This window comes from Strongylocentrotus purpuratus, unplaced genomic scaffold (assembly GCF_000002235.5).
Source record: "Strongylocentrotus purpuratus isolate Spur 01 unplaced genomic scaffold, Spur_5.0 spur5_scaffold_16, whole genome shotgun sequence".
Taxonomy (NCBI): domain Eukaryota; kingdom Metazoa; phylum Echinodermata; class Echinoidea; order Camarodonta; family Strongylocentrotidae; genus Strongylocentrotus; species Strongylocentrotus purpuratus.
The window spans coordinates 1246217-1318305 of NW_022145601.1; the positions used below are offsets into that span (position 1 = coordinate 1246217).

At 38.2% G+C, this 72089-nt stretch overlaps 5 protein-coding genes across 5 annotated transcripts; 1 reads left to right on the plus strand and 4 right to left on the minus strand.

Moving 5' to 3' along the window:
• Positions 1–27923: 27923 nt before the first annotated feature.
• Positions 27924–31194, minus strand: LOC100891910. Its single transcript, XM_003728995.3, has 4 exons — positions 31021–31194; positions 30219–30723; positions 29611–29816; positions 27924–29118 (listed from the first exon to the last, which is right to left on the minus strand). The coding sequence occupies exons 2-4, from the start codon at positions 30494–30496 to the stop codon at positions 28673–28675; spliced, it is 930 nt and encodes a 309-aa protein (XP_003729043.1). The 5' UTR covers positions 30497–30723; positions 31021–31194; the 3' UTR covers positions 27924–28672.
• A 2486-nt stretch (positions 31195–33680) lies between these two features.
• Positions 33681–38250, minus strand: LOC100891992. Its single transcript, XM_003728996.3, has 3 exons — positions 37423–38250; positions 36017–36222; positions 33681–34224 (listed from the first exon to the last, which is right to left on the minus strand). The coding sequence occupies exons 1-3, from the start codon at positions 37467–37469 to the stop codon at positions 33779–33781; spliced, it is 699 nt and encodes a 232-aa protein (XP_003729044.2). The 5' UTR covers positions 37470–38250; the 3' UTR covers positions 33681–33778.
• Positions 38251–44798: 6548 nt separating this feature from the next.
• Positions 44799–48012, minus strand: LOC105437840 (branched-chain-amino-acid aminotransferase-like protein 1). The gene is made up of 3 exons (XM_011664920.2): positions 47732–48012; positions 45696–45901; positions 44799–45334 (listed from the first exon to the last, which is right to left on the minus strand). The coding sequence occupies exons 1-3, from the start codon at positions 48010–48012 to the stop codon at positions 44889–44891; spliced, it is 933 nt and encodes a 310-aa protein (XP_011663222.2). The 3' UTR covers positions 44799–44888.
• Positions 48013–54204: 6192 nt separating this feature from the next.
• LOC105437839 (branched-chain-amino-acid aminotransferase-like protein 1) lies at positions 54205–58949 on the minus strand. The gene is made up of 3 exons (XM_011664918.2): positions 58068–58949; positions 56805–57010; positions 54205–55736 (listed from the first exon to the last, which is right to left on the minus strand). The coding sequence occupies exons 1-3, from the start codon at positions 58346–58348 to the stop codon at positions 55291–55293; spliced, it is 933 nt and encodes a 310-aa protein (XP_011663220.2). The 5' UTR covers positions 58349–58949; the 3' UTR covers positions 54205–55290.
• Positions 58950–61936: 2987 nt separating this feature from the next.
• On the plus strand, positions 61937–68508 carry LOC100892067 (suppressor protein SRP40). The gene is made up of 3 exons (XM_003728997.3): positions 61937–62258; positions 64697–66261; positions 66808–68508. Exons 2-3 carry the CDS (start codon positions 65282–65284, stop codon positions 67145–67147), a joined length of 1320 nt encoding a protein of 439 aa, XP_003729045.2. The 5' UTR covers positions 61937–62258; positions 64697–65281; the 3' UTR covers positions 67148–68508.
• The last annotated feature ends 3581 nt before the right edge of the window (positions 68509–72089 follow it).

Genomic DNA, 72089 nt, shown 5'->3' on the forward strand with positions numbered 1-72089 from the left:
CTACCTTGTTAGTTGTGACCAAACATTAACAGTCAAGAACCTTAATTTATTTTATTGCTGAAAGTAGCCTACTGATCGATTGGGCTGAATATTTTCCATTTTTCGTTTTTCAAAAGTTCTGAAATATAAGAACCTACACGACTATATTTTTAATTTATAGAGGAGGAATCCTTTATTTAAATATCATTGGACAGCGTCTTTTACCATGTTTAAGTTGCTAGCACTGAACGGGGTCATGACACTGATTTCATTTTACTTGTAAAATCTAATGTAATCTATTGTAAAATCTAAGATAATCTATTGACATTCTCAATTGCAATGACGCAGTTTTAAAAGTCAAATAATGTTGTAAAGTAACGTTTTGAATAAAAAGAAGAGAATGAAATAAATGTGATACCGTTGAGTGCGTTTTGTGTTTCTCGTGTAACTTTTTTCGTCACTGGGATGTCCGAGAGACCACACTAATTCGTCTCTATTTTCACGAAGTGACGGTAGTGAATGAAAATCGCATACACTTTGCGTTACAATTTTCCTCACTACCGTCACTTCGTGAAAATAGGGACGAATTGACTCTGCATACTGAGGACCCATTAACACCTGGGTTGATAATGGCCGAAGGACGTTCGAACCTATATCACCATGGAATTACGTCGGGTGAATGAACCACTACTGTACCAAAAAACCTCCGTAGAAGATTAAGTAAATGTATTAATATATATATCAAGATATGATATGGATATGATATGAATAGTCTTGCGTTTCTCCCTTTTTTTCTCACAAACTTTATTGACTTTTGATCTAGCACGTTTTTAAAAATTCTTCTGATGGTTTCACCAGGTCCGTAGACTTTATGTTTCGTTCTGTAAATTTGCAGACTCTCTGATGTTTTTATCATTAACTAGCTCTCCTTCGAGATTAGGCCTACATTGATCATGATAAAGATTTTAGGTGAATGACCCAAATCCTTTAGCTCAAGCGAGACCAAAAAAGGTCATATTAATAACAATAAAGCAGCATGCACCCGGGAGGCGTCATGCACTGCCGTTTTATCGAAGGAGGCACATTTTGTGCACTTTTGAATGAATGCGATATATAATATTATGTAGAGATAAACCCGGCCTCAAAATGAACATGGTCACCCTTTCCTTGGGTTCTGTTAAAATAAAAGTAGGACGATTTGAATTCACTTTCTACATCTCTCACCACTCTTTCCTTCCTTCTCTCTTTCTTTCTTTCTCTCTCTCTCTCTCTCTCTCTCTCCCTTATCTCTCTCTATTTCTCTCTCTCTCTCTTTCTCTCTCCCCCCCCCCTCTCTCTCTCTTTCACTCTCCTTTTTCAGTATTTAAAAAAAAAAAAATTCTTCTCTCTCGTTTTCGCGAGCCTTCCCTCTTCATATCTCTTCTTGTAAACAGAAAGTCCTCTTAGAATTAACAAACAAACAAATAAAATATTACATTACAGGGGAAATTTGTTTTGCTAATAGCTTCTTTGACAATTGGTTTCGAGTCCTACAGTACTTTATGGCATGTCATTCACTCATGTGACCAATGTCAAAATATTATGTTCTTCTTGAGCACAAAGTACAAAGGACCTCTAGTGACCGATTGAACTTGATAAACAATGACTCTGTCTGTATGGTACACATAATAATGATTGATTCTTATTGAGCGTTTTTTTTTTTACATAATAATAACATATGAGCGTTTTTCATGAAAGATTTATATCAAAGCACTTTACAGTTTTGATGCAAGTAAAACTAAACGAGAGAAGAGACAGGAGAACAAAAGTGAAATTATCAGACATAAGATAACAAGGTAAGGTAACAATTTAAGAATACTGATCAGAGCACTGATACTACCAAATGCTCTTGAAGAATAACACAATATACAGGCATATAGAACTTAGCAGTAAACATAATATTCATATAAAAGATAAGGACATAATAATAGTAATGCAGAAATGTCCTGTTGGGAGCTAGATCGAGAGGTGTTAATAGTATTAAAACCTCTCTTACGCACACCAGCAATACACACCTGACTTAATTACGTAATGGGAAGAGTTGGGTTTTAAGCTTATTTTTGAAAGTGTCTTCTAACTTTTCAAAATGAGGTATTTGACAGTATAAATGCGCCTTATGTGTATAGGCGGAGATGTTGTGGTACGAGTTTTTCCAGTTAGCCGGGTCCTGTCTGTATGTACGTGAGAATGAGCGTTCGGCTGCACGCTTTGGTGTTTGTGGTGGGATTTGCATTTGAAGTAATGTTTTATCGTTCTGTGAACGCAGATTATATTTGATAACTGTATATAGGGGTGATCAGTGTGCAGGCGCGTACGCAGGGGGGGGGGGGGGGGGGGGGGGGGGGGGGGGGTCGAACCCCCTCAATTTGTGTGTATATGTGTGTTTTGAAGGAACCCCCCTCCTCAAATTTTTGTTAAATTACAACAACAAAAAAGTGCTCTTACCCCCCCCCCCCCCAACTTATTCAGCGGCTGGCTGAGTCGTTGCGAAATTTTCGGCGCGATTTTCAAATTTAGCCCCCCCCCCCCCCCTCAAAAAAAAAATCCTGCGTACGCCCCTGTCAGTATCATATCTGAAGCAGTATTCATTAAGTAAACACCTCAAATAGACAAACCTTTTGCCGGACCTTTTAAAGCTTATCTGCCGTAGTTTACAGGGGGATTAGACCGTCCTGCAAGGTCACTGGACAGGTGGTTATCTCATCAACTCAGCTCTCAATTAACATAAGAAAAAGAGGATCATGGGGGACCAATGGTCACCGATTAGGCATTGTTTGTTATATAGAGGGTGCAAGTAGCTACAAGTAGTGCAGTGGGCCTTTAAAGCACATGATAAGCTTATAATATAGGTCCCTATTAATCATGTTTTCACTCCTAAGCCTGTATCAAGCGACAACGACAAAAAAAATTATCTAAATTTAGACATTCCTGTCGTTTTATGTTTACTATTTTTATATTCTATATTCCCATTACTTTGCTAGATTTCATATGATTGTTCTACAGTGACATATCAAGGGGGCACCGTACCCATCCGAGGAGCCGTACCACCCCCCTTCCCCCTCCAAAAAAAAAAAGAAAAAAGAAAAAAGGAAGAAGAATGGGCTGCTGGCCTTCTGGTCTCTTTTTTTCTTCCTCTTCCTATTCTTCTTCTTTCTCTTCTACTTCTTCTTCACAATTCTTTTTCTCCTTCCCTTTCTTTTCTTTCTCTTCCTTAAACAAAAATCCTTTTCTCCTTATCTTTTTACTTTCTTCTTCTTCTCGTCCTTCTCCTTTTCTTCTTCTTGTCTTGTAGTTCAGAATAATTGTTGGACCTGTGCCAGTCCTGTCTGGTTTCGCCTCGGTCCTAACATTACTTTTATACTGAAAATGAGTTTCTCGATCCTGAAAGACACCTCAAAGTCAAAGACATGCGGAAACCGTTCAGCCAAATATGACGTATATATGAAATCAATTTGATTTCTATCTGAATTTCACTGGCAATCGAAAAGGCGCAAAAACCTCATGGGAGTTAAATCGTTAAACTTGTTTCTTGACACTGCAGAGATCTGAGCCGTCAATTTTAAACGAACCTGATAAGGGGAAAAGTTCATTTACCTCAATAATTTCGTATTAAAAATAAGTAGGCAATCGTGGAATAGGCAGTTTGCATCGATCAGATCCAACGCAATGACTAGTGCCCAGCAGCAAACACAAATTATTTCATCACTTAAAAACGTCAGTAAATAAACACGAATAAATGAATGAATGAGTTGTGAGTTACTAGTATGCTTATACAAGGTAAACAGAAATGAGCTTAGTTCGCCGCCAAAATATCTAAATACACATCAGATTCATGATCGGGTATCTTAGAAGGAAAGAAGCTCAGGAGAATCTGCGGCTAGTATCATCTGCTGTATTACTTTAAACATTACTAGGCCTATATATTTATTAAAATTGCTTTGTTGCTGAAGCGTACGGTTGCCACACCCACTTATGAATAATTCAGATATCTTTTTTTTGTGAAAGGTTCAGTCGAAATCGAAGGGATAATTTAGACCAGTATAGGGTCCATGTTAAGCCTATATATATATATATATATATATATATATATATGTCTTCCTTTTTGTATTCTTCTTCATTTTAACAAACTTTACGCATGATATCGATGTACATATATATTTTCTTGAACATCAAATATCAATGAAATGTTGATGAGAAACGTGGTAAATTTTGACCACCCCTTTTGTGAAAAAATGATATCGCCCAATTTGCCCCATTCAAAATAAGCGCGCCATAGCTTTATCATGTGCGCATAGTTATGAAGCACGTGTACATCATGATTTTATAAAGTGACTCTCGCGGTTCCGGAATTAATAAATAAGTTCAATTTCAATTATATCAGAGAAAGCAAATGAAAGTATTTACATGTCTTTAACAAACAAAAATCTGCAAATGATATAAATAGACAGGGTCGTAGTGAACCTACTCACAGTTTTCTCTCTCGGCATCTGAGCTCGAATCCAGAATTAGAAGCAGAAAATACCTAATAAGATCTTATTCCCATAAAAATTGATGCGATTGTCGCTTGATATCCATCACCCATTGAGGCTATTTGTGATTCCTATGACCAATTCTGCCGTTAAACTAAAAATATTATAGGCCTACCAGAATATTTGAACGTTTATCAAGATCTTCAAGGTGATATTTTCCTGTGTTTGTTATGATTAGGGATTGATAATAAGCTTACTTTGGTGACTGCCGTTTACTTTTACCTGAACAAAAAAGAAGAAGATTGAAGCGACAATGATTTTACAAAACATGTCAATAGTTCATGTTTTTTTGACGTGGTTGCTTACTGATTTTTGTTTGGCGGCGATTACCCCTCATCAACGTCATCATCATCGTCATCATCACCACGGGAATCAAACAGCAGCATCACAGACAGAGGTGATGACGGGAACAGTTTTAGCTGCGTTATCGACGACGTCGGATGTTGATAAAGACGTCGATACCGGCGAGTATGGTGTTGGAGGAACGAGACCCTCGTCGACGTCACCATCAACGGAATCTCGTGGATCTACAACAGACACTGATGACATGATGGCTGATGATGGTAAGTATTGCTTATGGCAGACTCGATCGGACTAAGGCCTAGGCCTAGATCATTATCATGAGAGGAGAGTGGACCCTAGTGCTAGAGACTAGCTAAAATCTGACATAATTTACAATGTATGGGACTGTCTAAATACGACCAGGGTAATATAAATTCTAGATCTAGATCCATCTAGGTCTACAATTTAGTTCACTTGAATTCATTTTCATTTAATTAAGCCAATCATTAATACGTCTAGGTCTACACAGGAAGCATGTAGTCTAATACATTGTACATGGGATGGAATAGGGGCTAGAACGTATTGCTAACCTTAGCTTTGTACTCCACATAGACTCTATCGCATGTAAATCCGGAGGAGGTGGGGGGGGGGGGGGGCGGTACTCACATATATTAAGAGATACCGTTGATGTGCCGCTATAATAGGAAGCTTCTTCACACACAAAATCCCTTAGCATGGGTCCCATTTTAAACAAAATTTCAGTAAACATGGGTCCGTTTTTTCAACATTTCCAAAATTGTGAAAAATGGGCCAATATTTTGAGAAATAATCTGCCAAACTTTGACCCTTAAAAATGAGTATGTGAAGGTAGGCCTAAGACTAAGACCGGGCACATGTAGAGTCTAGTCTCTAATAAATTCATCTTTTTAATGACAATTTTTCAAATAGTCTTTATCGAGGTCTTGTGCTGGATGTGTTACTATTAAATCCCCCCCCCTCCCCATTTTCAAATTCTTAGACCTTTAACACAGTTCAGAGTCAGAGTCATTATTTCAGTATAGACTAGATCTAGATATCAATTTCTTTTACGATTGATTTTTATTCATTACTCATTGATTTTGTTCATTGATTCATTCACCCATTACTTATATAATAGTATAGATGTATATTTAGATCCCTCATTGCCATGATTGTACTGCGCCCGTTATATGATATTATATAATATGGTATGAGGTAGATTGTTAAACATTAATGAAATGAAAACTGACAAGAGGAGTGATGAGGGGGGGGGGGGGTCTGTCAAAGAGGCCTTTCAAAAGGCCCTTTGCTCATCACATAAGGCGAGGCCAGAGGCATTGCTGTGCCGTCTTACTGTCCTGCCCTAGCCCTAGACACGTCAGTGACTATTTGGCCTTAGGTGAGCAGTAAGCAATTTGGAGGGACCGGGAGAGGAGGAGGGGGGGGGGGGGGGGATGGGCGTGGAACGAGATAAAATGAGACAGATAGGCTCGTATGTGGAGAGAGAGAGAGAGAGAGAGAGAGAGGGAGAGAGAGAGAGAGAGAGAGAGAGAGAGCGAGTGAGAGAGAGACATACAGACACACGGACAGACTACAGAGGGAGATTAAAAGAAAAACAACGAAAAATTACATACCATTTAAATTAAATGGGAGATGTTACGGAATTGCTTATTCCATTCCTCAGCCTGAATTTTATAGAGGGCTGTGTTTCGCAGATGCAATACCCACATTCATTTGCGTCAAAAGTCTAGGCCAAAAATATAGGTTAAAACATTTTTTTTTCTCGTTTACTTTTACTGCTCTCCATCTCTATTCCGTCTTATTAGGAGATTGCACACGGTAGATGGAGAGGTAGTGTTGATAACAGATGAACATCAAGCCAATGTGATCCTGAATCCAGCTAGCCACATTCAGCTTGGTACAGTCACGTTCACTTCAACGGGAGCTATTAAGGGAGAGAAGGTAAGTAGCAAAATGTGTAGCTACGACGGGGGTGGGGGCATCTGCCCCCTATCACTCCCGTCAAGGGAGAGAAAGAAGAAAAAAGAGAAGCGAAAAGAAGGAGGTCAATAGATGAAATATTTCAATTTCGTTTTATTAAACCATTTTAAATCAAAAGGGAAACTAGTCCTTGGAGGTAAAAAAATTAAAATGTAAAAAAAAAAAAATCTTTTAAATTTATGCATGGATTATAATATAAAATTGTCATAATTATTGAGATGTATCTTTGAATGTCCCATCTTGTTCCCTCCAGGGAGACACGGGTCGTCAAGGGCTGGAAGGGAGAAGAGGAGCACGAGGAATCCCTGGACCTCCAGTAAGTCTTCCTTTTCTATCTCTCTTTTCTCATTCAATCAATTAAGTCAGGCAATAATTAGCTGCACATTTTCTTCTCAATTATTGATCATAAGTTTCCTACTTTCTTCAGTACCATATCCTTCCTATACGCCTGTATACAGCATTATACAGCAGGGAGTGTAATAATATGTTCGTCCTCTTCTTGAGTTTGTTTTTGTTTCCTCTTCGAGACTGTTCGATTTTCCCAACTTGACAGAATCTGAACCATTGAACATCAAAACTTAATTACAATGTATTGCAATAAGAAATACAATGAAAATGCTGTTATTGCCTTTTTCTCAACTTTTAATTCTTCCGTTTGAGTTGGCTTATTTCCAACTTGACATATTATCAACATAGATAAGAAATCATATAGAAACATTTCTATAATTCCGTTCGAGTTTTAGCGGTAGCATATTTCCAACTTGACATACTATTAACATAGATATAAAATCATACAAAAACCATTTACATATTTCCGTTCGAGTTTTTGCGGTAGCATATTTCCAACTTGACATATTATTACATAACATAGATATGAAATCATATAAAACCATTTCCATAATTATTTGTTTGCAATGGCGGAAGGCGACAGACTGCGATTCCACAAATATGGGAACCCGAGGGTCACGGGTCACGTGACCAGCTGGGAAGACGGTGCTCTACCCAGCAGGCCCAGTTTCCTGGGCCATTGGTTCCCTACACAAGATCTGGTAATCGCAGCCTGTCCCCACCGTCGGTTCATGGCGCTCTTGGCCATTCCTCTCCTTGAGGCATACTGGAAATGATTATAGTTCAGGAACGAAACAAAAGAACAAAACCCTCTCATTTCGGAATACTAAGACTTCCGGAACAGAAGCTCCAGCCAATAAGCCAAAACCGGCCGACCCTGTCAATAATGTAGTCCAACCAACCATCACAATAATCAAGCCCAACAAACCATCCATGTCAATAAACGAGCCCAACCAACCATCCATGTCAATAAGCAAGCCCAACCCACCATCCATGTCAATAAGCAAGCCCAACCAACCATCCATGTCAATAACAAGCCCAACCAACCAACCATGTCAACAATCAAGCCCAACCAACCATCCATGTCAATAAGCAAGCCCAACCAACCATCCATGTCAATAAGCAAGCCCAACCAACCATACATGTCAATAAGCAAGCCCAACCAACCATCCAAGTCAATAACAAGCCCAATCAACCATCCATGTCAATAATCAAGCCCAACCAACCAACCATGTCAATACAACAAGCCCAATTTCTTTCTTTCTTTCTTTTTTTTTCTTTTTTTTTTCTTTCCACAATCTGCATTGATTTCCATGAATGTTGTAGCCTTAAAAGAACAAAATCACACAGTGATTAACAGATTGTGTACCATTAAAAGAACAATAATGAAACATAATCAATTTGACAATCCCCCCCAAAAAAAGAAAAACAAAACAACAAAAAGCAACCTAGCAAATCTGATGTAGAAACCGAAGGAAAAAAACAACAAAAAAAAAAAAAAAAAACAACAACAAACAAACAAACATGATGTCAATATCATAAAACAAGCCCAATTAACCATCAACCTTGTCCACTACTACAGCCCCATCGTGTCACTTATTCAAGCCCAAACTCTAAGGCAATGACATACGCAGAACTACCAGTCCGGGCAAGTACCACTCCGGTCTCCCTATATACACTTTCTCAATAAAGGACCGCCCCTCCCCCTGACAACCTCCTACCCAATAATCATGAGCCTAATCCTGCCCGTCCACAAGTCAGCAAGGAATTGAGGGGAGGGAGGGAGGGAAAAACACGACCAACTCAAACGAAGTATTAGCTGAGAATGACCCATTGATTAGTAAAAATACACGTCGTGGGAAACACTTGCCTTGCGACCCCGATATGTATTACAAAAGCGCGCCTATCATTGATATTTACAAAACACGCGTGGTAAAGATTCGGCTTTGTGACCTCAATGTAGGTTACAAAGAGATGCGCCTATGTTTGATATTTGCCGACCTGCTGGGAAACATTCGGTTATTGACCTCAAAATCATTTTACAAAAGAGGCGCGCTATCGTGTGTAGTCACCGGCTTGCCGCATATTTCCGGCCTACACTATTGCATTCTATTACAATTGGGTTTATTTTGATAACATCAAAATAAACGTATTGCAATAAGAAATACAATGAAAATGCTGTTATTGCCTTTTTCTCAACTTTTAATTCTTCCGTTTGAGTTGGCTTATTTCCAACTTGACATATTATCAACATAGATAAGAAATCATATAGAAACATTTCTATAATTCCGTTCGAGTTTTAGCGGTAGCATATTTCCAACTTGACATACTATTAACATAGATATAAAATCATACAAAAACCATTTACATATTTCCGTTCGAGTTTTTGCGGTAGCATATTTCCAACTTGACATATTATTACATAACATAGATATGAAATCATATAAAACCATTTCCATAATTATTTGTTTGCAATGGCGGAAGGCGACAGACTGCGATTCCACAAATATGGGAACCCGAGGGTCACGGGTCACGTGACCAGCTGGGAAGACGGTGCTCTACCCAGCAGGCCCAGTTTCCTGGGCCATTGGTTCCCTACACAAGATCTGGTAATCGCAGCCTGTCCCCACCGTCGGTTCATGGCGCTCTGGGCCATTCCTCTCCTTGAGGCATACTGGAAATGATTATAGTTCAGGAACGAAACAAAAGAACAAACTCCAAATCCCAACAACCCAAATTTTTTTTTTTTTTTTTTTTTTTTTTTTTTGCCTAGCGAAATAGAACCTGGGCATGTGGCAAAATTTATGCACGGCTAACAAAAATAACAAACAATCAACTTTGCGTTATTTTTGTGGCTCTATTAACATTTTGAGATGGACGCTTATTTTGCACATTTTGATTTTCTGGGTGTCATAACAAAATAACACAGATATATTGAATCATAAAAAATGCTTACAAATGCTAGGCCCCCCGTCTATGAAATCGAGTGATGCCAAGGCTAAACTTATATACATTAAGTCATTATATCAGCCCCCCGCCTATAAAATCGAGTGATGCCTAAAGTTATAGAAAATAGATGTATATATATACCAGCCTCTCCGCCTGTAAGATCGGATGATGCCTAAGATTAAAGCGTGACACCCTGAGTTTGAAAATGTGTAGGTACAACTAGGTCCCCCCGCATTCAAATCGAATGGGGGCCGGAAAACTAAGAATTGACATGCGAACAAATTCGACTGAAAATACATTGGCAACCCCCTCGCATGTAAAAATTGAGTGGGGTCGAAAATTATTGGATGACAATTATTGATCAATAAACTTATCAGTACCATGTGATTAGTGATTTACCCATACAAAACCGGGTAGGGGCGAAACCCAATGGGAAAATTCCCCTACGGCCCACTGTCTTTGTGCACGACGCTTGATGTGCGACCAGGCCTAATGCCCCCGGCTCTGCATTAACTTCATAAATCACTGACCAATTTATTACATAAACCCTATCCGTACCTTTCATACCTGAAACCCTAAATCCTTTCCGTACTAATACGTATACCTTGGCTACTTCGAACCACCAAGCAATATTTAATTTATGCCACTAATATACTAAAAATACTTTTATTGGTGGAGATAATGGGGAGGTGGTGGGAATGTTTCAGACTCCGTACATTTTTCTTCTTGTCCATTCAAATGAAAGCCATAACTAGAATGAAAGCCCCTTCGTGCTATTTGTAATTTGCTGGCGGTATTTTCCGCGCTTGCTTGATAAGCGTACATACGCTTGTACATTTCCTTCCAATGTAATACAAAGTATGACATTTCCTAGCGCGTGAATTTCCCTCAAAAATGTAAACAACCTCTTGACCTACATTTTGTCAGCCTGTCAATAAACCATTTTAAATCGTAATCTACTCTTTAAATTTCAATATACTCCTGATTGCCCGCAATAAAACAAAGGGCATGCACAAAATAAAGTTTCAAAGATTAAGAGCAAATCGAACCGCTGACGCAAAGTTCTCCATGAGAAGATCACATCCCTCATCAGACAGATGCACGCCATCTCTGTGAAAATACCAGTGTTCTTGGACATTGAAATTGTGGCCTATGAATGATCCACTACACATACGCCGGACCCTCCGTCTGGCATACTTGTTGACACCTTTCCGCACATCATTGATGACGACCTGCGACGTGACGTGTACATCATGACCATAGTAATACAGGCGAGTAAGATGCTTGAAAATGAAATGTAGCATTGCGGCAACAATGACCGCGCTGTATTCAGTGCTTCATCCACCGCTTGTCGACAGTCCTTTGCAAAATAACGCCCCAAGTCGTTCGAGCCCGCATGGATGATTAGCTCCGATGGAGAAGGACCGAACCTCACTTGGCCCTGTAATTGACGCGGGAAATCGCGTATAGCGACGCCCCTCCTCGCCCGTGCCATGCCACCTCACAACCAGCGATTCCCAGGTCTCGACAGCCTCTGGTAAACGCCCGCTCACCAGCTCGCCTCACGAGAATGTCTCCGCACACCCAAACCCGGTGAGCCTGGGCACCTATTTGGAGAAAGATAAAAACCAAATTCCTTCCGAGTATGGCGTACCTTTTATGGGCTTATAGAACCAAAGGTTTCTAACATAATTACATAAGCGAAGCAAATTCAATTCTATATAGCATATTATCGCAATGACGACCTTCGTCATTGCCTTGTTTTCGCTCACATTCTGCCCCATTAATATTCTCCTTTCCCTTATCCTTATCGTCAGGAAATCGCATTCGTTTTGCACGTAGTGTTTGTGATTCCTAGTTAGGTGCTTTCCTCATGTCTTTTTCCTTTCAAATTTCATAGGCATAGTCTTTAACATCTCATCAAGGTCACTACTTTCTTCGATTTTGGAAATCACCCATGCATGACCGTCCAGGCGCCATTTTGTCCGTTTCTGGTCCATTTTAAGGCCGTTATATCTTCCTTCCCATCCCCACTATCCTAGATCCTACAAACTTTTAACAAATTCCTCTAGATAGTCTGAGAGATGTCCTTTCATCTGCGACGGATGACTTGACCTTCACAATGCCATCTTCATACTCGAATTTCAAATCTAAAACCGACTCCTCCAATAAATCTCAAGTTCTTGAAAAATGGACCCCTAAACAATCTAAAACTGCCATAACTTTCTCATATAAATTCCGTTTTGTTTTTAAATCTCACAGTATCTTTATCTCATAATTGCACATAGCCGTGCCAAATTTCACGCTCCAATGGCTTTGCACAACATAAATAGCGCCCTCTAAAGTTTTAGGAATTGGCTTTCTCTCTGTGGCCGTATCTTCATAATGGCTTGGCAAACCCGTACCCTTTTTTGGATTTAGATACTTGAAGATATGTCCTTTCCAGCCATATACAAAATTATATACCCTAACACTGACCAAATTTGAGAAAAATTGCCTTCCAAATTCGCCATTTTCGAGAAAATTCCGAAATAACTTCAACTTACTCTAAAATAACGATCTTTATACCTACATCAATGAAACTTGGCAGACACATGTATCCATATACGTGACAACTGTCTGCCAAGTTTGGTAAAATTCGAATACGTCAGCGCAAAGTTATCGCCAAAAATGATGAATTTACTATGCGTTACGTAATAGCGCCTTTAATGCGTGCAGTACACTGCGCGCAGATGACAACGGTGTCAAACTGACCGCAATGAAGTGCCCTTTCGAATGATACCAAGTATGGTATATGTTCACACAGAAAATTTTGAGTAAATCACATTTGAACAAGGGTCATTATACGAATTCCGCCGAGTTTCCGCCCAATAATATAACACGTATCGGCTATGGCGTCATTTTTTCAGACTGCTTTTCACCCCCTAAACGTCCCTTTTTTCCTTGAAATTTTGCAGTGACATTCCGAGTTGCAATACGCAGGGCACCTCTTGGCCGGATTTTTAAAATTGGTCAAGGGGGTCATTGAAGACGCAATTTTGTCCTATAAATCTATTTTACATCACGTGTTTCGATAGGATTACCATAGAACAAAAAAAAAATTGTTTACAATAACAACCATGAAATTCTCTTTCCCATGATACCAAATACGTCAGATAAAGTGACATAAAGAGAGAGAAAAAACAAACAATTAAAGTCCGGTCATAATACAGATCCTGTACGTTTTCCGCCCATGCATTACACGCATTGTCTATGGGGCAAATCGGGTTCACGCTTCTGGACCCCAGAACGATCTTTATTTTTCTTGAAATTTTACAGGCACATTCTAAGTGGCCAAGTGCAGAGCATCAAGAAGCCGGACTTTTTTTAAAAATCGGTCAAGCATGACATTAAATGCTACTTCATACTCTGCGTAACTAGTCCGAGAGATGCTCTTTCGTTTGACATGTAAAAACAAGGCGTCATTGCACGCACATCGTTCTGACACGATTGCATTTCTAGTATCGTACCGAACTTGTTTAACATACTAAATATTGTACAACATCACTTGTCGAAACACGACTAACCCCAAATAAGTGCGTGGTTATACGAAAATGAATAACATCCCACTGAGCTGGTTAAAATTATTGAAAACAAAGTAAGCAATCGTACTAACTCTCCATAATTATATCCACACCTTATATGTAGGCCCCTATCTCCTTTGCCTACAATCAACCCGACCTTGTCCAACCTATTAACGGACATAAAGTTTATATGTCTCACTGCGCCATCTCCCCCATCTCCTTAGGGAATGATATGTTTGCGGAATTAGAAGATGAGACTAGCCTGTGGCTAGGTAACTCACCGGGTGGAGGATGGACAATAGACGGTTGATTCGCCGTTTCTAGGGATTCTGTGATGTTGGCCCCCCCGTCGGAGTCTGGTCTCCTTGGCGCTCCCGCCCTGCCGAAGCGGCTGGGTTACTCCTCGAGCCGCGTCTCGTCACTCGAGAATGTGGAGCTGGCGTTGTCCCCCTGATCGGGTCACTGTTTTGAAGCGCTGGCTCTCTCCGCTTTCCTTTGCCCTTTCGTCCCGTAGACGCCTTAGACTTCCCCATCTTGTCGTCCACACAATACAGACGAGCTAGTTAGACGACTATGCCGCAATCCGAGCTCCGATGTAACTTCCTCCAATATTTAATTCCAGCTATCCAATACAATTACTCCTCTGTTCAATTCCAAATATCTAGTGTAACATTTTCTCTTTTTAGATCCAATGATCCAGTGTAACTCTTCCTCTGTTTAATTCCAGATATCCAGTGTAACTTTTCCACCGTTTAATCCTTATATCCCGTGTAGCTGTCTCTCTGTTCAATTCCGAATATCCAGCGTATTGGTGTGAAACCCAGTGATAATAGAAACTAACCGGTGCAGTCAGTTCAACAGCGACAACCTGTGTACAATTAGCATGTATAATTCTGAGTCCAATAAAACACGACCAACTCAAACGAAGTATTAGCTGAGAATGACCCATTGATTAGTAAAAATACACGTCGTGGGAAACACTTGCCTTGCGACCCCGATATGTATTACAAAAGCGCGCCTATCATTGATATTTACAAAACACGCGTGGTAAAGATTCGGCTTTGTGACCTCAATGTAGGTTACAAAGAGATGCGCCTATGTTTGATATTTGCCGACCTGCTGGGAAACATTCGGTTATTGACCTCAAAATCATTTTACAAAAGAGGCGCGCTATCGTGTGTAGTCACCGGCTTGCCGCATATTTCCGGCCTACACTATTGCATTCTATTACAATTGGGTTTATTTTGATAACATCAAAATAAACGTATTTTTGTAGAAAAAAATAACAACAAAATTTCTTAATAAAGTAATTTTAGTTCATAATCTTTTTTCATTCATCTTTCGATCCTTACATTTTGCCACCTTCTGAGTAAATACTTTTCACACTTTTTGATTTCATATAATGATGTATATTGACACGAGGGTGATTTTCCGAATATAACTACAACTAATACATTTATATGCAACAACTACATGACTTCTGATAATTTAAATTCTTACCATTCTACCACATTACAATTGAAATAAAATGTAAACCATAACAAAGTGGTCAATTGTCTCGAATGAGTTGAAAGAAGGCTCTGAAGGAAAATACCATTAAAAGTAAAACGTAAAGCGTTTAGAAACGTAGTATTAAAAGCTATACAAATGTGACTATTATTAACATTATTGAAAACGCAAACTGGTCTATTTACCAACTCGTTGTCTTGTTACTAGGGAATGAAAGGCGAGCCCGGCGATCAAATCACATTCAACGGTCCTCTTCATGTCAACTTCGCTACAACCTCGGATACCTGCGAACCGGCGGAGACCGGTCGGATCCGGATAGATGAAATCGGTATAAATCGTCACCTTGTCTTGTAATAAGGTTTAACTTGTCATTTTACTTGAGCGTTCAGAAAAAAAAGGAACGTACAGAATATAGACATGTATTTTTTTTTTTTTTTTACTGATTACAGGGAAAACTAAGGGATAAAAGTGATATAAATTATCATGGTGTTGTTTATCGATCACATTAATTCGAATTGGTTCAGTTAACAATATTACTAGAAACGGTATACCCGAATGTACCCCCAAAACAGCACTGAATGCTTTGATAAGATGTTTTTTTTTTCTTCAAAGATATTCTTTGGTATAGTAAAAAACTTTTCCTCTCACGGGATTCCAATTTCACTCGATATTAACTACAATGTAATACCCAAATCTATTTGCAACTATAATTAGTCAATGTCCATTAGCACGGCCATGCTGAAGAACAGCCATTGGCTGAAGTATGCTACCGTGCTAAATAAAATAAACAAACAAAAAACAAATATACGTTACAAAACAAACTATGGCATAATGAACACTGGGCATTGTATTGGGGGAAAACTCTATTATAATAAATACATGTCACTTTCATTTCCAATTCAATTCAATGTTATGAACGATATAAAAATAGTAAATGTACAACACAATAGAACATGTTGACATAATCATAAAGGTAACATATCGTTAGGGGCTACCAATTTTTTTTCGAGATCTTGTGAATTGGTGCCTCTTTTACAAAATTAACAAATTAAAAGTAAAATATTATTAATAATCACACGCAGACACAATTTCAATTTCCGTTTGACTGTATTTGACAGGTGAGTCTCTGGATATCTGCACGGGTAGGGGGTGGAGGAATCTGGGCTCAGGGAACAAACCTAGGAAGCTAAGAAGGAGCTGTATGGAACTTCTTGTCATTGATGGTATCGTCGAAGATGGTATCTACTGGATCAATCCCTCGTATGGGTAAGAATCTTCAAGATTTTTCTTGTATATCTCTTGTATATTTCATTTTTTTTTTGCTTGTTTGTTGACATGATTTGTAATTTTTTTTTTATAGATGTGTGTGGACCCCTTTGAAAACCAACTTAAGTTGAAAGGGTAATCCACCTCACATGTGGAAATAAATAAATTTAAAAAAAATACGAAACCCATTACGAAAGACATTACAAAGTATAGTGAAATAAAAGTGACTGTCGCGTGGATTCTTTGATTACGGATAACACTAGAGGCTAATAAAAGAAATAGTTAACGAATCTAATAATGATGATGACGATGATGATGATGATGATGATGATGATGATAATAATAATAATAATAATAATAATAATAATAATAATAATAATAATAATTATAATAATAATAATAATGATAATAATAAAAATGATAATAATAATGACAAAAGCGATAATAATATTATTGGCTATTTCTAAAGCGCTCGTATCAACCACACAAGGTGGAACCAATCTGTTTTAGATTATCCACAAAGTTTTCAATTTGTATAAACATACATTTGGTCCATTTAAATTCAAATACTTTAAACTGCATTAAGATTTATTTTGAAAAATATGCAAAGAATGGCAACATCTTAATTCAAAGGATACCTGACACATGCGATGCGTTATCGACTTCTTGTTTCTTTTCATGTACATCTAATGTAGTTTGTGGAATGATGGCATTTACCATTGCTGATATTCATACAATTATTTATCACCTCCTAGGAAGGATACCCAGCATGCAGTGCGTGTCTACTGTGACATGTCGACTGCCGGTGGTGGTTGGTCTCTGGTGGCAAAGGTCACAGACAGCTTCCGGTGGATCTGCCCCGAGCTTGACGGCGCAGACTGTGAGAGGTCTCTAGTGGATCCAGTCAGAGCGAATCTGTTCCATCAGGTCCACGAGAGAGACTTCGTGGACCTAAGTGTTGGGACTGGTTCAGACACAGGTGTACATGTGGACAACTCCATTTCTCGGTATATCTTCAAAACAGGTAGGTAAATAATCTTTTGGTTTGCCATTTAATAGGCTAATCCCCCACCCCCCCCCCCGATCTAGTATTGTGCCACTACTCTGTATAACGCCATCTCCATCAGCACTATTCCATGGTCTTTCAATCCTCCATCCTCGAACCATCTTTACAGACAATCCTTTTTTCATCACTACGGTCTTTTCTGTCAGTTATAGTTCACCAAAACCCTTTTGCGTACCAAGTGCTCCTTTTCACTTCACCTCTCCTCATCCCTTTAAACCAGATAGTGAATTGCTCTAATGTCAATAATTTTTTTTCTTTTTCTTCAGCTTTGCATTAATTCATTGAAAATATCAAAAACAGTCAAAAACCTGACAACAGAAAAACAATACGCGAATAAAAAGTCTGATATGTATGTTCCATTATTTGACGTTCAAGAAACTTGGGCTCCAATTCACAAAAACTTGTCATCAGTGACAAATGACAGTTTTAGTTATAAGTTAGTGAAATCCTTGTTTTTGATTGGTTATCAGCAGATTTGTCACTGATTTTTTTTTTTTTTTTTTTTTTTGGGGGGGGGGGGGGGGGGGTCATTGAAAAAAAAACATTCATTTTGTTGCCATTATTTTGGGCCAGTAAATATCTGAACATTTCATTTCTTTCCTCTTCTTTCGGTGAAACAGGACGTAAGCAGATTCGATTCTCCTTCGTAAGCGACGCATCGGTAGGGAACGGTTGGACCTTCTCTGAGGACGGGTACGCCTCATTCCGTCAAGACGTGGAGCATGTTATATTTAAAGGTAATACAAAGTTTTGGGAAAATTTTGAAAATTGAGTGGATAGTGATTCTTTACAATTTGGATATATTTGGATGCCCCTGTGGATGTATTCTAAGCACTAGAAAATTTTGCCCCTAAAACACAAGAAACATTGTTCTATAGCTTAATTAATATCTTGACCTTGAGAGGGAGCTATACAACATAAAGAGTTTATTTTTTACAATTTCATAACTTTAGACTCGATTTCAACCGCGACAATGATCACAGAATATTGTAGGATCGCATATGTTTCCAATATGTTCATTTGAACCGAATTCATGACCCCATACCAAAACTTTGTATTTCCTTCAAAGATGGCACATGGGCTCAGTACAGCAGGGAGAACCTGAGCTACTCCTGGAACATCATCACGCACCAGAGGACGGATCTATCATTCACGGGAGACGTTATATGCTGGGGCAATGAGGTCACAACACCTTATAGGTATGTTACCAATTTGAATGGTTTTGTTTCTCGTTTCCTCATACGAGGCATGTTATTACTTTATATCATTTTAACAACATTGCATATAGAGTTTAATTACAATATATATACAAAATCAACAGACTGATAAAATAAAATAGGGGAGACAAAAAGAGAGTGGAAGAGAAAGATCAAGGCATGAAATGCTAGAATTTTACTGATAGTAATTAGACCAAAGCGTTTACAAAATAAATTGTGGATATATGTGGATTTGGTCGGATCGGAATAAAGCTCAGCCCCAAAATTTTGTGGACAAAAGGCCCCTCTGATAAAAAATCACTACACCAAAATATATTGTTTTGGTTTGGTTTGGGCAAGTGGTGAGTAATCAGGAGACATCTGGGGGGTGTTTCACAAAGATCCTAAGTAGAACTTAACACTAAGTTTGACTTAAAAATTATGGACAGCCATTGGAGCCTTAAAATGAAATATAATCAAAAGCAGAAATTCAAGTATTTTAGACATTTTATAAATTCCACAACAAGAATATGAAATCTCCTTAATGATAGAAAATATGAATGATTTGAATAAACATTTTATGCCTTTCAAAAATATTTTTACCAAATATTTTCAAAGATGCTAATGGCTGTCCATAATTTTTAAGTCCAACTTAGAGTTAAGTTCTACTTAGGATCTTTGTGAAACACCCCCCTGGTACGTGGCCCACCCTCTTCTGAAACTCTACAAAAACAGACAGCCAAAAATACTAATTTAGCTGCGTTTTAAGAAAAAAAACTGCCCCTCCTCTTCTTAAAAAAAAAAAAAATGAAATTCTGGATCCTGGTTGTGCGCGAAGATAAATTGCCAATCTTGTTAAACAGTTCGCTCCTGTTTATGGACTAAAAATCAATATAAGTATGATTAAAGGTAAAGACCAGTTATGGTCATGCGATTGCATTGTGAAAGAAACGTTGTGGGATCGATCAGAAAAGGTTGATCATCTAGCATCTAGCATCTGCAAGGTTCTGGAATCATCAAAATGATAAGAAATTTGGCCCATTCTTCGTAAAGTTACAAGCACTATACACAGAAAGATGTATATGGGACTACCCTATATCTCTCACAGACCATGAGAGAAACAAATTTACCAAATATATGAATTAGTAGGCGGTTTCCCGGCAAATTTTTTATCATCATGTATTAGTCAAAACACATTCTTTCACATGATTGGTAATGAGAGCTTCCATTTCATTTTTTGAAATTGGGGCGTTTCCAATACTGGTCTTTACCTTTAAGTTGAAGACGTAATATTACTTCGCAATGATAACATGGATGAAGGCTTTAACATGAAATATCCAAATTTGGGGGCAACTTGATTAGACCATATTCTTTCAACCTTTTTCGTCCAATCTCTAAGTAACCATAGACCAGTGAAGGTACGAAATACTTCATTGCTGGTCTGAACAGTCACGATTAAAAAAAATGTGCTGCGCAGTTGAGTATATACATATAGAAACTGCGCATTATAAATTTACAATTATTATTATTATTATTATTATTATTACACCCTGTCAGTATCAGAATACCGGACGGTCTCGAATGTAGAGGGCGCTATACAATCCATGTTTACAGTCACATTTAGAGTAATCCGGAAGGTTTATACCGTGGCCCGTATTCTGAAGTCAGGATTAACTTCAAATCTGACTTCAGAATACGGGCCCGTGTGTTCAAGTTAATTCTATTTAAAATTTTGTTTTGTTTTCAAAAAGTATGATATCTATCTGTGAATCGTTGCTCATTTAAATGCGGACGGATTTTTCCTTTCTTTTTAATTTCACTGATGATTTTCCAAAAAAAATTGAATAAAAGGCTGAGTTATGGACCCCGTCTTATAAAGAGTTGATATCAAACACACTTTACTTACGATAACTATTAGTCCCAACTATGAAAATAAGAAATAGGGGACTGCAAACTTGTGATAGATTGGAGCACTTGCGATTGATTTTATAAAACAGGGCCCAGGTTTTGGTAATACTTTTCAAACTTTCCCTCCGATGGCAGGTACCATGAAGGTGGCCTCCACATGGGAATCCCATCGTCCAGTCTCCCGTGTCAACTAGACATCGATCCTAACGCGGTCATGCTCAAGAGCATCTACGCAGCTATGGGGGAAAACGGTAACTCGCAATGGGTGGATCGTCAGCGCAGTTACCTTGGCGACGGATCTATGGCAGCTGTGAATGAGAGAGTTGCGATCTGGGTTAGATAGTAACGTGTGCAAAGAGGAGAATGGTGAATATTGTCTGGTGTCACGAGGAGTAATCAAAAGGTATGAGGATGAGGGCGGGGCTTTCAAGATCCTCGTGAACATTTTTCAGGTGGCTTGAAGATTTGTTTCGGGGAGGCTCACCCCCCCCCCCCCTCCCCCTCCACACACACAAATGAAATAAACTTTGTCATCTTTGTAAGTTTCTCTTCGTCTAGAGGCTAAGCAGATGTGCTTGTTCTAAAGAGTTCCAATGATACATTTTTTTCCTTCAAATCTGATTATATGTGCATTCATCCACATTTAAAACATTCATATGCTTGTTTTAATTATATCCAAGTGCTGTTTTTTGTGGTAATAAGTATATTCTTGTTCAGCAGCATCAAAATTGATTAACTGGCATATTCACCTGTATAAATCAGCGTTTACGGATAATTGGTGATATTGATAACTGTGGGGTAGCTACATCAATATGTATGTTCTAATACACAAATTGTACAGGTCAGTTGTAAATTGGGATTTGGAATTGTATTTTTGTATCGATGAATCAAATCTTTGTATTCATTTTGAGATCAACAGATGGTGTCTGAATACGTGAAAATTGCCTCTTTTATCGATCAATTGAGTATCTTTGACACCATGTTCATAGTCGTTTTCAACAAGCTGTTGTTTTGAAGTAAATTATTCTTATCTGTTGATTTTTGTTTTAAATTCCATCATCATTTTCACCGAGTTTTATTGTCAACGGACGTTAATGATCGTCGCATGACATTTAACCTATCAAGAACATTTCAATAATGGTTTATGGACAAAATAGATTATACATTTATAACGCAATGTATCAACATTTCTCAAATTAGTCTTATAAACACCGGGATGCCAAGGCGCTCGATCTTTTAGCTAGGTTAGCGCCATCTACGAGTCATAAGCAACAATCTAATGAAAAGGGGCGTTTCTCGATGGGTGTCTGGTATAAATGCAATACTATACTGGTATGGGAGCGGATCAATCTTACTGTATGTCAAGTCAAAGAGAGAATATTATGAGAATTGTCATTAATTATCTTCCTCTCCCTATTTCTCATTCTCTCACTCACCCCTCTCACCCACTCCGTCGATATATATATATATATATATATATATATATATATATATACTTTAGACTATACACAATACTTAACTGCTGCATGATCAGCCTTACCCAACCGCGTCCACACTGTTTTTTTTTCTCTTTACAATTCAATCGCATGACCAGAACTCAACTTTATCTATAATGAATACCGACGATTTAAAAAGTATTCGTAACGTAGTAAGGAGAAAAATGTTATTTGTCTTTCGTATTGAAAATTAGCATATTAAGTTGTTTCCTCACAAAAAGTAGATAATCTTTCTTTTAACTGTCAGGTATACTTTTCTCTTACATTCTAAGACAGTACATTCTAATACAGATAAATTAGCAGTTCAAACTACTTTCATAATCATGTCTCTCTAAAACCTGAATCCTATCTTTAAAATCTTGCCCTTCATCATGTAAATTGTGTCGATTCCATTTGAGTAAATTACACGTCCTCGATTGTAATCAAAGCATTTATCTTTCCTAAACAGACTCCTAAATCTATTTGCATTCAAACAAACCAAAGTTCAAGATTACTGAACTATATTTGAAAGATAAAGTTGAGTTCTGGTCAAGTGCTTGCAATGTGGATACAAAAATGATTGAGAGACGCAGCTTGACTACATTGTTTTGAATTTCATCAAAAATGATATGAAATTGACAAAATCTTGCTGAAAATCACCAAGTAACAGTGAACTGAACTGCATGCAGAAGTGTGGATTAGTCTCCGGACTGTGAACCACAAGGTACAACCACAATTGAGAAAGCTCACGACTTATTATATCATTTCTTTATATCACTTTGAACTTTTCAGCGTGCCTCGAATACAAATAAGACCATCTCTAAATATAATTTGCTTTGATAAAAAAGAGATTATGTATGGAAGTAAACAAACTTTATCTTGTACAACTTAAAATAGTATCAAACGATTACCTCGTTTGTAAAGATAAAGATTTAGACTTGTCCATTCATGTAAAACATAATTGCAATGGTGTGATTTCATTAAACAAAAAAATAATTCAGCTTTTAGCATTTTGAGCTTTTATTCGTGATTCGGTGATAATCGTATGTTTACCTATACATGGGAACAATATAATGATATGCCATGACTTGCCTTAGAATGTTATTGATACAGTGTATAATTTCAATACGTTTCAAACTTATGCTCCTATTCTAGTTTCTATATTCATACCTGAATATATTCATGATGTGATTCAGAATTCTATAAGTCATATAATTGTCTTGTTATGTTATGTGGTCAGTAGCCGGAGGACCGTACTTGCTCATATACTTTTTCTTTATAGAGTCTTGACGCCCTTCTGGCTTTCAGCATAAGACACTATGTTTTTTGTTTTATGTTTCACATAATACATGTGAAAACAAATTTCTGTATTATATATTGACAATAAAGTCTTGAACCGTGTGAAGGAGTATCTCTCTGTTTGAAGAATTTCGAGGTAAAGGGAGATGGGGATAGATCATAGTGAGAGATGGAGAGGGTGGAAGAAGAAGGAACAAAGAGGAGTGACAAAGAGAACCGAGGTAAAGAGAGGAAGGGATTGGGGAGAGGGAGAGAGAGTGCGCGCGTGTGTGTGGGTTTGTGTGAGTGTGTGTGTGTGTGTAAGATGGAGGTGAGGGGAGGGGCCCAGAGAAGGGGGGGGGGGGCACTCTCATAGACAAGTGCTACCCATCCGTGTCCATCAACCTCTGAAATGGACCCTGATGGCGTATCGCATCGTTTCTGAAATGACCCTCAAAGCGTATGTATCGCACATTTTTCAAAAATGGACCCTAATGGCGTTTGTAAGAAAACGTCGAAACCTGTGAAACTGAAAAGCCACCTTTTGGGAGATTTTTTTTGCGATCAGTGCTCGAAAAACACCGAAAAACGTCGACGACGCCGTATAGCTGAAAGACACCATTTCGACTTTTTTTCTTGACGCGGGAGGGGACAATTATTGTTTTTTTCTGTACAGGACATATTGATACTTATTTCAATGGGTGGGGGGGGGGGGCGTGGAAGACCAAACTATCCAGTATAACAGTGGTTGCAGCAAAGGCAACTCAACAAGCTAATATCCGATCCTTCTAGGCCTACACTAAACATGCAATATTCATTTTGTACCTCGAAACAGAAGATGGAATGGGGTCACTAGGTGAATCATCTCGAGCATGATGAGGACAACCAATAAAACAATTATCACGAACAATTTTTAAACAAATTCTTATATTTAAAGGAATATGGTCAATCTGTCATGTCATGCTGATTCCAGTGACTAATGTTGGAAGCCTGGTTATATAGTATTTACCATTATTACTATTATTTACTCAAGAAGATTGATTTGCCATTTATAACCACTTGATGTCTGCACACTGATTATTTGAGATAATCATTTATAGGGGCTGCATCCCGCCGCCCCCCCCCCGCCGATGAGTGTACATGCTTGTTAATGTATCATCAATAGAAAGTCACCTTCACATGCAATCCAAATAAAGTGGGTCAAATGTAATTTATTCTTATAAAAAGGCACTCAACAGATAAATCGACTAGAGGTTAATAGATCTACTTTGACATTATTTGTTTAAATAGTATTTAGGGATAATTTTTTGTTTGGTTTTATACTCTGTATATATATAGTTCTTGAATCTGTTCCAAATACGACCAACTATCTCTGTCATCACTGGAGTATTGATAGCTGTGTCTAGAGATAAACATCTGTTTGCTTTCCTTTACTGATGAATACAGCTAATCGTTTATATTTCTTGCTGATGAATAGCTTGAGTACATTAATGACACCTCGTAACACTCAACCTTTAATTTGTTGACAAATGCTTTCTGATGAGTTTTGATTTTACAATCTTATATCTAATCGTGACGAGAAGAGAAGATAAAATAATTAATGAAACAAACGAACCCAGAAAACTCAAGCAGTCAATAGCCGTTATAGTTTAGGGAGAAATATGTGTCTCTTTGAGAAGCCGAAGCCCCCAATCAAGCAATGAAATTATCCTCCTGTCTCCACTCAGAATCCGAATTTATATTTTTAAAGAATGAAATGAAGTGACGACCGAGTGTTTCATAAAAGTGTAGTATTTCATACACTAGTCGGGTTTAATAACCAATTAATTAATTAATTAATTGGCTTGTCAATTTTTCTGATTCTGGTCAAAAACCACTAACCGTACTCAAAAGATTTGAGGATGTTACGTCAAGACCAGTGTCAGTTTTTTTTTAAAACTTAAAAAAAAAACTCCCTCTTTGGATCTTATATTTCTCAGTTTTGAATGCTTTAGTTCATTTTTCTTTTAAAAAAACGGTACTTTTTTTTCTTTAAGATTTTTGAGTCGGTCGCAAAGGGCAACATCTTTTTTTAGGCCTCATCTCCAGTTGCCCTCTATGTCTAAGAAGAATCCTGATGAGGCTTCGATAATTAAGGGACATATTCTCTTTTTGTAAGTTCAGTATTCAGTATAATAGATTTGGGTTCTGCGGGAAACCGTCTCGACCCCCTCCCCCTCCACCAACCCCTCCCCCGCAATACTTCAGCGAGACCAAATTTTATCTTAAATATATTCCAGATCCCCAAACAGGATTTTTGCCTGTACACATTTAATCTCATAAGATGAATGAGGCTGGTTTAGGAACAGGAGAGCATGAAAGTTGAAAATAATGTAGTCTAGTGTTGTTGATTGAATTTTTTTTTGATATAATAATCTAAAAAGTATGTCTCCCTTCACTTTGAAGTTCAGAGTACGGTAACGCTTCAAATCACTGAACTCAGCAACATTGACCTAGTTAAATTGAAAGGAGAGAACATTGACATCATGTACACAGTGAACCTTTCTCCTCCGATCCCCGCTGGGGAAATAACTCTATAGGCTGATCTATGAACCCAGCAACATCTCGAGCTGATCATGGACGGGTGGTGGTGGTAGGTGTGTGGGGGGGGGGGGGGGGGTGAATGAAAAGGCGAGGGAGGAAGAAATGCTGTGGTATAGTGGTAATGACTTTGTGTAAGTCTCAATATTGTGAACGGTACGAGTTCGAGTTCCTGTCATAGCACCAACGTTCTTTGGCCAGACATATATCTATATTTGCAAAACTCGACTCAGGTGAGGTAAATGGGTACCCGCCTGGTAGGATTACTGATCCTTGGAATGGACTGTATAAGAGTATTGTGGATAGCGCGTGTATGGGCTAATTGCCTTTAGTCCCCGGCCCCAGGGGCGGATCCAGGGGGCCTGGAAACCCACCCTGGCCCCCTGAAATAGGTTTAGAAAAGGATGGTATCAATAATTTTACCTTTAAATAAAAAAGACAGAAGACGGGCTCCCACCCCTAGACTTTTAAAATTTTTGTGCGGATCCAGCCGGCGGCGAGGGCGGGGGCCCCATTAGTGAGACAATATTTAGCGCCGAATCAGCCGGCGATTAAGCAGGGGGCGGGGGGGGGGGGGGTTGGAGTGTTGAGTAAGAGTACAAAATAGTGCTCCTCCCCCCCCCCCCCCCCCGCTTAATCGCCGGCTGATTCGGCGCTTAATATTTTCTCACGAATTGGGCCCCCGCCCTCGCCGCCGGCAACCCGCATGATAATCCATGGACAATCGAACTATATGAGCCATATCATTATTGTCAAAGAGTAACATGCACTGAAATGCGAAACCACAAGAAATACAGTAAGATGAAGAGCCAACAGATATATTCACCTTCGGGTCAAGCTATCCGAGCCCTATTTGGAAAAAACTTGACATGTGATATTGAACCCTGTTTAACCCTCTTATGGATATTAAATATATTCAGTGCTATGATATATGACCTATATGTACGTATATAACCTTGTCGGCAGCTGTGGAATGTGCTTTGCGTTGTGCTTAAAGTATTGTTTTGATATCAAACACAAGCGATCGTTGTCTTTATAGAAAAAAGATAAAAGGGAAAAAAAAAGGTTTATACCTTTTCTTCAAATGTTCCTGGAGCTTTTATTAAATGGTAGTACAAATAATTATGCAATTATCCATCTATATACAAATTTCAAGAGTCAAAACTCGCTTATGACAAAGTAAATTTTCCAAAGAGTAACTTAACATAAAGAAGGATTTATTCCGTTCATGAAGTCACTCTTATACACAAGTGCTACTCATTCATGTCCATCAACCTCTGAAGTGGCCCCTTAAAGGCGTATCACACATTTTAAAGTTCACACCGCTAAATTGTTAAAAATGGCTTCGAAAACATCGACTTGACCCTTTTGGTTTTGTTTGTTGCTGGGATGTATCAGTTCTGATTACAAACATAATAATAATGATTAGTCACGTATTGCAAAGTCATGTCATAGACAAAGTTTAATTGGGAGCTTATCGAGACTATCTCAGGTGTCAAAACTTGCGTCATGCACACCTGTCGAGACAGCAATATTTTCGTAAAATAATCCATAAAATGCTCCTCGATTCCAGAGCCAATGATTTACCCCCCCCCCCCCCACCTCCATGTTCACATTTTTTCTTACATTTTGTTTTGCTTTTTTTACCCGCTTTTGCTCATGATTAGTTTCCTATGACTTATAACAAAAAAAATACGTGCGATTGGATTTGTCTTTGTTTTACAGGCTAAGTTCAATGTGCTCTCTCTCTCTCTCTCTCTCTTCTCAATTGTTGAACCACGATGAACCAGTAGTCTTTTAATTAAGCCTCAGTAGAGCAAGTACAACAATGGAGTATAATCAAGAAAATATTGATAATTGATCCAAGATCAAGTTTATTTACAGAAATGTTATCAAATACTAAATAACATGGAATCCACATTTACTCATTAATAAGAATCAACTGGATTTGGCTTTAAAGTACAATGTTCTGAGGATTTCCTAGCCTCTTGGCCATGCTCAGAGTAAGCTTCATGCTTTTTCCAGTGGTTTATGGAGATCTCGGTCTCAGAAGGGGTTCAGTCTCTGGACTGGAATCCACAAGGTACGGTGTTCGAATCTCTGCCACACCACTAACGTCCTTTGGCAAGACGCTAAGCATCCGCAACACTTGAAATGCACCGTGTGCTGATTATGGTTGCCGGAGCTATAGCCGGGGTAATAATTTCTAAAGTTGGGAGCGCTATAGACGTTATCAAAATGTGATACTGATAGGTGCTATAGGAAAACGGAATATAGTCATGATATACACCCAGTATTACCTTTTACCATGTCGGATAACATTCTATTAGTTTGAGTTTTAAACTGCAAATTTGGCTAGCACCCAGTAAAGAAAGATTGCGTACTCGATCTTGCAATTCAAAGTCCGAACAAAAATATTGAAGCCAGCGGGATTTGAAGCTACCACGTACTGCGGACAGCGGCTTTACCACCAGGCCATCACTGGTCCATGAAACAGTCACGATGACCTAGTAACAAATACCTCAGCTCTCCTGACCTATTTAGATTAATCAATATTCATCAGTCCGCCATTAGGACAATAGCTTTGAATGTACGGCTCTCTTCCTATTGAAATTCACTCCCATTGAAATCCTATTGATATCTGTACTCTAATTATAGTAGTTCTTCCAGCCACTAACATCATGCATTAAAGTTTGAGTCGACATTCATACATTTCGTCATAATACTTCATGACCTTGTCCGAGCACCTGATGACGTCAGGTGGTAGTTCATCACGTGATGGCATCTTCTTAGGCGGGTTGAAGCATGTACTATTCATAGCAGTCCCGTAGTAATTGACCATACTCTGGATTAGCTGGTCACCCGATGCTTTCATCTTCTGAAATACCTCGCTTGAGGCGTCCCATTTTAATAATCTGTCGTCGTACGGTAACCCCACGGCATTGCAGTAAGCCGAAAGCATTCCCGCGGGATTCGCCAACAAGTCCTCACTATCGATAATGATAGGATTGGGTTCGATGTTCTCATCTTGGAGGTACTTCCAGAGGTCGTAGAGCTCCTTGACAAAGAAGCCCGGTGGAAAGAAGCGGTCATCGTGCTCGATGTCATACTTCTTCACGTTGGCCGCGTCACCTGTTGAAATAAATTAGCGTACTGTTACGAATCAGGCCTAGAGATATTCATGAACAAGTGTACTGAATAACAGGGGCGCTGCTAGACCTGGATAATGTGGGGGTGTGAATTGATTTGAATTTGATTGAATTGAACTGAAGTTAAAAATATTCGACTAAAAAAAAATATTTTAATTGAATTGAATCGGATCAAATTGGATAGAAATGGATTTGATTGAAAATCGTTGGATTTAATTGAATAGAATCGGATTGAATTTAATTTAATCTAATTTAACAGAATTAAATTGAACTTCAAGTCAGTTGGAACAGATTGGATCGGATTGGATGTGATTGGTGAGAGTTGAACCGGATTGGATAATTGAATTAAATGGAACTGAAGAAATAAATTGGATTAAATTTGTATTAAATTGAAGTGAAGTGAAGTGAATTTAATTTAATGGAAAAAATTAATTAAACTGAATGGAATTTAATTAGATTGATAGAGGTAACCTACCGTCCAGTATTCCTAGCTCAGAGAAATGTTTATACGTCATGCTATGGTAGGAGAGTAGGACTCGATCTGGATGTCGTATGATGAAGGTGTGTCGGTACCCTTTGGGTAGGTACTCACGGTACCCCTCAGTCATCGCCATGCCCATATCCTTGACGAATACGTGTTTGGCAGTAGCAGCTTCAAGACGACTCTTTACCGATCCGTATCTGTAGAAGTATATGAATTAAGAAGAGTGTTGGACAGATCTCTGTATAGTATACGGCATGTATTTGGTTTGTTTGTTTATCAAGGGGCTATCCCAAAAGAGATTATTCGATAATTGCCAGAAATGTCCTTTGCTTCCTGTTTAGAAAAAAGGTAGTTACTTCATACCACTTGGTCCTTATCATATTTCATACATATAGTTTCTTTCTCTTTTTCCTCCTACTATTACTTCAACAAAAGGGGCATGCTTATCACATACATCTTGAAACATATGACATGCTATGATTCCTTGTTAAATTTCAACCATTCTTAAAGGGAAAGGAAATCATAACAATCGAGTTATAGACGAAGGTACAAGGAGATAGAGCTCAACGTCCATGAGAAAAAAGACGGTACAAACTTACGGGAGGCGATCGGCTTCGAATGGACTATTTGCCATGATGTCCATCATTCCCTTGACCTTCTGGAAGATCTCCTCATTTCCTGCGTACTCCGTCGGGAGGTCGAGCTTGGACTGGTATTTATACTCGATCGTCGCTGCTTTGGAGTAGCAGTAGAGTTCAAACCATACCTCACAACCTTCAATGTGGCTGAGACACTTGGCTAGAGCTGTAGAGATGGTCCTGGGTAAACACCAGAGAATGGTCCTGCTACTGACGCCATCATTACTTGTAGAACACATTCTCCGCGTTACCTTGTCCAAATGTTGATAACCCAAATTGTATCATGAAAGCGCTTGCAATATTCCTAATCTGCAAGTATCACGAATTGAGCATGGATTGTAACATACACTTTCTGTTGGAGTATGGGGAGGGGGGGGGGGGGGGGGGGGGAGCAACCGTGGAAAGATGGGGCATATGACACTATTAGGCCTTCAACAGAGACGACACGGCTTCAAGTCTGGATGATCTGAAACGAAACGCACAGTATTGGATAGCATTGGTGGTTTCTTTATCGTTTTTTCGTTGCAGCCAGTGGCTGAATTGAGACAGATGTATAAACCATACAAATAGACCCTATACACATATCATAATTAAAAATACATCATTATTATAAGCGCGGTATAACATGAAAATTACGAATGACCACGTCATGTAGATAGATGAAGGTCGTGTATAGCTATAGGTAGATAGATTTAACTTAATACATCAACAAATTATTTCTGAGGCAATGTTGGAAGTAAGGAAATTGAATATGAACGTTTACCTGCATGAATCTGCGTACAGTCGGGCCGGTGTATAATTATTTACACGAACAATCCATGTACGGTGTACAACGTGCATGCAGTTAATTGTATGGAGGGACGTCTCGGACAGTGATCACGTGACATGAAGTCGACCAAAGTTCAGGTTCAAGCAGTGACCTCTCCCTTGCACGAGTAAACACCGGGGTACTGGAGGGGGAGGGGGGGGGGGGGGGGGGGGTCAAGTGAGTAAAGTTCATTCTTGAGCGATGGAATTAGAGGTTGGGTTTCCTTTTGAGATGTGTTTACGTGTGGTATTAATATGTTGGACTGTATTGCTCTGTCTGCAGGTGCGAGTCTGATCAATGTCGGTCTCCTTGGTGTAACAGGTGTTTGAGCAAATAATACAGACAATTACGTACATACCTTGGACACGTAGCCTAGCTCGTGTTCACCGGGCTTAGCTATGCCCAACCTTCACGAACGTTCATGTAATCCTATGTCACAAAGATCCTTTCTCGGTTTGTTCTATTATATTACGATATTAGTGCGGTATGGGTTGTAATCCCGTAGGATTTTTTTTCGCCAAAGTTGATTTTTGTTTCTGTTTTGACTTCAATTCGCCAAAAGTGATGGGGTTCAAATTTTCAGACCCCTCCTTCATTTCCCTGGGGAGGGGGGGGGGGGTCCATATTGGGCGCCAAAATGGCATATATAACGCGCAATAGGGAAAAAATATCAACTTTTGCACAAAAGTCCTACGTGAGCTGTTTCAGTGACATACCGTACCACACTATATCCCTCAGAAGAATTAAAAAGTGATCAATGTCCTTCCTTAGTAATTAGACTGTGATTAACTACATTTGATAATAATTGTGTATGGTTAAATGTCTTCACTCGCTTCAAAGCGCAAAGGCATCCATTACAACAACAAAAAATAAAAAATAAACACACAACATGAAATTCATAAATAGATTATGCCAAAAAGATATCAATGGAAATTCCATTAATTTAATATCCATCCACATTTCAGTATAAAACCGTGATAATTTTGTTATAAATATCATATGATATCATCAATCTTGTAAAAAACAGTCATGTTCGAATCAAAATGTTAATATATGTTAATGACCTTTCAATTATAAGCACATTTATCAATACCACACGTATACTAACTGACAATACAAGACCACTCATAAGATAAAAAGATCAATATGATCAGATGTACGAATTCACTTGACTTTAATTTGAGATTACACAAACAAATGCAGTCATAAAATACTTTATAATGATGCAGCGATGCAGCTATACACATATATTATACTTAATATACATATTCATGCAAGTGCAATAAAGTAGTTTACCCAGGGAAGCCTTATCAGCTTTAACGATGTTCTACCTGAGGGCCCTGCAATTTGTATTACCCTAGCAAACGCCTGGTACGCCTGTGCACATGGGTGCACAGTGGCAAATGTGAATTAAAGTATTACTAAAAGGCATAACAAAGCAATGTATTATGATTAGTTAGTGCCAGGCTGGGATTCGAACCCTCAACCCTTGTGCTGAGAGTCAAGTGAATGAAACACTACACCACGGCACTTATTGTAAAATCCAATGTGGTATAAACAAACTTGTTTTACCTCATAGTATGAATTTTTCAGAACGGTGCTCCCCCTCCCCTCATCCGCACAATGTCCTGGATACGCCCATGTGGTGTAGAGCACAATCAAGATAAGACGAGTTCAATCAGCATTATTACTATCTTATAGTTCCAATATTGGAGCAGCTCTCACACTGGCACAATTGCACCATGGACCCTTTACCAACATGATTATAAAACCTACCTTTAAACATCGGTCATTAGATACAGCAGACAACGACTTTTGATCAAAGTCAAAGCTATTAACCCAATGTTGGCGTTATTTTTCATTCCAAACTGGTAATTGGTGTTGGCTAAATATTGGCTCTATTTATAATTCGATCGTTATGATACGGGTCCGTAGTGACTCTCCAAATATTAGTTGTAAATCTTTTAAAGAAACTATGGGCAACGATTTGTTACAAAATAGGACATACATTCAATATTGGATCAAGAGATATTATGTGAATGATATTGAATACATTGTAAAATATATTGAAGAGGTTAATATGATTTTTCTTCTCTCCATATAACATATACAATATAGTAGCCCTAAAGCATACTACAGTCAAACCTGCTTTAGTGACCACCTGGCTACAAAGACCACCTGTCTCGGAGGACCACATTTTTTGTTTCCCTTGAAAATGGTTTCTCATTCAAACATGTACCAAATCAACCTGTCTACAAAAAACACTTTTTGTGTTTCCCTTGGGCGGTCGCTGTAGACAGGTTTGACTGTATATCGATTGCCTCCTCTCCAAACCAACTACATAAACTAATAAAACGCACCATACCCACCCCTTCAATACAAAATTTCAGAGTCTGTATTACCCGTGTCTCAAGTATGTTTGATGGATACCAAGAAAGAAGGTGGGAAAGGGTTCACAATGGCAAAATAAAAGAGGGAGGTAGAGCCACAAAGTGAGTAGAAAGCAGAAAAGAAAAGTAAGATAAAGAGAGAAAGAATATTAAGAGAAAGAAACAAAGAGAATGAAGGAAAGAAAAAAAAATCAGAGAAAGATAAGAATATATATATATATATATATATATATATAGAAAGACAGAAGAAGAAAGGTTCTAGATTCGTGTATCAATCAGATCTAATGTTGTACGTCTCTTGACACTGCTTTATTTCTACCTCCCTAAACTTTCAATCGACTTTCATACATTTCTTCAAAACAGGTCATAACTTTGTCAGAACATCTGATGACGTCAGCCGGCATTTGGTCACGTGATGGGCTCTTGCTGGGCGGGAAAAAGCAGCTACTCTTCATGGCTGTTCCGTAGAAATTCGCGAGATCCATGAGAAGATTATCACCGCAAGCTTTCATGGTCTTGAAAGACTCAAGTGATGCATCCCATTGTAGTAGGCTGTCGTTATACGGCAACCCCACGGCAGCGCAGTACGCCGAAAGCGTCTCGGCAGGTTTCGTCAACAGGTCGTCACCGTCGATCACGATAGGTTTAGGATCGATCTTCTCGTCTTGGAGGTACTTCCAAAGGTCATAGACCTCTTTGACGAAGTATCCCGGTGCAAAAAAGCGGTCATCACGCTCGAGATCGTATGTCCTCTCGTCGGCAGCTTCACCTATCGATAAAAGTGAAACAAGATCATCACAGTCATACAGTCATACTCTCAACCATTGCCAAAAGCATTGCGCCAATGCTCGCATACGTACACTGGATTGGAAGGAATTACCGATTAATCTTTGTAAAACTTTCGCACGCAGCGAAACTCGTTTCCCTCTGAAACCTGCTCAGTGCAATAGACTAGTAGAAGCTTTTATCAGATGCGGACTTACGTGTGAAAGCCTGCGAGGCTCACGAACTTGTCTCATTGTTTGTTAGACCAAGGGTGCGTTTATTGACCAAATTTTTGGCTAGAATCAGGTTTCTCAAACGTCTTTCAGGCACATTTAGTAGGTGATAAACGCAAAGTCTTTTTTAAAGGTCTTTAGATATGGGCATATCTAAAGACGCAAAAAGGTGTGTTTTGAATGTGACATACAGCCAGAATCACGTTTCTGAGAGATGATGTTTTGAACCCCACATACAAATCGGACCTCCCAGGTTAATTTCCGGTTCGGAGGCTAGCGCGCCATGTGTTGTGTCATGTTGTTGTACAAGCATGTGTGTGAAGTTGACCTCCGAGAAACTGTCTGCTTCCCGGGTCAAACGGCGCAGAGCAGCTGTGCAAAGACAAGGCCTTTATTGTGAATCGTGAAGAGACGATAAACGCGACATCTCGCAAATCGCGATCGTATAGTGGGGTTCGATAGTGGGGTATGTTAATGGGGTACGCTATGTACATATCTAATGGCAAGACCCAATAAACGTACCCATATACGTCTGTTTAGTGGGATTTCGGTCTCATTGACCGTCGGTCAAATGGAATTTCACGCTCCATCTCCCGGATCACACCTCTTTGAGAGATCTGCACTTGTCTCTAGTATGCAAAAGAATTGCAATCAAGACTCTGTTGATTGTCTATAAAGCGCTTATCGGTCAAGCCCCTAAGTAAACTGCAGAATTGTTAAAACTCAAGTCTTACAAACAAACACACAACCTTCGCATCTTCAATAATACGAAATACGCTCTTATTGCAAACTCCAACAAAAATAACATTGGGACTGGGTGATTTTTTGACTGGGCAGATAATTATGTTGTCATGTATTCCATCAAACTCTTATAGACAACCCATTTAAAAACGTCTCTGTACCTCCATTATCGAATCGCGTAGAAATAATATTTTTAATTTTGAATAATAAAATTCTCCATTATACAGCACTTCATAGATAATATCAATATGTTGTACGTTAACTCAAATTTTCCGTTACAGGAGAATTCCACCCTGATATTGAGTTGGTATCAATGAAATCAGAAAAATGAGAGAGACAAATAGGTGAACGTATGAGCAATCTCCAATTAAAATTAGGAAAGTTTTATGAAGTTATCATCAGTGAGACACAAAGTGGCAACACTGTGACGTATCTTGTGAGCTCCTCATAAATTTTAACTTTCTTTGTTATTAATGACGGAATAGATTTGTGTCACAGGATGAATGAATGATGCGAAGTTGCTTAAGGAAAAATATTATTTTTGAAGTTTTATAGAACAGGGCAAATGGGAGGGGACCGTTTTTCTTTTCAATCGGGTTTTGCTCAAACTTTCACTGACCCGTTTCTCGCATTGTGCTGCTTCTATCAAAACCAACTTAATTTCAGAGTGGACTTTCCATTTAAACTGTTAATTAGAGTCCCCTCTAAAGGCATAAATATTCAATTTTGACTGAATTGCCTTAAAACCCAATCCCCCCCCCCCAAAAAACCCTCCCCAATTAAAATGTCTCCAGGAACCCCCCTCCCCTCGCGTGATCTCACCTTCTAACAATCCTAGCTCAGAGAACTGCTTGAACATGGACCTTCGGTATGAAAGGATAGAGCGGTGGGGGTTGCGGATGAGGAAGGTATGTCGGTATCCCTTAGGTAGGAACTGACGATACCCGTCAGTCATCGCAAAGGCCATATCCTTGACAAACACATGCTTGGTACTACTAGCTTCAAGACGACGCTTCACCGATCCGTATCTGCATGTAATGAAGAGAATGCATTATTAAAAGAATGGAAATATAATAAAATATAATAATATTCAGTTCTTGTATAGCGCATAATACATAATGAGATAACATCTCTAACACCAAAGAGCTTCGGTTATTATTATCCTATAGCTTAAGCATTAGTTTTAAGAAGTAACAGATAACGAGGGATGGTGATGATGGTGGTACCAATGAGGTGCTACAGCATATCCTCCGGTGGCGATTCGTCTTTGCCCTTTTTTGTAAAAGATATAAAGTCGTATTTTATAGGGTTGCAAGTGAGTTTTAGGTTTATATTTAAGGTTAGAGTTAGGGTTAGAATTTGGGTTTAATCTAGGGTTGAAATGGGATTTCGGTTAGTAGCTTTGAGAAAATGTGTGATGATAATGTTTTCTAGCATGGTCCTCTATAGAGACAACGTTTATAAACGTATAAGGGGGGGGGGTAGCATCTGGAAGCTCCCTCTCTGAGATTCTAGACTATCAGTAATAGGGCAACTGTTATCTCATATTCAGAAAGCGAGGTGTTTTGCTGGTTTTTTGTTTTTTGGAATAGTAGTATTTTATATAGTATAATTCAATGAAAAATAAAGAATAATATAGAAACTAGAAGGACTACAATCATTCCACGTAAGGACGTCACCCTGGTTGAAACTTATGTCCTTTCCTTTTGCCTAATTTACACGAAATAGGTAATTGAACTCACTTATTGGGGGGGGGGGGGAGGAATAAGGAAGTAAATCAAAAGTTTTGCTCCGGATTATAATTAACACACTTTATTTCGGCATTCGATTAAACGTGTTGATCATGATCATGATCACGATTGTAAAATTTGTGTAAAAAGGGTCATTTTTCGCCACGATGACAACCAACAGAATCCAACTGGTGTCATGTGAAAGATTTAAAAAAGGGAGAGGGTTAGGGTACCAGAAAGAGATGCAAATACAAATAAAATGAAAACAAGGAAGGAGGGAATGATTTAGAAGATTTTAAAAGAAGGAGAAGAAGAAGGGGAGGACGAAAACAGGAAGAATGAGAAGAAGAAGATGAAGCAGAAGAAGTAAAATGGGAGAATGTAGGGAGGAGAAAGAAAAGAAGAGGGAGAGGAAGAGGAAGAAGAAGAAGAAGAAGAAGAAGAAGAAGAAGAAGAAGGGAGAAAGAAGAAAGGAAATAATACGAAGAAAATACTCACGGCAGACGATCAGCTTCATTCTTTGATTGTGAAATCATATCCACCATTTTCCGGCCTTCTGGAAGATCTCCTCATTACCCTCATATTCCATGGGGATATCGAGCTTGGTGTGCAGTTTATACTCTACTCTTGCGACATAGCTGTAGGTAAACGGTTCGAACCACACTTCGCTCTCATCTATGAAGCTGAGACACTTAGCGAAAGCGGTAGAAATCGCCCTCGGCACGCACCACAGAATGGTTTTACTCCCGCCAACAGTCCCATTTGGAGAAGACATTTTCTTGTTTTTAAACCGTCGATGAAGAAAATAACACTCTAGCAGTACTGATTCTCCTTGCTTGTTTTTTTCGGTTCCCTAATCCGTGTTAACAAAGTGACTTCGATTTTCAGATGGCTAACTAGTGGAATAGGTTCTTGATACGCAGTAGGCACACATTTACTGAAATAGATAACAGTATGTACAAATCGGATTCGGCTGGATGATCACCGATTAAAATTCTGTGCACTTCACTGTGATGGGTCTTTGGAGAAAAAAAAACATACACTGTAAACTCCTTTTTTAAACTGATAAAAAGTGAGTTTGCGATGATCAGAACAACTTACTGCAGAACGCACAAAGTAGAGTTTCGACACAGATTTCTGGCTACCTACTGTTTGATTTAGGTACTAAATGTCACTCCTAAACTGATCGCACAAGTCCGGTGAGTTGTTTTGTTGGTAATTCCCTTCTGAATGGACGGAATGTTCCAATACACGTCGAATATATATATAGTTTCCCACACAACAGAAGGGGGTCAAGTAAATATCGCACGTAGCGGCCAACTTCTGACGTGGTATACGTATGTATATGAAACCCAATTATATACTCTGAAATATGTTATCACGTGACCACCCCAACAAGTCGTATTGGTTGACAGGCCTCCATGCCATAGCCATTAGGCCATTTAAGCAAATAAATCAGGGCATTTCATTGAATGTTGATGTAAGGTCAAAACTAGGAGCGTACCGAAACATCTTCGTAGTGGGGGTAAGGGCCAAATCAACGTTTATAACTATGCAAAAGAGCAAAGCGAATGAGCAAAGAAAAGTGACCCACAATAATATTTTGTCATCAGTATACACGAGAAAACACATAACATTTCATAGACACCAGGGGCGGATCCACGTGGCGATTTTTCCGACCCGCCCCCCCCCCCCACCCAGCCCCCCAAATCGGTAAAAAAATAGGATAATAACGTATATTTAACCTTTTTTTTAAACAAAAAACCATCAACAAAAATATAGTGGTTCTTCTCGCCATGACCCCCCCCCCCCCCCGCTTATACCGGCTTGATGAATCGCTGCTAAATATTTTCTCACGAATTGGGAAACAAAATTAGTTCTCTCCCACCCCCCCCCCCCCCCTCCCCCCTCCCCCCCCCCCCCCACTTATCACTTATTCACCGGCCAGCTGAATCGGCCCTAAATTTTCCCTCAAAAACTGGAGAGAAAAAAAAGTGCTCTTAACCCCCCCCCCCCCCCCCCCCCGCTTATTCACCAGCCGGCTGAGTCGGCGCTAAAATTTCACACGAATTGCCCCCCCCCCCCCTCCTGCCGCCGGCTGGATCCGCCACTGATAGACACCTTCCTGGCCGAATATGAGGTGATGAAAAGCTTGAAAAGTCCCTGAGGAGAGCTGCACCCTTCCCTTTTTCACTTCATAGGTAAAGGTGAAACTAACCATGATAATGATAATAATGATAATAATTATAAAAATAAGAAGAATGTTAATGATGAGAATAATAATGATGATAATAATATAAATCAAACAATAATACTATCACTACTACTACTACTACTACTACTACTACTACTACTACTCCTTTCACTACTACTACTACTACTACTACTACTACTATACTACTTCTTCTACTACTACTTCTACTACTACTACTACTACTACTACTACTACTACTACTACTACGACTACTTTCACTACTACTACTACTACTACTACTACTACTACGACTACTTTCACTACTACTACTACTACTACTACTACTACTACTACTACTACTACTACTATACTACTTCTTCTACTACTACTTCTACTACTACTACTACTACTACTACTACTACGACTACTTTCACTATACTACTACTACTACTACTACTACTACTACTACTACTACGACTACTTTCACTACTACTACTACTACTACTACTACTATTACTACTACTACTACTACTTCTACTACTACTATTACTACTACTGCTACAACTACTATTGCTACTACTACTACTACTACTTATAATAATGTGCCGGGCTTGGATTCAAAATCTCATCCCTTGGATTGAGAGCTAAGTGAATGAACCACGACACCTAGCTCCAAAACCATGACTTTGACGGAAAGATAAAACTAAATACAGTACTCAGAAGGTTAAGGGCGAACAGGGTTATTTGAGATTGGGATCATAATGATACTTGAACTAATAAATATGTACCAATATACGGTTGTTTACTACTGTGCACATAAGGTGATGCCAAGGTCATGACCCCTTCTTTAAATCTTTTTTCTTTTTCGGACTACAGTCAACTGGAATGCATACTGTATGTCTTCCAAATTCTACGATGAGAGCTTCAACACGACGCAATGGTCCATAGAGCATCTTATCCGATAGGCCTTTTAGTGTCTTCAAGTTTTCTTATTTTGTTCATAGCGACTATAAGGTACTCGACGGTGTATTCGTGCATGTGCTTATTGTTACGCAGGAAGAATGGACTTTTGGACTCCCTCTATCTCTCTTTCTCCCCTCTCTCCCTGCCCCACCGGCCCCCCCCCCCCTCTCTCTCTCTCTCTCTCCCTTCTTCCCCCTCCAATTATCTCTCTCTGTTATTATCATCTATCTTTTTAACTTCAGATGATCAGTGGCGGTCCAGGCCTGGAGGAGGAACCCTCCCTCCCCCAGTCCCACCTCCCTTCCATTTATTTTCGTCTATTATTAGCAGTTAATTTTGACTAAATTAGTACCCTTGCCGGTTGATCCTGAATAAACCATTTGTAATACAAACAAATCATTGTCAATGTGAAAACATGAAGGTCGTACGACCAAGTATCAAGCACTTTGTATGCTCAAACCAAATTGTTGTACATACAAACATCAATAGAACGCAACCCTATAATTTTATATGGTGTAGACCATCGATATGAAACTACGTGTATGCGGACGTGCCATCAACCTGTCAAGCTTTTAATGATGGCCCTTTTATTCTTCTTATTTTAGATGAATTAATTTAATTTACATCGTCTTTTACCTTGAAATAATTTGTATAGGCGTATTTTGTATACTTTGTATATTTGTTAATGATTTGCATGGTGTTTTTTTTTAAGTAAGAGATTGTAAGTTTATACCAACTACCTAGTCAATTTTGTTCAAACAGTTTGTAGAGGTTTTTTTTGTGTGGATAGATATTGTAGAGACTGTAAAGAGGCATTTCATAGGATCTATCCTGCATGTAATGATATACATATAACTCAAGTTGATGAGAGTGACGTATTTTTATTAGATCTATTGATAGGTTTATCGACTATTGACTTCTCTCATTCCCATAGGCTTTAAAGGTAAAGTTGAGTTATGGTCATGCGATTGCATGAAAGTATTGGTGTGTACTGCAAGGTTCTGGAGTCATCAAAATGATAAGAAATTTGGCCCAGTCTTGGTAAAGTTACAAGCACTGTACACAGAAAGATGTTTATGGGACTAAGCGATATCTATCCAGTCCGGATACATATAATAATTTGCCAAATAAATCAATTAGTAGGCGGTTTCCCGGCAAAATGTGTATCATCACGCAATTAGTCAAAACATATTCTTTCACATGATTGGTAATAAGAGCTACCATTTCATTTTTTGAGAGGGAGGCGTTTCCAAAACTGGTCTATACCTTTAATACTATTTAGACAAGTAGTTGCGACAAGCGTATACACGCGCATGCGAGCGCGGTTATAGGTTGGATCGCGGGGATCAGAATAGTTCCGTCCCATGTAAAGTTTTAAAGGCCCACTGCACTTCTTGTAGCTACTTGCGCCCTCTATATAACAAACAATACCTAATCGGTGACCATTGGTCCCCCATGATCCTCTTTTTCTTATGTTAACTGAGAGCTGAGTTGATGAGATAACCACCTGTCCAGTGACCTTGCAGGGCGGTGTAATCCCCATGTAAACTACGGCAGATAAGCTTTAATGGGACGAACCCATTTGGAGCTAAGGGAAATAACTGACCAATGAGGAGCAACTTCCGGTGACGTACCTATCTCTCTCAATAAGCTATGACGCCCCTCATACTGCAAGATGGCGCTGGGATACATCTGTCATGGATCAGTGCTCAATTCACAGAGGTCAAAACAATTAATTCTACATCTCATCCTATCATTCTTGAAATTTATTAAAGGGATAGTTGAGTTCTGTTTTTAGACCGCAAATGCCTTCAATGTGCATGATTATTGCTCTTATTCTTATCTCAGACATTAGTTTTATTGTGCCCTTTTAGAACCTAAAATTGCTATGAAGGTAATTTTAGACCCCATAATGTGTGAAATTTAGCCAATACGTTCATACCAATTCAGCTCCACTTAAAAAAAACACGGTGACCGTTAATTAATTATGAAATTAAAAATAACAATTCATGAGCCGACTAATTGTGGGTAATATAAGTAACACGAAAATGCCAACAAAAAAGCCAATATCGACATTGGCTGAAATACGACATAAACGGCGTTATTTCGTTTTTTCAACAGTTTTTTTTAAATTTTTCAAAATGTCTAATAGGCCTATTTGTGGTGGTACACATGTATTAGAAATCGTTATATTTCAGCCGTCTCTGAACCGATTTTGATCAAACAAAGATGATTTTGTCATTTAAATATTATGTTCTTTCAAATTTGACACTCAGTTTTTCATTATCTCACAACAAAATTATTTTGTGTAGCGCCCTCTGCAACAGAACTCAACTATCCCTTTAAGTGCTATATAAATCCAGATTATTATTATTATAATCAGAGGAAAGACGACGGGAAATAACATTATGTTATAACATTGAAAGGAAATGAATGTGATGTGTAGATACGTCTTTTTTCTCTTGTTAGCATGTGATTTTTGTTTCACTTCTGTTTTGAGCTAATTTCGAACTTAGGCATAAAGCAAGGTTATGAATTCCAAAAGTCTCCTGGGATTGCACGGGCTCTTTTTTTAATGTTGAAAATATTATTACGTTTGTGTTTCTTTTTTTAATTAATTTTCTATTATGTTATAACAATGAAAGGAAACGGATGTGGTGTGTAGATATGTCTTTTTTCTCTTGTTAGCATGTGATTTTTGTTTCACTTCTGTTTTGAGCTAATTTCGAACTTAGGCATAAAGCAAGGTTATGAATTCCAAAAGTCTCCTGGGATTGCACGGGCTCTTTTTTAATGTTGAAAATATTATTACGTTTGTGTTTCTTTTTTTAATTAATTTTCTATTATGTTATAACAATGAAAGGAAACGGATGTGGTGTGTAGATATGTCTTTTTTCTCTTGTTAGCATGTGATTTTTGTTTCACTTCTGTTTTGAGCTAATTTCGAACTTAGGCATAAAGCAAGGTTATGAATTCCAAAAGTCTCCTGGGATTGCACGGGCTCTTTTTTTAATGTTGAAAATATTATTACGTTTGTGTTTCTTCTTTTGATTAATTTTCTTATCATTATTATTAGTCATCTTAATAGCAATATTCATCAAATTATTATTTTCCGCTAAATAGATACAAAATAAAAGGTTTGACATGTATTTGTTTTCTAGGCATTTTATTAAAATAGAATTAGCTAATGCATTTGAACATGGATATACTTTTTTTTGTTAAAACGCGGATTCATTTGGAGAAACAAAACCTACACAAGAGGATGCAATATATAATACAGTTAATATCATACTTTGAGAATTTTGACATGATAACACATGAAACAATATATTGCGTACATCAAATACAACTGATTGAATTTATGAAAAATAAAATGATCGAAAAACATTTTCCTCAAAAAAACAGGCACACATTAGTAGTTATATTTCAAATCATGTCAAACAAGATAAAGGAAAACTATAATGTTTCTTACAATTAAGCGAGACGAAATTAATGTGCACTATTGTTTCAGATATTAAAGTCCGCAAGAAATGTTTATTGGAATCAAGTATTATGTTTAATACAGAACGGTATCCAAAAAGCCGAGAAACTCACTCCCGAAAAAATGATAATATTGAATCTTTTTAATTTGTTCATAACCATAATCCAAATAACCCTGACGTTCGCAAACTGATAAAGGGATCAATTGACGCTTTGTCAAATGACAAACATTTAAATCATATTTTTAAAGAGTCAAAATTGATCCTCATAGTAAACGCCAAAGCCCAAACTAGAAAAGATACTAACAAGGGCTGCAAGTAAACCACAACCCAGTGCGGGAAGTGGCATAAAGAAATATAAGTACAAAAGATGCAAAACTTGCCCTTACTTTAAAGAAACTTATCAAACTGTCTTCAGTCAGAACGAGACGTTTGAAATATCATTCACGTTCCCATGTACTACTGGGGAATTAGATATATTATATTATCTGCCATGGCTGTGGAGAACAATATATTGGTGAACCGGAGATACACTCCGACACAGACTCACTCTTTACACACCACAAATAACGCCAGAAACAATATCGGTAGATTAAAGTGAGCAATCGCATTCAATCATGTGCTGGTTCTCAAGTACCAAACGTCGACATTGAACCTTTTGATAAAATGAAAGAAGACAACAAAATAAAAAGGGGTCTTAAAGAGAAATGTTGCATTTTGGAATTCATGCCATATTGAAATGTTTGTAGTTAGAACAATATGGTTTAGGAGTACATGTACATGTCCTTGTAAATATCATGTAATGCTGGAAAATTATGATCATGTATCACGTAAAAACTTATTTTTACCGCCCCCCCTCCATTTTGACATAAAAACATTGAGACCTATCTGAAATCCTGTTAGTAATTTACAATGTCTTCCTTATCATTCTCTTTCTCTCTCTCTCTCATACATAGAAATTGAGGAGAATTTTGTTTTTGCTAAAAAAGAAGACCGATTTCATTCCACAAAGAACTAAATAAAAAGATATTCGATACAAATATTTAACCATGTTGATCTAACTGAAAATGTGCACTGACCATCTTTACGAGTAATAATTGACAAACATCATAAACAAGAACTTAGCCTATTCCTAATCCCCATAGTTGATTTAATTCCTTTGTAATGATACGACTTTGGATTTAGCACCTTCTGGAATGAATCCATATATATATAACGATATAAAATAAAGGTGTGTGGGATGAGCGCGCGCGCGCGCGCGCGTGTGTGTGTGTGTGTTGTGACAAGCCCATAGAAGTGAAATTTGTTAATTATCTTTTCTTACTGAACTAAACTCTAATTCTCGTCTCATACATTTCTTCAAAATACTTCATGACTTTGTCTGAACCCCTGATGACGTCAGCCGGTAGTTGATCACGTGGTGTCTCCTTACTCGGCGGTAAAAAGCAGCTACTTTTCATGGCCGTCCCGTAGAAATTCACGATATCGAAGAGAAGAGTATCGCCGGCAGCTTTCATGGTTTTGAAAGCCTCAAGTGATGCATCCCACTGTAGTAAGCTGTCGTTATACGGCAACCCCACGGCAGCGCAGTAAGCCGAAAGCGTCTCGGCAGGTTTCGTCAACAGGTCGTCACCGTCGATCACGATAGGATTAGGATCGATCTTCTCATCTTGGACGTACTTCCAGAGGTCATAGAGCTCCTTAGTGTGCCAGCCCTTAGGCAACATGGGGTCGTAGAGCTCGACGTCAAATTTCTTCTCGTCAGCAGCTTCGCCTGATGGTTTTAATGGTTAGAAAATACGTACAGTCTATTCAAAATAATGTAGGATTTGGGCAAGTGATCACAAATGAATTTTCTATTGATGCAGATTTAGACGCAATTCAAATGTAAACATATATATTCCTCAATGTGTAGTGAATTGATATCATACAGAAAGAGAGAGGGGAATGAATAAGGAAAGAAGTAACGTTGTGATGTAATAGTGGAGTGGTTTTTACTAATCATGAAAGTGGAGGACAAGGAGTGTCAAGTCTGACAGACCTGAGCGCTATACAAGAACCCACTATATTATTGTTATCATTATATTTGTTGACGATATTAGACAGTCATTATCAGTTGTAGCTAGGAAACTCACCTTCCAATAACCCGCACTCTGTGTAATGATTGAAGATTGCCCTCCTATAAGAGACCATATGGCGTTGAGGGTTCCTGATGAGGAAGGTATGTCGGTAACCCTTAGGCAGGAACTGGTGGTACCCATCAGTCATCCCAAAGGCCATATCCTTGACAAACACATGTTTGGTACTACTAGCTTCAAGACGACGCTTCACCGATCCATACCTGTACCGGTCAAATATAAGATATTTAATTTAGAAATATAATATTCAGATACTTTTTACGTGATCATAGCATGGACCTATTACGGATGGACATTCAACGTGATTCTTTCTTTGCAGGCACGTAGCCAGAGTTTGATGTTTGTTTTTTGGGGGAGGGGGCACATACAGTACATGTAATCGATCGAGGTAAAAAAAAAAAGGGGGGGGGGGGGTCTACGTGCCTGTTTCTTTGATCCAATGGTAGTCACCGCCTTCTGATTATGTGCATCTTAATGAGAACAATCAGCTGTTAACAATAACGACTGTGTAAGCATTTTTCGGGCATTGACAAAGGAGCAGTTTCCCTCTCTTGGGTTTTGTTTGGATGGTTTGCTCTGTAAGAGTATGTCTTCAATAAAAACATCCCCAATGGGGAGCAGCAAAGATGAAAAGCAGACGATTTTGGTGATATGAAATTTATTATTACTGATTTGCACACTTTTGCACGCACCAATGACCTTATAAAACAATTAGAAGGCTATGATCTTTAAAGGCCCTGTGCGTTGTTAATTAGGAATATTATGAGGAAATTGGGGAAAACGGGATTTTAAATCACAAACAATCAAAACAAAACCTATCTGGTGATATCAACATGTTGTTCAAAAATAGAACACAGTACACGGAACAACAATTTCCGATTATTAACCAGAACTGCACATCGATTTCCCATGATTTAAGCGATTTATTATCTTCTGCGCATGTAGATTAACATGGTTAAAATCACTATCTTGATTCTGTCCCGACTTATTGGCGGTGACCATCATGAGATCAAAGTGAAGAAACATGTACGGAATGTTATTGAGACGACATTGACGGAGACAATCACAATGAATTCGTTAAGAAAACGATGAACGTCCATTCGTAATAGGTCCATGATCATAGTAACACTTATTAATGATTTGACTTTTGAATACAAATTATCAATTAAATCAACTCAAGTGATACTAAAAGTTGATTACTAATGTCGACCCAATGTCCACCCAATGACTGTAGACATGAAATAGCAGTTAGATGAGGGTAAAACTTTTCAGTAATGCGTTCTTATGTTTATGCATAGGTCGCATTTGCCGCGGCGGCCGCGGGGTCTAAAATATCTACGGCCAAAGGCAATTATAGGACCGCCGCAGCATTCCCACGGTCACATAATTATGTTAGGGCAGCCGCGCAGCGTATTTTTATTTCGTGGAGACAGAAAACCTGCGGCTGCCGTACGGCATTTGAAGTTGACGCACGGTCGTCTTAGGGCGTTTCTGCGGCGTTCGTAGGTTTTTGACAATTACCAAGGCAGACGCAAGGCAGTCTCAAGGCCATCATACGCCCGACGTATGGTCGCCGTGGAACCGCTCTATGTCATGACTACGGTGTGTTTAATTGTCTAATTGCTACGGCGAACCTAGAAATGAAAAAAGGTTATAATCCCACGGCGACCCGTACGGCATGTAAAGATAGATAGGGTGATCCTGAGGCCATCGCAGATATATCACGATTTCTGGGGCCTACGGCCGCCGTATCCTAGCCGTAGAGCAAATGTGATCTAGGCATTACTGATACGTTGTGTCTACATTGATAAAATACGGAAAGAGATAATGTGCATGGTCCCCATTTGGGAAGTACCAATATCATTATGTTAGAAATATGAGTGAGGAAAAGATAAAACAATAACAACAACAGAATAAATAACAAAAGTGAAACTAGTCTGATTAGAGTCAGAAGGGCGTTAAGTTATAATGCTCTAACACAAGGTTAAGGCTCCTCTGGCTCTGACCAGTACGAGAACGAATGAGAAACTTACGGTAGACGATCAGGCACCGTCTTGGTGTTCACTCTTTTATCAGTCATCTCCTTGGCCTTGTGGAATATCTCTTCATTGCCCTCATACTCCATAGGTAGATCGAGCTTGGTGTGAAGTCCGTACTCTACTCTTGCGACATAACTGAAGGTATAGGGTTCGAACCACACTTCGCTCTCCTCAATGTGGCTGAGACACTTTGCGAAAGCCGTCGAGATTGCCCTCGGCACGCACCACAGAATGGTCTTACTCCCGCCAACAGTTTCGTTTGATGTGGATGCCATCTTCAGGTTTCTTCACGGAGTCGATGATGATATTGTAAGTTCGGATGTTTAGTGGACCTAATGTTCAGTTCTTCACCTTCTTCTCTGCCTTGGTTTAACGACAATGAAGATTGTTTATAAGACACACGTGATAAATAAGCATACAAATATTGAAGCTTTGATTCAACGGAATTCGAATGCTAAATGTGTGTATAGGCAGTCACATAACCCTTTTTACTTTCTTCTGTCTCAGGGTTTAATGCACTTTAGGGAACAGTCTTAGTCGTCAATTCAAATGTTGTAGGTTTGAATGGAGAACACGGACATTTCATTTCCCACCATAAGTAAAATCTAGTTCCAAAAACGTTACAGTCACACTTGTCTTCTGGTTGCTCTAAGATAGAGATGCAGCAAATTACAGGATGACTATCCCTATTAAACTGATATGTCCAGATTTAAATCATCCTTTAAATGGCTGACTGAAGATGGTGAGTACTCTGGCGAGCTGTATATACTAACAACTCAACAAAAAGAGCGAATCATAGGCACCTGTCGACTTAATGAAGGGCGAATACAAATATGAGCAAATGACAAATGAAACATGAAATATCATAAAGTTTCAGTATACACATTATTCATGTGAGGATACATGACCAATCAAAAATGAGAAGACTTTGGACTACCGAAATATTGGTATTAATGTCAGTGTAAGTGTGATCATATTAATAGCTTTTGCACACTTGTTCATAACACAATTCCAATCTTCTTCTACAGATTAATGATACGTGGGAGACAAAGGTCCCAGGCAAAAGGAGACAATGGGTTTTTGTTTGTGATGTTTCGTGAGGGGCTGTCTTCCAGGGTATTCGAATACCATATCGGTAACATTTAATGTTCCCGGTCAGACTCCCCAATGCGCAGACCCGTAGCCAGAGTTTGATGTTGGGGGGGGGGGGGCACATACATGTAATCGATCGAGGTTAAAAAAAAGTTAAACCGATCTTGGGATTTTTGGGGGGGGGCACGTGCCCCTCCCCCCCCCCCCGTGTCTACGTGCCTGCTAATGTGGCGGTACAGTACAAGGTAACCCAGCTCCTATCATTATTACTAAATCGAAATTACAAACATTGGAAAGTCGTCGAAATGACTTATGTGTTACCTTCTTTAAAAAAACTCTTTTATGCGCAGACCAGTTCAAACAATTTATACCCCAAAGAGCACACAATAGAACTTTGCGAAGAACTAACAAGATCCCTGAACCCAGGTGCAAAACTAAACGTATGCAGAATAGCTCAATCCCAGATTTGATCCGTTTGTTTAACAAAAGTGTTTTATGATTGTATTTAATATACTCTGAAACAAATTACAATTTCATATTCCTTAGTATAAAATTAATTCATAAATTTGAGGTCTGATTTTTTTAGTCAAGTTAGTCAATGTATTTTTTATGACATGAAGAATGCGATGCATATCTATATTTATATTTTAATATCTCTAATGTTCACCTTATAATATTCATATTTGTCTTGCAATGTATCTTTGTATTTTATCAACATGTACATAATTGTTTCCCCTCTCTGTCCATCTGTCCCCTTTCTCCCCCTCTCTCTCTCTCTCTCTCTCTCTCTCTCTCTCTCTCTCTCTTCTCTTTCTCTTTCTCTTTCTCTCTTTCTCTCTTTCTTTCTCTCTCTCCTGCTTTCCCATCTTTCTTTCTTTTTAACTCAAATTTTTAAATTGAAATATTGTATAAGATTAATGGTATATAGTATATACACGCTCTTCATAATTATGTAGATTGTAGTGTGACATCTTGAAATGTATACTTGCTTTTTTCCAGCAATTTATTGTCTTCACCATCAATGTTTTATTCATGCACAATTCAGTAACTTGTAACTGCGATACATGGAAATGAATCAATAAATATATAATAATATAATAATAATAATAGCCTAATAATCCACTCCAAATTTTATTAAACCGAAACGGAAATTCTTTTTGCCCAATTGATCGTGAGCCCGGCAGCCACAGAGCAGCGCCAGATCGACGTTGCTCTATCCCTTAATGTTAATACCATTTATCTATCTATCTATCTATCTATCTATCTATCTATTATACTCTGGCTCGAGTTCACGACAAAGACGCTACGCAGGACAGTACAGCCAAATTGTAAGCCAGTTTTTGTCAGCTCATGTTGACTCTGCATTTATGAAATTTAAACTCCCAAACCATTGACATTAATATTAGTGTGAGTGTGATCATGTAAATATGATCAAGGTCCCGGGGGAAGTAGATGCCCCCTTTTATTAACCCCCTTTTCTTTTTCTTCCTTTTAAATATTTAATCTTTTAATAAGATTGGGCCGCGGCCGCTTCGAACTCCTTGGATTTGTGTTTGTAATTGGATGTTATGAAACAACATAGGATAATCATTTTCAGAATTGTAACTTTATTGGACACGAGATCAGATAATATATAAAGTTATTAATGAGTACTTTCAACAGACTTTTTTTTTTAATAGTTTTTTTTTTTATTGATTCCAAACAATACAAATTAATTTTTAGAAATAAAGTACATTTTGTTTTTCCTTGACATAATTCAAAACATTTACATTACATACATTGTACAATGGATGAAAACAAAAATGAAATCAGTTGTATCATAAAACAAATAACCCCAGAAACCAAACACACTACTTGTTGGTAACTCCCTTCCGAATGGACGGGATGTTCCAATACACGTCGAATATATATATAGTTTCCCACACAACGTATAAGGCCAACTTCTGACGTGGTATACGTATGTATATGAAACCCGATTATATACTCTGAAATATGTTATCACGTGACCACCCCAACATGTCGTATTGGTTGACAGGCCTCCATGCCATAGCCATTAGGCCATTTAAATCAGGGCATTTCATTGAATGTTGATGTTAGGTCAAAACTAGGAGCGTACCGACACATCTTCGTAGTGGGGGTAAGGGTCAAATCAACGTTTATAACTATGCAAAAGAGCAAAGCGAATGAGCAAAGAAAAGTGACCCACAATTGTATTTTGTCATCAGTTTACACGAGAAAACATATAACATTTCATAGACACCTTCCTGGCCGAATATGAGGTGATGAAAAGCTTGAAAAGTCCCTGAGTAGAGCTGCACCCTTCCCTTTTTCACTTCATAGGTAAAGGTGAAACTAACCATGATAATGATAATAATGATAATAATCATAAAAATAAGAAGAATGTTAATGATAAGAATAATAATGATGATAATAATATAAATCAAACAATGATAAAACTATTACTACTACTACTACTACTACTACTACTACTACACTACTTCTACTACTACTACTACTACTACTACTACTACTACTACTACTACTACTACTACTACTTTCACTATTACTACTACTACTACTACTATTACTACTACTACTGCTACAACTACTATTGCTACTAATACTACTACTACTATTACTACTACTATTGCTACTACTACTGCTACAACTACTATTGCTACTACTACTACTACTTATAATAATGACAATAATAATAGGAATGATAATAATAATACTATTTTGTATCCAGGAAAACCTCGTCAGCATCAGTGCTGTTTTTCCTGAGGGCCTAGCACTTATTATTACACCAGAAATTTGTGAGTGGCAAATCTGGTTCAATACCTTGCAAAAAGACGTGAGTGCCGGGCTTGGATTCGAACTCTCACCCCTTGGATTAAGAGCTAAGTGAATGAACCACGACACCTAGCTCCAAAATCATGACTTTGACGGAAAGATAAAACTAAATACTCAGAAGGTTAAGGGCGAACAGGGTTATTTGAGATTGGGATCATAATGGTACTTGAACTAATAAATATGTACCAATATACGGTTGTTTACTACTGTGCACATAAGGTGATGCCAAGGTCATGACCCCTTCTTTAAATCTTTTTTTCTTTTTCGGACTACAGTCAACTGGAATGCATACTGTATGTCTTCCAAATTCTACGATGAGAGCTTCAACACGACGCAATGGTCCATAGAGCATCTTATCCGATAGGCCTTTTAGTGTCTTCAAGTCTTCTTATTTTGTTCATAGCGACTATAAGGTACTCGACGGTGTATTCGGGCATGTGCTTATTGTTACGCAGGAAGAATGGACTTTTGGACTCCCTCTCTCTCTCTTTCTCCCCTCTCTCCCTGCCAAATATATCAATTAGTAGGCGGTTTCCCGGCAAAATGTGTATCATCACGTAATTAGTCAAAACATATTCTTTCACATGATTGGTAATAAGAGCTACCATTTCATTTGTTGAGAGGGAGGCGTTTCCAAAACTGGTCTATACCTTTAATACTATTTAGACAAGTAGTTGCGACAAGCGTATACACGCGCATGCGAGCGCGGTTAAAGGTTAGATCGCGGGGATCAGAATAGTTCCGTCCCGTGTAAAGTTTTAAAGGCCCACTGCACTTCTTGTAGCTACTTGCGCCCTCTTTATAATAAACAATGCCTAATCGGTGACCATTGGTCCCCCATGATCCTCTTTTTCTTATGTTAACTGAGAGCTGAGTTGATGAGATAACCACCTGTCCAGTGACCTTGCAGGGCGGTCTAATCCCCCTGAAACTACGGCAGATAAGCTTTAATGGGACGAACCCATTTGGAGCTCAGGGAAATAACTGACCAATGAGGAGCAACTTCCGGTGACGTACCTATCTCTCTCAATAAGCTATGACGCCCCTCATACTGCAAGATGGCGCTGGGATACATCTGTCATGGATCAGTGCTCAATTCACAGAGGTCATAACAATTAATTCTACATCTCATCCTATCATTCTTGAAATTTATTAAAGGGATAGTTGAGTTCTGTTTTTAGACCGCATATGCCTTCAAAGTGCATGATTATTGCTCTTATTCTTATCTATGACATTATTATTATTGTGCCCTTTTAGAACCTAAAATTGCTATGAAGGTAATTTTAGACCCCATAATGTGTGAAATTTAGCCAATACGTTCATACCAATTCAGCTCCACTTAAAAAAAACACGGTGACCGTTAATTAATGATGAAATTAAAAATAACAATACATGAGCCGACTAATTGTGGGTAAAATAAGCAACACGAAAATGCCAACAAAAAAGCCAATATCGACATTGGCTGAAATACGACATAAACGGCGTTATTTCGTTTTTTCAACAGTTTTTTTCAAATTTTTCAAAATGTCTAATAGGCCTATTTGTGGTGGTACACATGTATTAGAAATCGTTATATTTCAGCCGTCTCTGAGCCGATTTTGATCAAAGAAAGATGATTTTGTCATTTAAATATTATGTTCTTTCAAATTTGACACTCAGTTTTTCATTATCTCACAACAAAATTATTTTGTGTAGCGCCCTCTGCAACAGAACTCAACTATCCCTTTAACTTGCATTACCCTTTTATTGCAATTTTTTAAAATCATGTTAATGTTGGTGATATTTCGTATGGAGAATTTTGTATATGCATGGTTGGGGTCATCCAGTTATTATTATAATCAGAGGAAAGACGACGGGAAATAACATCATGTTATAACATTGAAAGGAAACGGATGTGGTGTGCAGATATGTCTTTTTTCTCTTGTTAGCATGTGATTTTTGTTTCACTTCTGTTTTGAGCTAATTTCGAACTTAGGCATAAAGCAAGGTTTTTGAATTCCAAAAGTCTCCTGGGATTGCACGGGCTCTTTTTTAATGTTGAACATATTATTACGTTTGTGTTTCTTTTTTTGATTAATGTTCTTATCTTTATTATTAGTCATCTTAATCATCCATTTTATGATAAAATCCATGTTTTTAAACATGTATCGTGATCGCTCTTATTTCCACACAAAAAAAATCAACTCAAGAGAAATTTTAATTCCCTATTGTATGTCCCTTAGAAATAATTTTCGGCTTCCATAAAACGTCATTACCATGTTCACACATTTCAAGAGGTGACGACGCACAAGGCGATTGAAATTGCCTTAGGTCGATTTTTGGAAAGTGGTTGTTATCTGTTATAAATAAATAAATCTTTTTATCAAATTATGTAGCCTTCTTTGGAAAATGGAGCATACATGTAGCTACCCAATGACATTTTCAAAGCGATCTTGATATGTATTGTATTTACTGCACGCCAATAGCAATATTCATCAAATTATTATTTTCCGCTAAATAGATACAAAATAAAAGGTTTGACATGTATTTGTTTTCTAGGCATTTTATTAAAATAGAATTAGCTAATGCATTTGAACATGGATATACTTTTTTTTTGTTAAAACGCGGATTCATTTGGAGAAACAAAATCTACACAAGAGGATGCAATATACAATACAGTTTATATCATACTTTGAGAAGTTTGACATGATAACACATGAAACAATATATTGCGTACATCAAATACAACTGATTGAATTTAAATGAAAAATAAAATAATCCAAAAACATTTTCTTCAAAATAACAGGCACACATCAGTAGTTATATTTCAAATCTTGTCAAACAAGATAAAGCAAAACTATAATGTTCCTTACAATTAAGCGAGACAAAATTAATGTGCACTATTGTTTCAGATATTAAAGTCCGCAAGAAATGTTTATTGGAATCAAGTATTATGTTTAATACAGAACGGTATCCAAAAAGCCGAAAAACTCACTCCCGAAAAAAATGATAATATTGAATCTATTTAATTTGTTCATAACCATAATCCAAATAACCCTGACGTTAGCAAACTGATAAAGGGATCAATTAACGCTTTGTCAAATGACAAAGACTTAAATCATATTTTTAAAGAGACAAATTGATCCTTAGTAAACGCCAAAGGCTAAACTTGACAGAATACTAACAAGGGCTGCACGTAATCCACAACCCAGTGGGGGAAGTGGCATATAGAAATGTAAGTACAAAAGATGCAAAGCTTGCCCTTCCTTTGAAGAAACTAAACTGTCTTCCAAAACAGAACGAGGCGTTTGAAATATAATTCACGTTCAGATGTACTACTGGGAATTTAAATTACTGTATTATCTGCCATGGCTGTGGAGAAAAGTATATCGGTGAACTCGGACACAGAATCACTGTTTACAGACAACAAATACGCCAAGAAAAATGTGGGTAGATAAAAAATAGCAATCACAGCACCTTCTGGAATTAAGCCGTATCTATATATTTATATTTATATATTCGTATATAATGATATGAATATAAGGGTGTCTAGGTTGAGTGCTTGCGTGTGTGGTGTGTGTTGTTACAAGCCCATAGAAATGATATTTTGTAATGATTTTCTTAATAAACTAAACTCTAATTCTCGTCTCATACATTTCTTCAAAATACTTCATGACCTCGTCTGAACCCCTGATGACGTCAGCCGGTAGTTGTTCACGTGGTGTCTTCTTGCTCGGCGGTAAAAAGCAGCTACTTTTCATGGCCGTCCCGTAGAAATTCACGATATCGAAGAGAAGAGTATCGCCGGCAGCTTTCATGGTTTTGAAAGCCTCAAGTGATGCGTCCCACTGAAGTAAGCTGTCGTTATACGGCAACCCCACGGCAGCGCAGTAAGCCGACAGAGTCTCGGCAGGTTTCGTCAACAGATCGTCACCGTCGATGACGATAGGATTCAGATCGATCTTCTCATCTTGGACGTACTTCCAGAGGTCATAGAGCTCCTTAGTGTGCCAGCCTTTAGGTAGTATGGGGTCGTAGATCTCTACGTCAAATTTCTTTTCGTCAGCAGCTTCGCCTGATGGTTTTAATGGTTAAAATATACGAACTGTTCAATCAAAATAATGTAGGATTGGGGCAGGTTTTCACAAATGAATTTTCTATTTATGCAGATTTAGACGCAATGTAAACAACAGGAGGCCGTTGCAGGTGTCATGGAAAGATAAAAAGACAAATGTGTGGGTCTTGGAAAAGATTGGAACAGACTTGACCATCAAAAGGGGAATCATGGAAAGAAAACTTAACTATTTTGGGCACATTGTTAGGAGATCTGAAGGTATTGAGAAGCCAATACTGCAAGGAGCAGTCGAAGGAAAACGGGATAGAGGTCGTCCACCAATATCTTGGACTGATGATATTAAGAAAGTGTCTGGACAAGGAATGAAAGGTGCAAAACAAATGGCAGGTGAAAGAGTTGCATGGCGTGCTCTCGTGAAGGCCACAGCAGCGCTTTACAGCGCCACCTGAAGTTGATGATGATGATGTAAGTGTAAACATATACATTCCTCGATGTGTTATGAATTGATGTCACACAGAAAGAGAGAGAGAGAGAGAGAGAGAGAGAGAGAGAGAGAGGAATGACTAAGGAAAGAAGTAACGTTGTGATGTAATAGTGGAGAGGCTTTTACTAATCATGATTGTGGAGGACTTGACGTTTCGAACAGGTTGACTATCCGTCGTTGACTCTCAACAGTCTTTTTCAAGACTACACAAACAGTCCTTTTCAGGTTGACTCTCCTGACGACGGATAGTCAACCTGTTCGAAACTTCGAGCCACTCCCGCCACTCATCCTCTTTAAGCGCTATAGTTTTCCTTCGAACTATAAGCTAAGAAAGCTAACCAACAGTCTTTTTCAAGACTACACAAACAGTCCTTTTCAGGACTACACACCCCCAAGAAAGATTACCGAGAGTCCTTTTCAGGACTCCTCAATCCTTTCTCTCTCTCTCTCTCTCTCACATGGTGCACCCGCAAGCCCACTGTATATCTACATGATCACCATGCAAGCCGACACTTACAAGCAGCATCATTAAATTTGTTGACGATATTAGACATTCATTATTTGTTTGAAGCTAGGAAACTCACCTTCCAATAATCCGCACTCAGTGTAATGTTTGAAGATTGCTCTCCTATAGGAGACGATATGGCGTTGAGGGTTCCTGATGAGGAAGGTATGTCGGTAGCCCTTAGGTAGGAACTGGTGATACCCGTCAATCATCGCAAAGGCCATATCCTTGAGAAACACATGTTTGGCAGAAGAAGCTTCAAGACGACGCTTCACAGATCCATACCTGTACCGGTTAAATATAAGATATTTCATTTAGAAATGTAATATTCAGATACTATTTCCGTTATCATAGTAACAGTTATTACTGATTTGACTTTTGATAACAAATTATAAATTCATTCATCTCAAGTTATACTTAAAGTTGATGCCTAATGTCGACCCAATGTCCACCCAATGACTGTAGACATGAAATAGCAGTTAGGTGAAGGTAAAACTTTTCAGTCATGCGTTCTTATGTATATGCCTAGGTCGCATTTGCCGCGGCGGTCGCGGGGTTTAAAATATCTATGGCCTATAGTAATTATAGGGCCGCCGCAGCATTCCCACGGTTACATAGCAGTCACATATGTTAGGACCTAGCCGCAAGGCGTTTTTTTTTAGTTCGTGGAGACAGAAAACCTGCGGCTGCCGTACGGCCTTTGAAGTGTTGACGCACGGTCGTCTTAGGGCGTCCCTGCGGCGGCCGTAGGGTTTTTGCCAATAACCAAGGCAGACGCAAGGTAGCCGAAAGGCCACCATATGCACGACGTTTGGTCGCCGTGGAACCGCTCTACGGCATGGCTACGGTGTGTCTCATTGTCTAATTGCTATACGACGAAACTAGAAATGAAAAACAAAAGTTATAACTCCGCGCTATAATCCCACGGGAACCCGTGCGGCCTGTAAAGATAGGGATACGCCCTATATAGGGTAACCCTGAGGCCACCGCCGATTTTCTGCGGCCGCCGGAAGTATCTCTCGATTTCGGGGGCGTACGGCCGCCGTATCCTAGCCGTAGAGCAAATGTGACCTAGGCATTACTGATACGTTGTGTCTACATTGATAAAACGCGGAAAGAGATGATGTGCATGGTCCCCATTTGGGAAGTACCAATATCATAATGTTAGAAATATGAGTGAGGGAAAAAAAAGAAAAAACAAACAAACAATAACAGCAACAGAATAAACAACAAGAGTGACACTAGTCTGATTAGAGTCAGAAGGGCGTTAGGTTATAATGCTCTAACACAAGGTTAAGGCTCCTCTGGCTCTGAACAGAATGAGAAAGAATGAGGAACTTACGGTAGACGATCAGGCATGGTCTTGGTGTTTACTCTTTTATCCACCATCTCCTTGGCCGTCTGGAATATCTCTTCATTGCCCTCATACTCCATAGGTAGATCGAGCTTGGTGTGAAGTCCGTACTCTAACCTTGCGACATAACTGTAGGTATATGGTTCGAACCACACCTCGCTCTCCTCAATGTGGCTGAGACACTTTGCGAAAGCCGTCGAGATCGCCCTCGGCACACACCACAGAATGGTCTTACTCCCGCCAACAACTTCGTTTGATGAGGATGCCATCTTTAGGTTTCTTCACCGAGTCGATATTGTAAGTTCTGATGTTTGGTGGACCTAATGTTCACTTCTTCACCTTCTTCTCTGCCTTGGTTTAACGACAATGAAGATTGTTTATAAGACACACGTGATAAATAAGCATACAAATATTGAAGCTTTGATTCAACGGAATTCGAATGCTAAATGTGTGTATAAGAAGTCATAAACCCTTTTTACTTTCTTCTGTCTCAGGGTTAAATGCACTTTAGGGAACAGTCTTAGTCGTTAACTTAAATGTTGTAGGTTTGAATGGAGAACACGGACATTTGATTTCCCACCATAAGTAAAATATGGTTCCAAAAACGTTACAGTCACACTTGTCTTCTGGTTGCTCTAAGATAGAGATGCAGCAAATTACAGGATGACTATCCCTATTTAACTGATATGTCCAGATTTAAATCATCCTTTAAATGGCTGACTGAAGATGGTGAGTACTCTGGCCAGCTGTATATACTATACACCTCAACAAAAAGAGCGAATCATAGGCACCTGTCGACTTAATGAAGGGCGAATACAAATGTGAGCAAGTGAAAAATGAAACATGAAATATCATAAAGTTTCAGTATGCACATTACTCATGTGAGGATACATGACCAATCAAAAATGAGAAGACTTTGGACTACCGAAATATTGGTATTAATGTCAGTGTAAGTGACTGTGTGATCATATGAATAGCTTTTGCACACTTGTTCATAACACAATTCCAATCTTCTTCTACAGATCAATGATACGTGGGAGACAAAGGTCCCGGGCAAAAGGAGACACTGGGTTTTTGTTTGTGATGTTTCTTGAGGGGCTGTCTTCGAGGATATTCAAATACCATATTGGTAACATTTAATGTTCCCGGTCAGACTCCCAAATGCGGCTGTACAGTGCGAGGTAATTAACCCAGTTCCTATCCTTATACACTGGGTCAAGTTAACGAAAGGGACGCCGCTACGCAGGACCAGGAGACCAGTCAAGTTGTAATCCAGTTTTTGTCAGCTCATGTTGACTCTGCATTTATGAAATTTAAACTCCCAAACCATCGACATTAATATTAGTGTGAGTGTGATCATGTGAATAAGATCAAGGTCCCGGGGGAAGTAGATGCCCCCTTTTACCCCCTTTTCCTTTTCTTTTTCTTCCTTTTAAATATTTCATCTTTTAATAAGATTGGGCCGCGGCCGCTTCGAACTCCTTGGATTTGTGTTTGTAATTGGATGTTATGAAACAACATAGGATAATCATTTTCAGACTTGTAACTTTATTGGACACGAGATCAGATAATACATGAAGTTATTAATGAGTACTTTCAACAGACAGACGCGCGCGCACGAGCATCCACCCACACACACGCACGATCACACGGACGCACATACGCGACCCATGCACTCAGTGGACCCAAGTCTGAAGAAGACTTTCTGTTAGATAACCATCAGTGTCGTTCGTGGCAACATACATGTAACATTTTCAACGGGAGAGGACGTGTTGCTGAAATCCTTGTTATCTACATTAAGTATGTTATTTTGTTGCTTGTTTCAGTTAGTTTCCAAGTGTGTTATATTTACCTGGAAGTTATTTCCCTAACCAAGAATGATTGTGAGCTACTGTCAGTAATGTTAACGAATTTCCCGTAATTGACAGTACGGTTACATATTTGAAGATACCGAAGGTATCCATTTTAAATAAATTTACATCATTAGAGATTTAGGCAAAACTACATTATTTGATTCTTAGTTCTTTTGACAGTAAAGTGTAAGTCCATTACACGCCCGTTTTGACCAGAATTTCATGTGACTACAAAATCCCGGCAAATTCACTAATAAAATTAGAACGCCACATACGTTGGCTTGTTTTAAGCTATAATTCATTGATTAAGGATTGCATATCTTTGCCTCAGATTATAAACAAAATCCTGGATTTAGCTCGTGCTGCAATCATAATTATAAACCTTTATGTCAGTCAGGAATCTCATGACTTTTACAAGCTGATCACCTGTCTGATTATCAAGATATTTATGATTGGAATTAAAAATTTCAAAAACCGTTTTCCCTACGGTTTTTATAACACTACAGTCTATTGGGGGAAAACGAGTATGGTAAAAACCGTTCGATCAAAGTTATTTACTTTTTTGAGGCACTTCTTGGTCATTTTGAAGCGTAATTTTATTTAGGGCTTCAATATAACACCATATCACAAACACTGATAATACGTAGGGCCATGCATCTCAGATTTGTAAAACTGGAAACATTATTAAACAATGCCTTTAAAGTTCAAATGCAACAGTTTGCCACTATATGATATTATTTCGGAGTGTAGGTTTAATGGTCAAAGGGCACTTAGGTGTTTTTCATGGGAGTTTGGTATTGAGATCTTTTGCCAAACTTACTGTAGAGCTGTAAAAAGGACCAAAAATTGCTTGAAGTGACTTCTAAGGATGAGCGAGTTGGTACGTGAGGGGTGGGGGTGTTAAGCGGATTCGCAACGCTCGGTCATTTGGCGAGCGTTCCGTTGTCTGCACACAATACAAACTATCGACTTTATATCCACGACTCAATGACCAGAACAGTTATACCGATGACATAACACATAATGTGCATTGAATATACGAAGATCTATAATAACAATTCGTCAGTGCCAGAATAAATACCCCACTTGAGTTTCTATTGCACAATAGGCACTCGTTGCAGCATATACTTTACTTATTTGCTAAAGTTCTTGAACTCCTTTCATAACCCTATTAAACAGTTGTAAAGCCATGCTCTTCCAACTTTTGCTCTGCTCACTGCTGCTTATTCCCTTGGTTTCAAAAGCATGTTAAACATGATTCCAGCGAAACATGAAACAGAAATCAGCACAGTTGTTGATTCATTTTTTAATATCTGAACCCCCTTTCATTGTTGTTTTCTTTTCTTTTCACCCTTTATATATATATGTTTTTCTTCTCTCTATTTCACTTTCTCTTGTCTTACAGATAGTTGAAGTGTTTGTACTTTGCTGATTTTACTTAATTTATTGTTGTGTGCTTATAATATTTTGTATTCCTTCTTTTTTTTTAAATTCTACGGTAATAAGCGATCCAACTTCACAGGTTTTCGCAACCTTCATGGAAAGCCCCGCATATAACCTTTGTAAACATAGTTAAAATTTACCGTTACTTTGTATATTTTCATTTTGCGAAATAAATTGAACTTGAACTTGAACTTTAAACTGGGACATGGAATAAACGTGACATATACAACGAAAATTTATCGTAAACTAAAAGAAAAACTAGGTATATATACCTCTCGATAAGAGGCATATTATGTCAATAATATAAATATCTTAGAAAGAGGAAGGTATATGCAGTTTCTTTTCAGTGCTACGAATTTCAAAACAGTTTCACCAAGCTCTGCATTCCTTGTAATGAAATGTACAGAAGGGTGTTACTCTTGATGCATTATTATTCCCCTAAGTTCTTTTCCCCTTTTCTTTCCCCCTTTTCAGAGGTCTACACAGGTTGATTGCAATGAAATACATCCGTCCTTAGATGCAACTGTGCATTGTGGACGCCTTCCTAAGTCAATCTATGCTGCCAGGCTGTGGATTTTAATAGGAGGCATTGTTATTGATTCTCTTTTCACGGCTTGTTGCTCTTCGCTACCCCAAATACTGAGCTAGCCTCAATCAATCGAAAGTGATTCTTTCTCATTACCCAGCATTCCGATCGAGATCAACACTGCCACTTCGACAAAAAGATGGCTTCCAGATTGGCGACAAATTCAACTTTTATTGGGACTAGATCACCATGTGAATAATAGCAAAGTCTAGCTTTGATCGTTGGTTGCTTAATTTTATGAGTAATTGGACAATTTAACTAGGACATTACCAAGTCATTAACAGGAGAGGCACACAGGTAAGTCAATACGACCACTCATCTGTGAAGTGTTTATGGACGTAGAAACATGCAAAGTAAACAATGACAAGAGGTCCACGATAGGAACTAAAGTTATTCGTATCTCACCAGGAGGAAAGTTTAGTTAATCATCGTAGTTTTCGGAACTGTTTTTGTCCTAGGGGGTATGTTTGAGGAGTATTTCCACATCGATAAGACGATATATGATAGAATCCCGGTCATATTCTTAGGCCTAGAGTACATGCGATATACGTTGTCATGTGTGAGTAACCGTTGCTATGCGTTCATTGCATGGTGAACTATCTATTGTCTCATGCGTCAAGTTTGATGTTTAAAACCCTAAACCAAGGTCATACAACATAAAGAAACAACTATACCAATAATACCTAGTTAGTGATAATAAAACTAATCTCTAATTGTATTCCATATTTGCCGGTTTTACTTGAAAATATGTCTTTCTTAACACGAATTCAGTAAGAACAGAACGTTGTTCCTGGTACCGCCATGTTCTGTTCGAGTTCAACGATTAAGCACGAGTAACGTTGCTAGAATTTCATTCAAAAAGTATGATTACTGGAGTAAAATAGCTACAATACATTCATGAAAACGAAAAGCCGCGCCCGTTTGCTTTAATATCTATTTCATGTCAAATTTAAGTGATTATCCAAAGTAGAGAATTATGTCGCATGATGTAGAATCGTGTTCATAACAAAGAGATTCAAGACGGCCATACATTTTGATCCCATAGGATATTTTGAATAACTTTATATATACAGTATATAACATGTATAGCTATGAATGCTAACACTTTGCCATTTTTTGGGGTGTTCATAAAAGAAATATACTTTCATTATTTCGATGGAAACGATAATGTACGATATTATACGCCAACAACGGCGGTCTGTACTACAGTATACTAGAAGAAGAAGATACATATAAGGCAATTTTGTCCTCAGTTTAATTTGGGCAAAGAAACAAAGAAATCTGGGCCCCATTTTACACAACTTGTTATCAGTGACAAATGACAGATTTTGTAATAAGCTAGTGGAATCCTTGCGTCTGATTTGTTATCAGCAGATTTGTCACTGGTTTTTGAAATTTGTCATTGAAATAAAAGCTTTGTGAAATGGCTTCCAGGTTTGTTGGAGAAAATGAGAAAGATAGGATACTAAATCATACACCACAATTGGTGAATAGGAAGCCTATGACATTACATAATCATGACAGAGTTGCCAATCTATCATCAGATAGCGATCATCATAAAACGTAACTCCATTAAATAGCGATCTTCTAAATTAAAAACGTTACTCCATTAGATAGCGATGATCATAATTATATTGAAAACCTTAATGACTCCTGGTATGTAAGTCCTTAAATCACATCCAACAGATAACCTTCAACAGTTTCGATGCCTAAATTTCAGACCTCTTCCTCAGACGCGCATTGGCAGTTCATAACTGTTTTCCTAATTTTCCTCAAACTTTTTATATAATTTTCTCTGATAAATATTTGTTTAAATCAACATTTTTGGTGATGATTGTTTTGCTTTCAACTTAAAGTTTACGGACTGTCCTTTAAATCTAGCTTTTGTCTGTATACTCTACGGTGCAACGATGGTTGACGTTTTAACTGAAATAGAACGGTTTAATTCTAACTGACATATTGAATCGGATTAGAACGGACCTTAATCCGATCTTAAACTTGAAAGCACCATTAGTGCTTTAAGGGGGGAAGAATGTGACCTAATGAGGCATTGTCGGCCTCTTCATGGGGTCCACTTGTGTCGACAATGCCATCCTTAAACCTATGAGTTATGCCATGACGCCCAACGTGGAAGGGTTCAAAATAAAAACATTTTGGGTTTCGTTTTGCCTTCAGCTCAAGGCTAATTTACTCTTTCTCATCACTTTTCGTAATTATTACAACCAAATATAATAATGTTTATTCCTATCGTCTAGCATGTTAATCTTAGTTTTCTCTAGCTTGAATAAAACTATTTTATTGGATTCTTTTTTAAATTGCTGATTTGAAGTTTTTATGGAATATTTTGCTCTGTAAAGAAGGTTGAAATGAAATAAATAATTCAAAAGTAACTATCCATCTATTATAATACAACCATTTAACAAAATGGAATGAATGTACTTTTTTTTTATTTTTTTTTTTATAGAACTTTATTTTTGTAGTGCAAAAAAATTCAATATTATCGAAAATTATACAACACATTTATCAATATTTACCTAAAAATACATAAAGAAAATAGGCATATTGGAAATTAACATTTTACAATTAACATAATTTGTGAACGTAGGTGACGCAGTCACATGCGAGTTGCTTGATATCGATGGCGGACACAAATATTGTGTAATGTCATATGAAATAATGATGATAGTGATAATATTAATCTCTTTCTCTTTCTCTGTTTCTCTCTGTCACAACAGGAATTGTGTTTACACTACCGAGCTCAAGCGAGATCCTCGTTGACATATTAGTCTCCATTGACTTGGCTTTCATACGTGTGGAACTAGAAGCATTAATCGAATAATCGATAAAAGGTGCTTCAGCAGTCTACGTCACGGTTCTGTACTCTCAAGTACATATCCACCAATGCCAAAGACCTAAATACACAACCAATCAATACACGACGCTCCAATTCAAGAGTAAATTAGAGATACTCGAGAATTAGCAGAGAAAAGGCATGGACCAAAGCTCTAATTATAGGAACATATTCAATTGATCATCAAGCAGAAACTCTTCTCGTTTCGCCAATTTTGTTTATATTTTGTGAAAAATAGTTAGTTTGCAAGGAGGACAGCATCTTATCAAGGATAAGATCGACTTAAGCGAATTGAGCACCAATGAGCACGTCTAAAATCAACTGTTCTTCCAACTGACGTTTGAACAATAGACTGACAGAAAAATCGTTATTTTTGACTTACTTTTCTTTTAATTCAAGGTATTTTTTTTAGCTCTATCAGGATTATCTTAATCTTTATTTAAACAAGGAATACAAAAAGTGATTAACCATGGATCCTTATGAGCTGGAGCAACATGTACGGTTCCTGCATCTATACGATGCGGCCCTCGCAGAACAGAGGCAAGAAACTATGTCTAGATCCCTACGTAGGATGCGACGTCATAACTCGCATACACAACTCGGACAGGTCAATCGCAGTCACCCACCTCCGGTCAAGCGAGCTGACAGCAGCGGTCAGCTCGAGCTCCATCGGAAAAGCTTTAGTCGGCCATCGTCAGAATCGGGGTACAATTCGAATCTCGAACATCGACGTCTAAGTCGATCTCTAGATCGTGAGCTTACGAAGAGGAGCTCGACTGTGAGTGATACAGGGACCTATGAAGGATACCCTCGGGTCCGTCGGGTCAGTGTGATCAGGAAGGATCCAGACAACCGTCCACCGACACCACCTATCATCAAACGAAGAGGGTCATCAATTCGTAGTCATGAGTCCATGAGTCCGAGTGTCAGGTTCTCCACCGTTGAAGACATCATGTCCGCCTACGGTCACGGTAATTCCTGGAGTGGACGATACAAACCTAGAAAGTCTATCGATCGCGAATCGAATATTACCGCTAACTCAATTAACGAATTCGATGATATACGCGGAAGACGTTCGTCCTCGGCGAGTCGTGGTCACGACGAGTTCGACAGTGGTCGTCGTTCTTCGCACGGACATCGTAGAGAATCGTCATCGAGTCGGAGAGCATCTGTGTCAAGTCGAAAAGCTTCGGTATCGAGTCGGCGCTCTTCGGTGGCAAGCAGCTCTCGACGGCCCAGTACGAGCAGCCGAATGTCACAGTACGACGTTCCTCCGATGTCCATCGTAAGTCCGAACGGAATCGAAGGTGCTGAGATCATGCGAAGATTGTCGAGAGTTAGAGAGCTGAAGGAATGGGAGAGATCGTTGATTATGAGCCGAAAAAACTCGACGAGCAGCAGAAGAGGATCAAGGAGTAGCAGACGTAGATCTACTAGTAGCAGAAGAAGGTAAATAAATGAAAATAACATAATCATCCATCTTCTATTTCAGACCTTTTTTTAATTCAGCATAACGAGATCAGTTGCAACACTGTTTTATATCTTAGGTCCTGTTAAAGGAAAATGAGCACATCAACATCAAAGTGAATCCATTGTTAAGATTAAAGACAAATGTTTCAAAATATGTCTAGTAAAATGTATTTTTAAAGATGTTATTGAGAATAAGTATGGTTTCTCAATACAGAGGTGAAATTTCCACACAAATACATCTACGATGGAAGAGAGTTTTCATGTTAAAAACATACGTGCTTTATAGTTAAATTCACAGTGAAAAAGAATTTTTTTTTTAAAGAAAAATGTTTAGTATAAAAGTAGTGTTTTTAAACACTGAAAAGATCCATAATTGACTTGGCACTTGCTAATAGAAGTTTGCCATTGATACAAAAGATTTATGATTTGAATTGTGTTGTTTACTGTAAGAGCCAATCTTATTCTCGTTTTAATCTATTTTTTAAATAATTGCGTGGTTTTTCTCATTTTTGCATATTGATGTAGGTCATCTGTCGGTTATTCGACTTCAAGTTCTAGTGGTTCCAGTTCTGATTCTGACTCCGAATCCGACTCCGACTCCAGTTCATCCGGATCTGGCACTTCCGACTCGGATAGTGACAGCAGCTCGAGTTCGGGATCCGAGACCGAGACCGAGAATAGCAGAGAGAGAAAAACGTCGAGATCCGCCAATGCAGCGTCGAAATACAATAACGCTGGTATTGACCGGATCGACGGCGGTAGAACATCGCAATCGAACGGCGGTATGGCTTTCGCGATGGACGGTGACAGGGTTCGGAGGCAGAGGAAAAATGATGCTTCGTCGGCGATTTGTGCGATTCTTTAAAAGAGATGTGAATCTCATATTTGAAACAAAATCGCATCATGTTCTGAACGTTGAACTTTGGAAAGTTCATGTACATGTATTTGTACAATGGTGGTATAATGACTCTATAACATACATTGCTGTGAAGACATGGGAAATAGGAAACTAATACATGGTGATTTATCTTTTGACAATCAGCTCTTCGTCAATTATTTCTATTATTAACATAACTCATAACAGGCAGAACTTATATTTGTATAGTTATTCATCTTTTGTTTATATTTGTCTTATCTGTTTTTTTTAATTTTTTTTTTTTAATATGTTTTATCTTTCATTTACATTATACCAGGAATGTTTTGGGATCTACGCTTGTACAAGCCCTAAGGGCGTTATTTATGTAGTTCCCCATTTCATTTTATGAATATGTTCATGAATTATTTTGTATCTTTTGTATCAATGTAATTTTAAACCAAGAATGAAATAAATGAGAATTGAATTGAATTGAATTGAATATATAATGATGATTATGGAAGATAGAAAGAAACAAATTAATTTTTATCATATAAATAGTAATCGCTGTTGAGGATGAGAAGAGAGCTTCTTTTAGCGTAGAAGTATAATCCCAAATACATAATGCAATGTCGGAGGTTTTGTAACTAATCACAGAAGCATGTATGAACCAGGAATTATGAGCTTTTCGCTCTCTGTGTCTTCCACTATGCCACATAATACAACATGATATGACCAATTGTAAGTTTCAAAGATTGTAATAAATGATATCGCGGCTTGTATGGAAATTTTCATAAAAATGCCATTTTTGAGGGGTAATTTTTATAACTGATAGAGTTTACACAGGGCCTATAGTTTTTTTCCTTCCAGTGAATTCAATATTTTATTAATAGAACAAAGTACAGGTGTTTAGATTTGTTAATGTTTCGAACACTGTCTACGTACGTAATCGATCATCACTGCAAGAATGGCTTTGATTCCACGTAATCTTAACGTACTTATTGGACATATAGAATTGTATAAATTTATGAATAATAACAAATTGTATTAACATAATTTAGGTTGAGAAGTATTGCAATGAACTGATTTATATTTTTTAATTTTTTTTGTTGAAATAAAATTTATTCAGAATTCTCAAGGCAAATTTACAAAAGTACACAAGACAAAATAATTGATTTGAAGGCAACACGCATTACACAGTAAGACAAGTATTACATAATAAGTGTTATAGCATGTTTCAATTCAGTTGTACACCTCTCCATCTTAAATAATCCGTTCTTAAATAATCCATAAGATAATGTACTATTTTTACTTTTTGTAAAGAATATATATTTTTTGCGTATAAAATAATAAAATTGAAGTGACAGAAATTCCAGATATAAATATGTATATTTATACTTATAGGCTATACTTAACATATAATATTCGAAGGAGAGGTCGTAACCTCTTAATACCAGTCTATCCCCGTGAGATTAATGTGGTAGTTCAAGGAGATAAACGACCATGCGGCAATCAGGCAATCATGTTATCGTATGTGCACTCTCTTTTTTTTGAGCTGGCGAGTTCATATTTAGCGCGGTAAACCGCCGCAAATAAAAAAAGGCCGCCGCGAATTTTTTTATTTAAAAGGGGGAAATGTATGGCAACTGTGCGAAACAAAAGACTTCGCGCGTATTCTCTGAGCCTTGCGTGATAAGATATATATATATGATCCGTAAATAGACATAATAATAATAATAATAATAATAATAATAATATGTCTTGTTTACCCAGGGTAGCCTCATCAGTATTCATACTGTTCTCCCTGAGGGCCCTGCAATCATATTATTACCCCGGTCATCGGATTCAGGCTTACCCGCACATAATGTATACACATTTTCCACTCCCTGGGGAGCATTCCAGCCAGGCGTCACGCATGACATTATGTCATCATTAAACAAAAATGCAGCGGTTTTGCTGCGTCACATCTGAACGAGTTTTAAGATGGAGAGAGGTGAATGGGACAAAAGAAAAAGGGAGAGAAATAGTAAGCTTGAAGGGGAGAGAGTTAGCGAGGTAGAGAGGTGTGAGAAAGACGGTGTAGAGATTGTGGAGAGTAAGGGGAAGAGGAAAGATATTATGTTGGATAGAGAGTAAGAGAGGGCCAGGGGGGATGAGACACATACAAAGACAGTACGAGGAGAGGGAAAGAGAGAGAGAGAGAGAGAGAGAGAGAGGGAGAGTGGGTGAAGAGAGAGAGAGAAGAAAAAATAATGATGTGTGTGTGCGCGCGTGTGTGTGTGTGTGTGTGTGTGTGTGGGGTGGTGCCCTAGAAGGTGGTTGTCCTAGGGGTTAATTGTCCGGGGTGGTTGTCCTAGGGGGTAGTTGTTCGTGGGTAGTTATCTAAGTGGTAGTTGTCGTAGATGGTGGTTGTCCTAGGGGGTAGTTAGATGGCGGTAATCATCCTAGAGGGTAATTATGCTGGGGGTAGTCGTCTTAAAAGGTAGTTGTCCTAGAGGGTGGTTATCGTGGAGGTGGTTATCCGGGGCTGGTTTTCCAGGGGGTATAGGTGTTCGGATACGGATTCGGCTATGTGTACAATTTATATTTTATCATTATAAAAAGAGTTTGTAAATCATGGAAGATAGTAATTTAACAACAATTATAATTTTACCGTTCATTTAAAAAAAAAAAAAAAAAAAAAAAAAAAAAAAAAAAAAAAAAAAAAAATCATTTTTCATTTTCCATAGACCGCGTATAATAAATTCAAGACGCTAGCTGAGACAATAGATCAGTGTATTCATTAGTAGACAAAAACCTTAAACCGTGCATTTTTTTTTTCTTCAAACCTTAAGCAAATGATATGCAAAATTGACGTAGCTTTTTCAGATGCTAATTCATTGGCCTAATTGATTCCCTTGGCTCAACACTTGTTTTAAACCCCCATTTCTTCTGAACCGCTAAATGTTCTGTCAGAAATGGCACTATAGGTGATAATATTTACCACGAGCAATTGAGTGTTATTGTAGTACATGTAGTAGTATTAGAAGTAGTGGATTTGGTGATGGTGATGGTGGTGGTGGTGGTGGTAGTGTTATTTATAGATACATACATTTTAGACAAGCTAAAATGGATGGGAATCATTATCATCGTTCGACCCGTATTCTCATAAGGTTTGAACCCACAATTTTTGGTTGAACAGGCAGATGCTTACCGACTGAGCCAACTCGCCTTCTCGTACTTTTGGAGGTTCCCTTTAAATTTGGATATGATCAGAGGAAAACAAAGAGGGAAACGAGCAAGGAAAGTGAGACACCTGTCATAACATTGAAAGGAAACGGATGTGGTATGTATATATTTCTTTTTTCTCTTGTTAGCATGTGGTTTTTCTTTCACTTCTGTTTTGAGCTAATTTCGAACTAAAGCAAGGTTATGAATTTCAAAAGACTCCTGGGATTGCAAGGGCTCTTTTTTAATGTTGAAAATAATATTACATTTGTATTTCTTTTTTGTGATTAATTTTGATATCAATTAATCATAAAATACCATGTTTTTAAACATGTATCGTGATCGCAGCTATTTCCACATAAAACAATCAACTCAGGGGAAATTTAAATACCCTATTGTATGTCCTATAGAAATAATTTCCGGATTACATAATACGCATTACCATGTTCGCACATTTCAAGAGGTGACGCACAAGGCTATTGAAATTGCCTTAAGTAGATTTTCCGAAGGTAGTTGCTATCTGTTATATCTGTGTGTTTAAATATTCACAGATTTGGCAGGTGCTTTTCAGACCATGAACAAGCTCTGAAAATGAGAAGCATATAAAGCAATTTTAAAGTCAGGATAATTCACAGAGGCATAGATTGTTTTTATTTATCATATCTCATTGCATGTAATAAATATTACATCGTTAAAAAGTGCATGAGTCATTTGCCCCAATGTTTTTTAAACAAAGTTATGTATGATTGTGTTTTAACAGTATGAAATAAAAATGTTGGCCAGCTCTGGACGTATATTAAGGAAAAAGTTTGATTTAAATCAAACATTTTTCCAAATATTATCATATAAACGACACATTTCTTAATTTCTATATGAATTTCTCGAATCAACTAACATCACATTATCTCTTGCACGATCCAAAGATAAATTTCAGAGCAATTGTGCTTCTATTTTCGCAAGCCCCTTCTTTTGAAGGTGCAAAGTTTTTGTAAATTGTGCGCTCTTTTCTGCAACTCATAACGAACAATTACAGGTCACCGGCCTAACTATTACGTAGCTTTCTATTTAAATATTATTAAATCATTAAATCTTAATGATCACTGTTAGTACTGCAAACGCTCTACACGCTTGCAGTACTAATAGTACTGATTATATACCTCACTTAAGTAATCCAACAATCTGATTGGTCGAAATTGCATTCATAAACTTTAACTGTTCCCGAAAATTCCCGGTAACCATGGTTAAAAAACAGTTCAAAATCCCAATCACCATGGTTATTGGGAAAATAGGTCAGTCTCCATGGTTACCCCATAGGTTTACATGTTAAAAAATGGTCTGAGCGATCGAGGATACCGTACGTGTGCGAAGAATTGGTCGGTAATTTCAATACAATCGAATCTCGATCGATCTTACCGACAATTTTATCTTGCATTGTTGACATGAAGACGAAAATAAACTTCCAAAAACAAAAAAATAACATCTGCCGATAGATCTTGATCTAAGTTCGTGCCAATATGCATTGCAAAAGTAAAAGAAGGGCCCGTTTAATGGAGCAGCGGCGAAGCATCGACCACGCGAAGCCGTTTTCAATTCATTTTAATGTATATATTAAAGAAAACTACTGTACATGTTGACAGAACGCGCTGGCCGAGCGGTTTGAGGCGCTAACTTTAATTACATTTCCGTTTGTACGCAAGAGATCGAATCCCATCTTCGTCAATTTTTTTTCTTCTTTTTTTTCCCCTTT

Coding starts and splice junctions, on each gene's coding strand:
- LOC100891910 (XM_003728995.3), bottom strand. CDS start 30,496: ATGTGTTCTACAAGTAATGATGGCGTCAGTAGCAGGACCATTCTCTGG. Junction 29,817..30,218: donor TTCGAAGCCGATCGCCTCCC/GTAAGTTTGTAC, acceptor ATACTTCTACAG/ATACGGATCGGTAAAGAGTC. Junction 29,119..29,610: donor TGAGCTAGGAATACTGGACG/GTAGGTTACCTC, acceptor TTATTTCAACAG/GTGACGCGGCCAACGTGAAG.
- LOC100891992 (XM_003728996.3), bottom strand. CDS start 37,469: ATGGTGGATATGATTTCACAATCAAAGAATGAAGCTGATCGTCTGCC. Junction 36,223..37,422: donor AATGAAGCTGATCGTCTGCC/GTGAGTATTTTC, acceptor CATTACATGCAG/ATACGGATCGGTGAAGCGTC. Junction 34,225..36,016: donor TGAGCTAGGATTGTTAGAAG/GTGAGATCACGC, acceptor TTTTATCGATAG/GTGAAGCTGCCGACGAGAGG.
- LOC105437840 (XM_011664920.2), bottom strand. CDS start 48,012: ATGGCATCCACATCAAACGAAACTGTTGGCGGGAGTAAGACCATTCTG. Junction 45,902..47,731: donor ACGGTGCCTGATCGTCTACC/GTAAGTTTCTCA, acceptor TGACCGGTACAG/GTATGGATCGGTGAAGCGTC. Junction 45,335..45,695: donor AGAGTGCGGGTTATTGGAAG/GTGAGTTTCCTA, acceptor TAAAACCATCAG/GCGAAGCTGCTGACGAGAAG.
- LOC105437839 (XM_011664918.2), bottom strand. CDS start 58,348: ATGGCATCCTCATCAAACGAAGTTGTTGGCGGGAGTAAGACCATTCTG. Junction 57,011..58,067: donor ACCATGCCTGATCGTCTACC/GTAAGTTCCTCA, acceptor TAACCGGTACAG/GTATGGATCTGTGAAGCGTC. Junction 55,737..56,804: donor TGAGTGCGGATTATTGGAAG/GTGAGTTTCCTA, acceptor TAAAACCATCAG/GCGAAGCTGCTGACGAAAAG.
- LOC100892067 (XM_003728997.3), top strand. CDS start 65,282: ATGGATCCTTATGAGCTGGAGCAACATGTACGGTTCCTGCATCTATAC. Junction 66,262..66,807: donor TCTACTAGTAGCAGAAGAAG/GTAAATAAATGA, acceptor ATATTGATGTAG/GTCATCTGTCGGTTATTCGA.